The sequence below is a fragment of the Ambystoma mexicanum genome, chromosome 9, assembly GCF_040938575.1.
Source record: "Ambystoma mexicanum isolate Mex_15411 chromosome 9, UKY_AmexF1_1, whole genome shotgun sequence".
Taxonomy (NCBI): Eukaryota; Metazoa; Chordata; class Amphibia; order Caudata; family Ambystomatidae; genus Ambystoma; species Ambystoma mexicanum.
In genome coordinates this window covers 506,007,663-506,079,751 of record NC_090931.1, presented here as the reverse complement: position 1 = coordinate 506,079,751, position 72,089 = coordinate 506,007,663, and positions in this window count along the sequence as shown.

Here is a 72,089-nt window from a genome sequence, read left to right as displayed (position 1 = left end):
TGGATATCACATCTCATGATAAAGGAAGGGTCTAAGGTTTGGTATTAGAAGCATTGAGATATCACTTCCCATGCTATAGGAAGGGTCTCAGGATTGGAATGGGAAGGACTTGGATATCACATCTCATGCTATAGGGAGGGTCTCAAGTTTGATATTAGAAGCATCGAGATATCACATCTCATGATATCGGAAGGGTCTCAGGATTGGAATGGGAAGGATTTGGATATCACATCTCATGTTATAGGACGGGTCTCAGGTTTGGTATTAGAAGCATTGAGACATCACATCTCATGTTATAGGAAGGGTCTCAGGATTGGAATGGGAAGAAGTTGGATATCACATCTCATGCTATAGGAAGGGTCTCAGGTTTGTTATAAGCAGTGAGATATCACATCTCATGATATCGGAAGGGTCTCAGGATTGGAATGGGAAGGAGCTGGATATCACATCTCATGATAAAGGAAGGGTCTAAGGTTTGGTATTATAAGCATTGAGATATCACTTCTCATGCTATAGGAAGGGTCTCAGGATTGGAATGGGAAGGTCTTGGATATCACATCTCATGCTATAGGGAGGGTCTCAAGTTTGATATTAGAAGCATTGATATATCACATCTCATGATATCGGAAGGGTCTCAGGATTGGAATGGGAAGGATTTGGATATCACATCTCATGTTATAGGACGGGTCTCAGGTTTGGTATTAGAAGCATTGAGATATCAAGTCTCATGGTATAGGAAGGGTCTCAGAATTGGAATGGGAAGGAGTTGGATATCACATCTCAAGCTATAGGAAGGGTCTCAGGATTGGAATGGGAAGGAGTTTGATATCACATCTCATGCCATAGTATGGGTCTCAGGTTTGGTAGAAGCATTGGGATATCACATCTCATGCTATCGGAAGGGTATCAGTATTGGATTTGGAAGGAGTTGGATATCCCATTTCATGCTATAGGAAGGGTCTCAGGTTGGAATGGGAAGGAGTTGGATATCACATCTCATGTTATAGGAAGGGTCTCAGGATTGGAATGGGAAGGACTTGGATATCATATCTCATGCTATAGGAAGGGTCTCATAATTGGAATGGGAAGGAGTTGGATATCACATCTCATGTTATAGGAAAGATCTCAGGTTTGGTATTAGAAGCATTGAGACATCACATCTCATGTTATAGGAAGGGTCTCAGGATTGGAATGGGAAGAAGTTGGATATCACATCTCATGCTATAGGAAGGGTCTCAGGTTTGGTATTAGAAGCATTGAGATATCAAGTCTCATGGTATAGGAAGGGTCTCAGAATTGGAATGGGAAGGAGTTGGATATCACATCTCAAGCTATAGGAAGGGTCTCAGGATTGGAATGGGAAGGAGTTTGATATCACATCTCATGCCATAGTATGGGTCTCAGGTTTGGTAGAAGCATTGGGATATCACATCTCATGCGATCGGAAGGGTATCAGTATTGGATTTGGAAGGAGTTGGATATCCCATTTCATGCTATAGGAAGGGTCTCAGGTTGGAATGGGAAGGAGTTGGATATCACATCTCATGTTATAGGAAGGGTCTCAGGATTGGAATGGGAAGGACTTGGATATCATATCTCATGCTATAGGAAGGGTCTCATAATTGGAATGGGAAGGAGTTGGATATCACATCTCATGTTATAGGAAAGATCTCAGGTTTGGTATTAGAAGCATTGAGACATCACATCTCATGTTATAGGAAGGGTCTCAGGATTGGAATGGGAAGAAGTTGGATATCACATCTCATGCTATAGGAAGGGTCTCAGGTTTGGTATAAGCATTGAGATATCACATCTCATGCTATAGGAAGGGTCTCAAGATTGGAATGGGAAGAAGTTGGATATCACATCTCATGCTATAGGAAGCATCTCAGATTTGGTATTAGAAGCATTGAGATATCACATCTCATGCTATCGGAAGGGTCTCAGGATTGGAATGGGAAGGAGTTGTATATGACATCTCATGCCGTAGGAAGGGTCTCAGGTTTGGTATAAGAATTGAGATATCACATCTTTGCAATCGAAAGGGTCTCAGGATTGGAATGGGAAGGAGTTGGATATCCCATCTCATGTTATAGGAAGAGTCTCAGGTTTGGTATTAGAAGCATTGAGATATCACATCTCATGCTATAGGAAGTGTCTCAGGATTGGAATGGGAAGGACTTGGATATCACATATGCTATAGGGAGGGTCTCAAGTTTGATATTAGAAGCATTGAGATATCACATCTCATGCTATAGGAAGGGTCTCAGGATTGGAATGGGAAGGATTGGATATCACATCTCATGCTATAGGAAGGGTCTCAGGTTTGTTATAAGCAGTGAGATACATCTCATGCTATAGGAAGTGTCTCAGGATTGGAATGGGAAGGAGTTGGATATCACATCTCATGCTATAGGAAGGGTCTCAGGTTTGGTAGCATTGAGATATCACATCTCATGCTATAGGACGGGTCTCAGGATTGGAATGGGAAGAAGTTGGATATCCCATCCCATGTTATAGGACGGGTCTCTGGTTTGGTATTAGAATCATTGAGATATCACATCGCATGCTGTAGGAAGGGTCTAAGGATTGGAATGGGATGGACTTGGACATCACATCTCATGCTATAGGTAGGCTCTCAGGTTTGGTATAAGCATTGAGATATCACATCTCATGGTATAGGAAGGGTCTCAGGATTGGAATTGGACGGATTTGGATATCACATCTCATGCTATAGGAAGGGTCTCAGGTTTGGTATACGCATGGAGATATCACTTCTCATGCTATAGGAAGGGTCTCAGGATTGGAATGGGAAGGAGTTGGATATCACATCTCATGCTATAGGAAGGGTCTCTGATTTGGTATAAGCATTGAGATATCACATCTCATGCTATAGGAAGGGTCTCAGGATTGGAATTGGAAGGAGTTGTATATGACATCTCAGGCTATAGGAAGGGTCTCAGGTTTGGTATAAGCATTGAGATATCACATCTCTGCTATCGGAAGGGTCTCAGGATTGGAATGGGAAGGACTTGGATGTCACATCTCATGCTATAGGGAGGGTCTCATGTTTGATATTAGAAGCATTGAGATAACAAATCTCATGATATCGGAAGGGTCTCAGGATTGGAATGGGAAGGAGTTGGATATCACATCTCATGATATAGGAAGGGTCTAAGGTTTGGAAGGGGAAGGATTTGGATATCACATCTCATGTTATAGGACGGGTCTCAGGTTTGGTATTAGAAGCATTGAGATATCAAGTCTCATGGTATAGGAAGGGTCTCAGAATTGGAATGGGAAGGAGTTGGATAACACATCTCAAGCTATAGGAAGGGTCTCAGGATTGGAATGGGAAGAAGTTTGATATCACATCTCATGCCATAGTATGGGTCTCAGGTTTGGTAGAAGCATTGGGATATCACATCTCATGCTATCGGAAGGGTATCAGTATTGGATTTGGAAGGAGTTGGATATCCCATCATGCTATAGGAAGGGCCTCAGGTTGGAATGGGAAGGAGTTGGATATCACATCTCATGTTATAGGAAGGGTCTCAGGATTGGAATGGGAAGGACTTGGATATCATATCTCATGCTATGGGAAGGCTCTCAGGTTTGGAAGGGGAAGGAGTTGGATATCACACCTCAAGCTATAGGAAGGGTCTCAGGTTTGGAATGGGAAGGAGTTGGATATCACATCTCAAGCTATAGGAAGAGTCTCAGGTTTGGTATAAGCATTGAGATATCACATCTCATGCTATAGGAAGGGTCTCAGAATTGGAATGGGAAGGAGTTGGATATCACATCTCATGTTATAGGAAAGATCTCAGGTTTGGTATTAGAAGCATTGAGACATCAAATCTCATGTTATAGGAAGGGTCTCAGGATTGGAATGGGAAGAAGTTGGATATCACATCTCATGCTATAGGAAGGGTCTCAGGTTTGGTATAAGCATTGAGATATCACATCTCATGCTATAGGAAGGGTCTCAGGATTGGAATGGGAAGGAGTTGTATATGACATCTCATGCCATAGGAAGGGTCTCAGGTTTGGTATAAGCATTGAGATATCACATCACATGCTATAGGAAGGGTCTCGTGATTGGAATGGGAAGGACTTGGATATCACATCTCATGCTATAGGCAGGGTCTCAGGTTTGGAAAGGGAAGGAGTTGGATATCACATTTCATGTTAGAGGTAGGATCTCAGGTTTGGTATTAGAGGCATTGAGATATCACATCTCATGCTATCAGAAGGGTCTCAGGATTGGAATGGGAAGGAGTTGGATATCACATCTCATGCTAAAGGGAGGGTCTCAGGTTTGGAAAGGGAAGGATTTGGATATCACATCTCATGTTATAGGAAGGATCTCAGGTTTGGTATTAGAAGCATTGAGATATCACATCTCATGCTATCGGAAGTATCTCAGGTTTGGTATTAGAGGCATTGAGATATCACATCTCATGCTATCATAAGAGTCTCAGGATTGGAATGGGAAGGAGTTGGATAGCACATCTCATGCTATAGGAAGTGTCTCAGGATTGGAATGGGAAGGAGTTGGATATCACATCTCATGTTATAGGAAGGATCTCAGGTTTGGTATTAGAAGCATTGAGATATCACTTCTCATGCTATAGGGAGGGTCTCAGGATTGGAATGGGAAGTATTTGGATATCACATCTCATGCTATAGGGAGGGTCTCAAGTTTGATATTAGAAGCATTGAGATATCACATCTCATGATATCGGAAGGGTCTCAGGATTGGAATGGGAAGGAGTTGGATATCACATCTCATGATAAAGGAAGGGTCTAAGGTTTGGTATTAGAAGCATTGAGATATCACTTCTCATGCTATAGGAAGGGTCTCAGGATTGGAATGGGAAGGACTTGGATATCACATCTCATGCTATAGGGAGGGTCTCAAGTTTGATATTAGAAGCATTGAGATATCACATCTCATGATATCGGAAGGGTCTCAGGATTGGAATGGGAAGGATTTGGATATCACATCTCATGTTATAGGACGGGTCTCAGGTTTGGTATTAGAAGCATTGAGATATCAAGTCTCATGGTATAGGAAGGGTCTCAGAATTGGAATGGGAAGGAGTTGGATATCACATCTCAAGCTATAGGAAGGGTCTCAGGATTGGAATGGGAAGGAGTTTGATATCACATCTCATGCCATAGTATGGGTCTCAGGTTTGGTAGAAGCATTGGGATATCACATCTCATGCTATCGGAAGGGTATCAGTATTGGATTTGGAAGGAGTTGGATATCCCATCTCATGTTATAGGAAGGGTCTCAGGATTGGAATGGGAAGGACTTGGATATCATATCTCATGCTATAGGAAGGGTCTCATAATTGGAATGGGAAGGAGTTGGATATCACATCTCATGTTATAGGAAAGATCTCAGGTTTGGTATTAGAAGCATTGAGACATCACATCTCATGTTATAGGAAGGGTCTCAGGATTGGAATGGGAAGAAGTTGGATATCACATCTCATGCTATAGGAAGGGTCTCAGGTTTGGTATAAGCATTGAGATATCACATCTCATGCTATAGGAAGGGTCTCAGGATTGGAATGGGAAGAAGTTGGATATCACATCTCATGCTATAGGAAGCATCTCAGATTTGGTATTAGAAGCATTGAGATATCACATCTCATGCTATCGGAAGGGTCTCAGGATTGGAATGGGAAGGAGTTGTATATGACATCTCATGCCGTAGGAAGGGTCTCAGGTTTGGTATAAGCATTGAGATATCACATCTTTGCAATCGAAAGGGTCTCAGGATTGGAATGGGAAGGAGTTGGATATCCCATCTCATGTTATAGAAAGAGTCTCAGGTTTGGTATTAGAAGCATTGAGATATCACATCTCATGCATTAGGAAGTGTCTCAGGATTGGAATGGGAAGGACTTGGATATCACATTTGCTATAGGGAGGGTCTCAAGTTTGATATTAGAAGCATTGAGATATCACATCTCATGCTATAGGAAGGGTCTCAGGATTGGAATGGGAAGGATTGGATATCACATCTCATGCTATAGGAAGGGTCTCAGGTTTGTTATAAGCAGTGAGAAACATCTCATGCTATAGGAAGTGTCTCAGGATTGGAATGGGAAGGAGTTGGATATCACATCTCATGCTATTGGAAGGGTCTCAGGTTTGGTAGCATTGAGATATCACATCTCATGCTATAGGAAGGGTCTCAGGATTGGAATGGGAAGAAGTTGGATATCACATCTCATGCTATAGGAAGGATCTCAGATTTGGTATTAGAAGCATTGAGATATCAAGTCTCATGGTATAGGAAGGGTCTCAGAATTGGAATGGGAAGGAGTTGGATATCACATCTCAAGCTATAGGAAGGGTCTCAGGATTGGAATGGGAAGGAGTTTGATATCACATCTCATGCCATAGTATGGGTCTCAGGTTTGGTAGAAGCATTGGGATATCACATCTCATGCTATCGGAAGGGTATCAGTATTGGATTTGGAAGGAGTTGGATATCCCATCTCATGCTATAGGAAGGGTCTCAGGTTGGAATGGGAAGGAGTTGGATATCACATCTCATGTTATAGGAAGGGTCTCAGGATTGGAATGGGAAGGACTTGGATATCATATCTAATGCTATAGGAAGGGTCTCAGAATTGGAATGGAAGGAGTTGGATGTCATCTCATGTTATAGGAAAGATCTCAGGTTTGGTATTAGAAGCATTGAGACATCACATCTCATGTTATAGGAAGGGTCTCAGGATTGGAATGGGAAGAAGTTGGATATCACATCTCATGCTATAGGAAGGGTCTCAGGTTTGGTATAAGCTTTGAGATATCACATCTCATGCTATAGGAAGGGTCTCAGGATTGGAATGGGAAGAAATTGGATATCACATCTCATGATAAAGGAAGGGTCTAAGGTTTGGTATTAGAAGCATTGAGATATCACTTCTCATGCTATAGGAAGGGTCTCAGGATTGGAATGGGAAGGACTTGGATATCACATCTCATGCTATAGGGAGGGTCTCAAGTTTGATATTAGAAGCATTGAGATATCACATCTCATGATATCGGAAGGGTCTCAGGATTGGAATGGGAAGGATTTGGATATCACATCTCATGTTATAGCACGGGTCTCAGGTTTGGTATTAGAAGCATTGAGACATCACATCTCATGTTATAGGAAGGGTCTCAGGATTGGAATGGGAAGAAGTTGGATATCACATCTCATGCTATAGGGAGGGTCTCAAGTTTGATATTAGAAGCATTGAGATATCACATCTCATGATATCGGAAGGGTCTCAGGATTGGAATGGGAAGGAGTTGGATATCACATCTCATGATATAGGAAGGGTCTCAGGTTTGGTATAAGCATTGAGATATCATATCTCTGCTATCGGAAGTGTCTCAGGATTGGAATGGGAAGGAGTTGGATATCCCATCTCATGTTATATGACGGGTCTCAGGTTTGTTATTAGAATCATTGAGATATCATATTGCATGCTGTAGGAAGGGTCTAAGGATTAGAATGGGAAGGACTTGGATATCACATCTCATGCTATAGATAGGCTCTCAGGTTTGGAAAGGGAAGGAGTTGGATATCACATTTCATGTTAGAGGAAGGATCTCAGGTTTGGTATTAGAGGCATTGAGATATCACATCTCATGCTATAGGAAGGGTCTCAGGTTTGGTATAAGCATTGAGATATCACATCTCATGCTATAGGAAGGGTCTCTGGATTGGAATGGAAGGAGTTGGATATCAAATCTCGTTATAGGAAGGATCTCAGGTTTGGTATTAGAAGCATTGAGATATCACATCTCATGCTATAGGAAGGGTCTCAGGTTTGGTATAAGCATTGAGATATCACATCTCATGCTATAGGAAGGGTCTCAGGATTGGAATGGGAAGGAGTTGTATATGACATCTCATGCCGTAGGAAGGGTCTCAGGTTTGGTATAAGCATTGAGATATCACATCTTTGCAATCGTAAGGGTCTCAGGATTGGAATGGGAAGGAGTTGGATATCCCATCTCTTGTTATAGGAAGAGTCTCAGGTTTGGTATTAGAAGCATTGAGATATCACATCTCATGCTATAGGAGGTGTCTCAGGATTGGAATGGGAAGGACTTGGATATCACATATGCTATAGGGAGGGTCTCAAGTTTGATATTAGAAGCATTGAGATATCACATCTCATGCTATAGGAGGTGTCTCAGGATTGGAATGGGAAGGACTTGGATATCACATATGCTATAGGGAGGGTCTCAAGTTTGATATTAGAAGCATTGAGATATCACATCTCATGCTATAGGAAGGGGATCAGGATTGGAATGGGAAGGATTGGATATCACATCTCATGCTATAGGAAGGGTCTCAGGTTTGTTATAAGCAGTGAGATATCACATCTCATGATATCGGAAGGGTCTCAGGATTGGAATGGGAAGGAGCTGGATATCACATCTCATGATAAAGGAAGGGTCTAAGGTTTGGTATTAGAAGCATTGAGATATCACTTCTCATGCTATAGGAAGGGTCTCAGGATTGGAATGGGAAGGACTTGGATATCACATCTCATGCTATAGGGAGGGTCTCAAGTTTGATATTAGAAGCATTGAGATATCACATCTCATGATATCGGAAGGGTCTCAGGATTGGAATGGGAAGAATTTGGATATCACATCTCATGTTATAGGACGGGTCTCAGGTTTGGTATTAGAAGCATTGAGATATCAAGTCTCATGGTATAGGAAGGGTCTCAGAATTGGAATGGGAAGGAGTTGGATATCACATCTCAAGCTATAGGAAGGGTCTCAGGATTGGAATGGGAAGGAGTTTGATATCACATCTCATGCCATAGTATGGGTCTCAGGTTTGGTAGAAGCATTGGAATATCACATCTCATGCTATCGGAAGGGTATCAGTATTGGATTTGGAAGGAGTTGGATATCCCATCTCATGTTATAGGAAGGGTCTCAGGATTGGAATGGGAAGGACTTGGATATCATATCTCATGCTATAGGAAGGGTCTCATAATTGGAATGGGAAGGAGTTGGATATCACATCTCATGTTATAGGAAAGATCTCAGGTTTGGTATTAGAAGCATTGAGACATCACATCTCATGTTATAGGAAGGGTCTCAGGATTGGAATGGGAAGAAGTTGGATATCACATCTCATGCTATAGGAAGGGTCTCAGGTTTGGTATAAGCATTGAGATATCACATCTCATGCTATAGGAAGGGTCTCAGGATTGGAATGGGAAGAAGTTGGATATCACATCTCATGCTATAGGAAGCATCTCAGATTTGGTATTAGAAGCATTGAGATATCACATCTCATGCTATCGGAAGGGTCTCAGGATTGGAATGGGAAGGAGTTGTATATGACATCTCATGCCGTAGGAAGGGTCTCAGGTTTGGTATAAGCATTGAGATATCACATCTTTGCAATCGAAAGGGTCTCAGGATTGGAATGGGAAGGAGTTGGATATCCCATCTCATGTTATAGGAAGAGTCTCAGGTTTGGTATTAGAAGCATTGAGATATCACATCTCATGCATTAGGAAGTGTCTCAGGATTGGAATGGGAAGGACTTGGATATCACATATGCTATAGGGAGGGTCTCAAGTTTGATATTAGAAGCATTGAGATATCACATCTCATGCTATAGGAAGGGTCTCAGGATTGGAATGGGAAGGATTGGATATCACATCTCATGCTATAGGAAGGGTCTCAGGTTTGTTATAAGCAGTGAGAAACATCTCATGCTATAGGAAGTGTCTCAGGATTGGAATGGGAAGGAGTTGGATATCACATCTCATGCTATAGGAAGGGTCTCAGGTTTGGTAGCATTGAGATATCACATCTCATGCTATAGGAAGGGTCTCAGGATTGGAATGGGAAGAAGTTGGATATCACATCTCATGCTATAGGAAGGATCTCAGATTTGGTATTAGAAGCATTGAGATATCAAGTCTCATGGTATAGGAAGGGTCTCAGAATTGGAATGGGAAGGAGTTGGATATCACATCTCAAGCTATAGGAAGGGTCTCAGGATTGGAATGGGAAGGAGTTTGATATCACATCTCATGCCATAGTATGGGTCTCAGGTTTGGTAGAAGCATTGGGATATCACATCTCATGCTATCGGAAGGGTATCAGTATTGGATTTGGAAGGAGTTGGATATCCCATCTCATGCTATAGGAAGGGTCTCAGGTTGGAATGGGAAGGAGTTGGATATCACATCTCATGTTATAGGAAGGGTCTCAGGATTGGAATGGGAAGGACTTGGATATCATATCTAATGCTATAGGAAGGGTCTCAGAATTGGAATGGGAAGGAGTTGGATGTCATCTCATGTTATAGGAAAGATCTCAGGTTTGGTATTAGAAGCATTGAGACATCACATCTCATGTTATAGGAAGGGTCTCAGGATTGGAATGGGAAGAAGTTGGATATCACATCTCATGCTATAGGAAGGGTCTCAGGTTTGGTATAAGCTTTGAGATATCACATCTCATGCTATAGGAAGGGTCTCAGGATTGGAATGGGAAGAAATTGGATATCACATCTCATGATAAAGGAAGGGTCTAAGGTTTGGTATTAGAAGCATTGAGATATCACTTCCCATGCTATAGGAAGGGTCTCAGGATTGGAATGGGAAGGACTTGGATATCACATCTCATGCTATAGGGAGGGTCTCAAGTTTGATATTAGAAGCATTGAGATATCACATCTCATGATATCGGAAGGGTCTCAGGATTGGAATGGGAAGGATTTGGATATCACATCTCATGTTATAGGACGGGTCTCAGGTTTGGTATTAGAAGCATTGAGACATCACATCTCATGTTATAGGAAGGGTCTCAGGATTGGAATGGGAAGAAGTTGGATATCACATCTCATGCTATAGGAAGGGTCTCAGGTTTGTTATAAGCAGTGAGATATCACATCTCATGATATCGGAAGGGTCTCAGGATTGGAATGGGAAGGAGCTGGATATCACATCTCATGATAAAGGAAGGGTCTAAGGTTTGGTATTATAAGCATTGAGATATCACTTCTCATGCTGTAGGAAGGGTCTCAGGATTGGAATGGGAAGGTCTTGGATATCACATCTCATGCTATAGGGAGGGTCTCAAGTTTGATATTAGAAGCATTGAGATATCACATCTCATGATATCGGAAGGGTCTCAGGATTGGAATGGGAAGGATTTGGATATCACATCTCATGTTATAGGACGGGTCTCAGGTTTGGTATTAGAAGCATTGAGATATCAAGTCTCATGGTATAGGAAGGGTCTCAGAATTGGAATGGGAAGGAGTTGGATATCACATCTCAAGCTATAGGAAGGGTCTCAGGATTGGAATGGGAAGGAGTTTGATATCACATCTCATGCCATAGTATGGGTCTCAGGTTTGGTAGAAGCATTGGGATATCACATCTCATGCTATCGGAAGGGTATCAGTATTGGATTTGGAAGGAGTTGGATATCCCATTTCATGCTATAGGAAGGGTCTCAGGTTGGAATGGGAAGGAGTTGGATATCACATCTCATGTTATAGGAAGGGTCTCAGGATTGGAATGGGAAGGACTTGGATATCATATCTCATGCTATAGGAAGGGTCTCATAATTGGAATGGGAAGGAGTTGGATATCACATCTCATGTTATAGGAAAGATCTCAGGTTTGGTATTAGAAGCATTGAGACATCACATCTCATGTTATAGGAAGGGTCTCAGGATTGGAATGGGAAGAAGTTGGATATCACATCTCATGCTATAGGAAGGGTCTCAGGTTTGGTATAAGCATTGAGATATCACATCTCATGCTATAGGAAGGGTCTCAGGATTGGAATGGGAAGAAGTTGGATATCACATCTCATGCTATAGGAAGCATCTCAGATTTGGTATTAGAAGCATTGAGATATCACATCTCATGCTATCGGAAGGGTCTCAGGATTGGAATGGGAAGGAGTTGTATATGACATCTCATGCCGTAGGAAGGGTCTCAGGTTTGGTATAAGAATTGAGATATCACATCTTTGCAATCGAAAGGGTCTCAGGATTGGAATGGGAAGGAGTTGGATATCCCATCTCATGTTATAGGAAGAGTCTCAGGTTTGGTATTAGAAGCATTGAGATATCACATCTCATGCTATAGGAAGTGTCTCAGGATTGGAATGGGAAGGACTTGGATATCACATATGCTATAGGGAGGGTCTCAAGTTTGATATTAGAAGCATTGAGATATCACATCTCATGCTATAGGAAGGGTCTCAGGATTGGAATGGGAAGGATTGGATATCACATCTCATGCTATAGGAAGGGTCTCAGGTTTGTTATAAGCAGTGAGATACATCTCATGCTATAGGAGTGTCTCAGGATTGGAATGGGAAGGAGTTGGATATCACATCTCATGCTATAGGAAGGGTCTCAGGTTTGGTAGCATTGAGATATCACATCTCATGCTATAGGAAGGGTCTCAGGATTGGAATGGGAAGAAGTTGGATATCCCATCCCATGTTATAGGACGGGTCTCTGGTTTGGTATTAGAATCATTGAGATATCACATCGCATGCTGTAGGAAGGGTCTAAGGATTGGAATGGGATGGACTTGGACATCACATCTCATGCTATAGGTAGGCTCTCAGGTTTGGTATAAGCATTGAGATATCACATCTCATGGTATAGGAAGGGTCTCAGGATTGGAATTGGACGGATTTGGATATCACATCTCATGCTATAGGAAGGGTCTCAGGTTTGGTATACGCATGGAGATATCACTTCTCATGCTATAGGAAGGGTCTCAGGATTGGAATGGGAAGGAGTTGGATATCACATCTCATGCTATAGGAAGGGTCTCTGATTTGGTATAAGCATTGAGATATCACATCTCATGCTATAGGAAGGGTCTCAGGATTGGAATTGGAAGGAGTTGTATATGACATCTCAGGCTATAGGAAGGGTCTCAGGTTTGGTATAAGCATTGAGATATCACATCTCTGCTATCGGAAGGGTCTCAGGATTGGAATGGGAAGGACTTGGATGTCACATCTCATGCTATAGGGAGGGTCTCATGTTTGATATTAGAAGCATTGAGATAACAAATCTCATGATATCGGAAGGGTCTCAGGATTGGAATGGGAAGGAGTTGGATATCACATCTCATGATATAGGAAGGGTCTAAGGTTTGGAAGGGGAAGGATTTGGATATCACATCTCATGTTATAGGACGGGTCTCAGGTTTGGTATTAGAAGCATTGAGCTATCAAGTCTCATGGTATAGGAAGGGTCTCAGAATTGGAATGGGAAGGAGTTGGATAACACATCTCAAGCTATAGGAAGGGTCTCAGGATTGGAATGGGAAGAAGTTTGATATCACATCTCATGCCATAGTATGGGTCTCAGGTTTGGTAGAAGCATTGGGATATCACATCTCATGCTATCGGAAGGGTATCAGTATTGGATTTGGAAGGAGTTGGATATCCCATCATGCTATAGGAAGGGCCTCAGGTTGGAATGGGAAGGAGTTGGATATCACATCTCATGTTATAGGAAGGGTCTCAGGATTGGAATGGGAAGGACTTGGATATCATATCTCATGCTATGGGAAGGCTCTCAGGTTTGGAAGGGGAAGGAGTTGGATATCACACCTCAAGCTATAGGAAGGGTCTCAGGTTTGGAATGGGAAGGAGTTGGATATCACATCTCAAGCTATAGGAAGAGTCTCAGGTTTGGTATAAGCATTGAGATATCACATCTCATGCTATAGGAAGGGTCTCAGAATTGGAATGGGAAGGAGTTGGATATCACATCTCATGTTATAGGAAAGATCTCAGGTTTGGTATTAGAAGCATTGAGACATCAAATCTCATGTTATAGGAAGGGTCTCAGGATTGGAATGGGAAGAAGTTGGATATCACATCTCATGCTATAGGAAGGGTCTCAGGTTTGGTATAAGCATTGAGATATCACATCTCATGCTATAGGAAGGGTCTCAGGATTGGAATGGGAAGGAGTTGTATATGACATCTCATGCCATAGGAAGGGTCTCAGGTTTGGTATAAGCATTGAGATATCACATCACATGCTATAGGAAGGGTCTCGGGATTGGAATGGGAAGGACTTGGATATCACATCTCATGCTATAGGCAGGGTCTCAGGTTTGGAAAGGGAAGGAGTTGGATATCACATTTCATGTTAGAGGTAGGATCTCAGGTTTGGTATTAGAGGCATTGAGATATCACATCTCATGCTATCAGAAGGGTCTCAGGATTGGAATGGGAAGAAGTTGGATATCACATCTCATGCTAAAGGGAGGGTCTCAGGTTTGGAAAGGGAAGGATTTGGATATCACATCTCATGTTATAGGAAGGATCTCAGGTTTGGTATTAGAAGCATTGAGATATCACATCTCATGCTATCGGAAGTATCTCAGGTTTGGTATTAGAGGCATTGAGATATCACATCTCATGCTATCATAAGAGTCTCAGGATTGGAATGGGAAGGAGTTGGATAGCACATCTCATGCTATAGGAAGTGTCTCAGGATTGGAATGGGAAGGAGTTGGATATCACATCTCATGTTATAGGAAGGATCTCAGGTTTGGTATTAGAAGCATTGAGATATCACTTCTCATGCTATAGGGAGGGTCTCAGGATTGGAATGGGAAGTATTTGGATATCACATCTCATGCTATAGGGAGGGTCTCAAGTTTGATATTAGAAGCATTGAGATATCACATCTCATGATATCGGAAGGGTCTCAGGATTGGAATGGGAAGGAGTTGGATATCACATCTCATGATAAAGGAAGGGTCTAAGGTTTGGTATTAGAAGCATTGAGATATCACTTCTCATGCTATAGGAAGGGTCTCAGGATTGGAATGGGAAGGACTTGGATATCACATCTCATGCTATAGGGAGGGTCTCAAGTTTGATATTAGAAGCATTGAGATATCATATCTCATGATATCGGAAGGGTCTCAGGATTGGAATGGGAAGGATTTGGATATCACATCTCATGTTATAGGACGGGTCTCAGGTTTGGTATTAGAAGCATTGAGATATCAAGTCTCATGGTATAGGAAGGGTCTCAGAATTGGAATGGGAAGGAGTTGGATATCACATCTCAAGCTATAGGAAGGGTCTCAGGATTGGAATGGGAAGGAGTTTGATATCACATCTCATGCCATAGTATGGGTCTCAGGTTTGGTAGAAGCATTGGGATATCACATCTCATGGTATAGGAAGGGTCTCAGGATTGGAATTGGACGGATTTGGATATCACATCTCATGCTATAGGAAGGGTCTCAGGTTTGGTATACGCATGGAGATATCACTTCTCATGCTATAGGAAGGGTCTCAGGATTGGAATGGGAAGGAGTTGGATATCACATCTCATGCTATAGGAAGGGTCTCTGATTTGGTATAAGCATTGAGATATCACATCTCATGCTATAGGAAGGGTCTCAGGATTGGAATTGGAAGGAGTTGTATATGACATCTCAGGCTATAGGAAGGGTCTCAGGTTTGGTATAAGCATTGAGATATCACATCTCTGCTATCGGAAGGGTCTCAGGATTGGAATGGGAAGGACTTGGATGTCACATCTCATGCTATAGGGAGGGTCTCATGTTTGATATTAGAAGCATTGAGATAACAAATCTCATGATATCGGAAGGGTCTCAGGATTGGAATGGGAAGGAGTTGGATATCACATCTCATGATATAGGAAGGGTCTAAGGTTTGGAAGGGGAAGGATTTGGATATCACATCTCATGTTATAGGACGGGTCTCAGGTTTGGTATTAGAAGCATTGAGCTATCAAGTCTCATGGTATAGGAAGGGTCTCAGAATTGGAATGGGAAGGAGTTGGATAACACATCTCAAGCTATAGGAAGGGTCTCAGGATTGGAATGGGAAGAAGTTTGATATCACATCTCATGCCATAGTATGGGTCTCAGGTTTGGTAGAAGCATTGGGATATCACATCTCATGCTATCGGAAGGGTATCAGTATTGGATTTGGAAGGAGTTGGATATCCCATCATGCTATAGGAAGGGCCTCAGGTTGGAATGGGAAGGAGTTGGATATCACATCTCATGTTATAGGAAGGGTCTCAGGATTGGAATGGGAAGGACTTGGATATCATATCTCATGCTATGGGAAGGCTCTCAGGTTTGGAAGGGGAAGGAGTTGGATATCACACCTCAAGCTATAGGAAGGGTCTCAGGTTTGGAATGGGAAGGAGTTGGATATCACATCTCAAGCTATAGGAAGAGTCTCAGGTTTGGTATAAGCATTGAGATATCACATCTCATGCTATAGGAAGGGTCTCAGAATTGGAATGGGAAGGAGTTGGATATCACATCTCATGTTATAGGAAAGATCTCAGGTTTGGTATTAGAAGCATTGAGACATCAAATCTCATGTTATAGGAAGGGTCTCAGGATTGGAATGGGAAGAAGTTGGATATCACATCTCATGCTATAGGAAGGGTCTCAGGTTTGGTATAAGCATTGAGATATCACATCTCATGCTATAGGAAGGGTCTCAGGATTGGAATGGGAAGGAGTTGTATATGACATCTCATGCCATAGGAAGGGTCTCAGGTTTGGTATAAGCATTGAGATATCACATCACATGCTATAGGAAGGGTCTCGGGATTGGAATGGGAAGGACTTGGATATCACATCTCATGCTATAGGCAGGGTCTCAGGTTTGGAAAGGGAAGGAGTTGGATATCACATTTCATGTTAGAGGTAGGATCTCAGGTTTGGTATTAGAGGCATTGAGATATCACATCTCATGCTATCAGAAGGGTCTCAGGATTGGAATGGGAAGGAGTTGGATATCACATCTCATGCTAAAGGGAGGGTCTCAGGTTTGGAAAGGGAAGGATTTGGATATCACATCTCATGTTATAGGAAGGATCTCAGGTTTGGTATTAGAAGCATTGAGATATCACATCTCATGCTATCGGAAGTATCTCAGGTTTGGTATTAGAGGCATTGAGATATCACATCTCATGCTATCATAAGAGTCTCAGGATTGGAATGGGAAGGAGTTGGATAGCACATCTCATGCTATAGGAAGTGTCTCAGGATTGGAATGGGAAGGAGTTGGATATCACATCTCATGTTATAGGAAGGATCTCAGGTTTGGTATTAGAAGCATTGAGATATCACTTCTCATGCTATAGGGAGGGTCTCAGGATTGGAATGGGAAGTATTTGGATATCACATCTCATGCTATAGGGAGGGTCTCAAGTTTGATATTAGAAGCATTGAGATATCACATCTCATGATATCGGAAGGGTCTCAGGATTGGAATGGGAAGGAGTTGGATATCACATCTCATGATAAAGGAAGGGTCTAAGGTTTGGTATTAGAAGCATTGAGATATCACTTCTCATGCTATAGGAAGGGTCTCAGGATTGGAATGGGAAGGACTTGGATATCACATCTCATGCTATAGGGAGGGTCTCAAGTTTGATATTAGAAGCATTGAGATATCATATCTCATGATATCGGAAGGGTCTCAGGATTGGAATGGGAAGGATTTGGATATCACATCTCATGTTATAGGACGGGTCTCAGGTTTGGTATTAGAAGCATTGAGATATCAAGTCTCATGGTATAGGAAGGGTCTCAGAATTGGAATGGGAAGGAGTTGGATATCACATCTCAAGCTATAGGAAGGGTCTCAGGATTGGAATGGGAAGGAGTTTGATATCACATCTCATGCCATAGTATGGGTCTCAGGTTTGGTAGAAGCATTGGGATATCACATCTCATGCTATCGGAAGGGTATCAGTATTGGATTTGGAAGGAGTTGGATATCCCATCTCATGTTATAGGAAGGGTCTCAGGATTGGAATGGGAAGGACTTGGATATCATATCTCATGCTATAGGAAGGGTCTCATAATTGGAATGGGAAGGAGTTGGATATCACATCTCATGTTATAGGAAAGATCTCAGGTTTGGTATTAGAAGCATTGAGACATCACATCTCATGTTATAGGAAGGGTCTCAGGATTGGAATGGGAAGAAGTTGGATATCACATCTCATGCTATAGGAAGGGTCTCAGGTTTGGTATAAGCATTGAGATATCACATCTCATGCTATAGGAAGGGTCTCAGGATTGGAATGGGAAGAAGTTGGATATCACATCTCATGCTATAGGAAGCATCTCAGATTTGGTATTAGAAGCATTGAGATATCACATCTCATGCTATCGGAAGGGTCTCAGGATTGGAATGGGAAGGAGTTGTATATGACATCTCATGCCGTAGGAAGGGTCTCAGGTTTGGTATAAGCATTGAGATATCACATCTTTGCAATCGAAAGGGTCTCAGGATTGGAATGGGAAGGAGTTGGATATCCCATCTCATGTTATAGGAAGAGTCTCAGGTTTGGTATTAGAAGCATTGAGATATCACATCTCATGCATTAGGAAGTGTCTCAGGATTGGAATGGGAAGGACTTGGATATCACATTTGCTATAGGGAGGGTCTCAAGTTTGATATTAGAAGCATTGAGATATCACATCTCATGCTATAGGAAGGGTCTCAGGATTGGAATGGGAAGGATTGGATATCACATCTCATGCTATAGGAAGGGTCTCAGGTTTGTTATAAGCAGTGAGAAACATCTCATGCTATAGGAAGTGTCTCAGGATTGGAATGGGAAGGAGTTGGATATCACATCTCATGCTATAGGAAGGGTCTCAGGTTTGGTAGCATTGAGATATCACATCTCATGCTATAGGAAGGGTCTCAGGATTGGAATGGGAAGAAGTTGGATATCACATCTCATGCTATAGGAAGGATCTCAGATTTGGTATTAGAAGCATTGAGATATCAAGTCTCATGGTATAGGAAGGGTCTCAGAATTGGAATGGGAAGGAGTTGGATATCACATCTCAAGCTATAGGAAGGGTCTCAGGATTGGAATGGGAAGGAGTTTGATATCACATCTCATGCCATAGTATGGGTCTCAGGTTTGGTAGAAGCATTGGGATATCACATCTCATGCTATCGGAAGGGTATCAGTATTGGATTTGGAAGGAGTTGGATATCCCATCTCATGCTATAGGAAGGGTCTCAGGTTGGAATGGGAAGGAGTTGGATATCACATCTCATGTTATAGGAAGGGTCTCAGGATTGGAATGGGAAGGACTTGGATATCATATCTAATGCTATAGGAAGGGTCTCAGAATTGGAATGGGAAGGAGTTGGATGTCATCTCATGTTATAGGAAAGATCTCAGGTTTGGTATTAGAAGCATTGAGACATCACATCTCATGTTATAGGAAGGGTCTCAGGATTGGAATGGGAAGAAGTTGGATATCACATCTCATGCTATAGGAAGGGTCTCGGGTTTGGTATAAGCTTTGAGATATCACATCTCATGCTATAGGAAGGGTCTCAGGATTGGAATGGGAAGAAATTGGATATCACATCTCATGATAAAGGAAGGGTCTAAGGTTTGGTATTAGAAGCATTGAGATATCACTTCTCATGCTATAGGAAGGGTCTCAGGATTGGAATGGGAAGGACTTGGATATCACATCTCATGCTATAGGGAGGGTCTCAAGTTTGATATTAGAAGCATTGAGATATCACATCTCATGATATCGGAAGGGTCTCAGGATTGGAATGGGAAGGATTTGGATATCACATCTCATGTTATAGGACGGGTCTCAGGTTTGGTATTAGAAGCATTGAGACATCACATCTCATGTTATAGGAAGGGTCTCAGGATTGGAATGGGAAGAAGTTGGATATCACATCTCATGCTATAGGAAGGGTCTCAGGTTTGTTATAAGCAGTGAGATATCACATCTCATGATATCGGAAGGGTCTCAGGATTGGAATGGGAAGGAGCTGGATATCACATCTCATGATAAAGGAAGGGTCTAAGGTTTGGTATTAGAAGCATTGAGATATCACTTCTCATGCTATAGGAAGGGTCTCAGGATAGGAATGGGAAGGTCTTGGATATCACATCTCATGCTATAGGGAGGGTCTCAAGTTTGATATTAGAAGCATTGAGATATCACATCTCATGATATCGGAAGGGTCTCAGGATTGGAATGGGAAGGATTTGGATATCACATCTCATGTTATAGGACGGGTCTCAGGTTTGGTATTAGAAGCATTGAGATATCAAGTCTCATGGTATAGGAAGGGTCTCAGAATTGGAATGGGAAGGAGTTGGATATCACATCTCAAGCTATAGGAAGGGTCTCAGGATTGGAATGGGAAGGAGTTTGATATCACATCTCATGCCATAGTATGGGTCTCAGGTTTGGTAGGAGCATTGGGATATCACATCTCATGCTATCGGAAGGGTATCAGTATTGGATTTGGAAGGAGTTGGATATCCCATTTCATGCTATAGGAAGGGTCTCAGGTTGGAATGGGAAGGAGTTGGATATCACATCTCATGTTATAGGAAGGGTCTCAGGATTGGAATGGAAAGGACTTGGATATCATATCTCATGCTATAGGAAGGGTCTCATAATTGGAATGGGAAGGAGTTGGATATCACATCTCATGTTATAGGAAAGATCTCAGGTTTGGTATTAGAAGCATTGAGACATCACATCTCATGTTATAGGAAGGGTCTCAGGATTGGAATGGGAAGAAGTTGGATATCACATCTCATGCTATAGGAAGGGTCTCAGGTTTGGTATAAGCATTGAGATATCACATCTCATGCTATAGGAAGGGTCTCAGGATTGGAATGGGAAGAAGTTGGATATCACATCTCATGCTATAGGAAGCATCTCAGATTTGGTATTAGAAGCATTGAGATATCACATCTCATGCTATCGGAAGGGTCTCAGGATTGGAATGGGAAGGAGTTGTATATGACATCTCATGCCGTAGGAAGGGTCTCAGGTTTGGTATAAGAATTGAGATATCACATCTTTGCAATCGAAAGGGTCTCAGGATTGGAATGGGAAGGAGTTGGATATCCCATCTCATGTTATAGGAAGAGTCTCAGGTTTGGTATTAGAAGCATTGAGATATCACATCTCATGCTATAGGAAGTGTCTCAGGATTGGAATGGGAAGGACTTGGATATCACATATGCTATAGGGAGGGTCTCAAGTTTGATATTAGAAGCATTGAGATATCACATCTCATGCTATAGGAAGGGTCTCAGGTTTGTTATAAGCAGTGAGATACATCTCATGCTATAGGAAGTGTCTCAGGATTGGAATGGGAAGGAGTTGGATATCACATCTCATGCTATAGGAAGGGTCTCAGGTTTGGTAGCATTGAGATATCACATCTCATGCTATAGGAAGGGTCTCAGGATTGGAATGGGAAGAAGTTGGATATCCCATCCCATGTTATAGGACGGGTCTCTGGTTTGGTATTAGAATCATTGAGATATCACATCGCATGCTGTAGGAAGGGTCTAAGGATTGGAATGGGATGGACTTGGACATCACATCTCATGCTATAGGTAGGCTCTCAGGTTTGGTATAAGCATTGAGATATCACATCTCATGGTATAGGAAGGGTCTCAGGATTGGAATTGGACGGATTTGGATATCACATCTCATGCTATAGGAAGGGTCTCAGGTTTGGTATACGCATGGAGATATCACTTCTCATGCTATAGGAAGGGTCTCAGGATTGGAATGGGAAGGAGTTGGATATCACATCTCATGCTATAGGAAGGGTCTCTGATTTGGTATAAGCATTGAGATATCACATCTCATGCTATAGGAAGGGTCTCAGGATTGGAATTGGAAGGAGTTGTATATGACATCTCAGGCTATAGGAAGGGTCTCAGGTTTGGTATAAGCATTGAGATATCACATCTCTGCTATCGGAAGGGTCTCAGGATTGGAATGGGAAGGACTTGGATGTCACATCTCATGCTATAGGGAGGGTCTCATGTTTGATATTAGAAGCATTGAGATAACAAATCTCATGATATCGGAAGGGTCTCAGGATTGGAATGGGAAGGAGTTGGATATCACATCTCATGCTATAGGAAGGGTCTCTGATTTGGTATAAGCATTGAGATATCACATCTCATGCTATAGGAAGGGTCTCAGGATTGGAATTGGAAGGAGTTGTATATGACATCTCAGGCTATAGGAAGGGTCTCAGGTTTGGTATAAGCATTGAGATATCACATCTCTGCTATCGGAAGGGTCTCAGGATTGGAATGGGAAGGACTTGGATGTCACATCTCATGCTATAGGGAGGGTCTCAGGTTTGGTATTAGAAGCATTGAGATATCAAGTCTCATGGTATAGGAAGGGTCTCAGAATTGGAATGGGAAGGAGTTGGATAACACATCTCAAGCTATAGGAAGGGTCTCAGGATTGGAATGGGAAGAAGTTTGATATCACATCTCATGCCATAGTATGGGTCTCAGGTTTGGTAGAAGCATTGGGATATCACATCTCATGCTATCGGAAGGGTATCAGTATTGGATTTGGAAGGAGTTGGATATCCCATCATGCTATAGGAAGGGCCTCAGGTTGGAATGGGAAGGAGTTGGATATCACATCTCATGTTATAGGAAGGGTCTCAGGATTGGAATGGGAAGGACTTGGATATCATATCTCATGCTATGGGAAGGCTCTCAGGTTTGGAAGGGGAAGGAGTTGGATATCACACCTCAAGCTATAGGAAGGGTCTCAGGTTTGGAATGGGAAGGAGTTGGATATCACATCTCAAGCTATAGGAAGAGTCTCAGGTTTGGTATAAGCATTGAGATATCACATCTCATGCTATAGGAAGGGTCTCAGAATTGGAATGGGAAGGAGTTGGATATCACATCTCATGTTATAGGAAAGATCTCAGGTTTGGTATTAGAAGCATTGAGACATCAAATCTCATGTTATAGGAAGGGTCTCAGGATTGGAATGGGAAGAAGTTGGATATCACATCTCATGCTATAGGAAGGGTCTCAGGTTTGGTATAAGCATTGAGATATCACATCTCATGCTATAGGAAGGGTCTCATTATTGGAATGGGAAGGAGTTGTATATGACATCTCATGCCATAGGAAGGGTCTCAGGTTTGGTATAAGCATTGAGATATCACATCACATGCTATAGGAAGGGTCTCGGGATTGGAATGGGAAGGACTTGGATATCACATCTCATGCTATAGGCAGGGTCTCAGGTTTGGAAAGGGAAGGAGTTGGATATCACATTTCATGTTAGAGGTAGGATCTCAGGTTTGGTATTAGAGGCATTGAGATATCACATCTCATGCTATAGGAAGGGTCTCAGGATTGGAATGGGAAGGACTTGGATATCACATCTCATGCTATAGGGAGGGTCTCAAGTTTGATATTAGAAGCATTGAGATATCACATCTCATGATATCGGAAGGGTCTCAGGATTGGAATGGGAAGAATTTGGATATCACATCTCATGTTATAGGACGGGTCTCAGGTTTGGTATTAGAAGCATTGAGATATCAAGTCTCATGGTATAGCAAGGGTCTCAGAATTGGAATGGGAAGGAGTTGGATATCACATCTCAAGCTATAGGAAGGGTCTCAGGATTGGAATGGGAAGGAGTTTGATATCACATCTCATGCCATAGTATGGGTCTCAGGTTTGGTAGAAGCATTGGGATATCACATCTCATGCTATCGGAAGGGTATCAGTATTGGATTTGGAAGGAGTTGGATATCCCATCTCATGTTATAGGAAGGGTCTCAGGATTGGAATGGGAAGGACTTGGATATCATATCTCATGCTATAGGAAGGGTCTCATAATTGGAATGGGAAGGAGTTGGATATCACATCTCATGTTATAGGAAAGATCTCAGGTTTGGTATTAGAAGCATTGAGACATCACATCTCATGTTATAGGAAGGGTCTCAGGATTGGAATGGGAAGAAGTTGGATATCACATCTCATGCTATAGGAAGCATCTCAGATCTTCCTATAACATGAGATGTGATATCCAAGTCCTTCCCATGCCATTCCTGAGACCCTTCCTATAGCATGAAATGTGATATCTCAATGCTTCTAATACCAAACCTGAGACCCTTCCTATAACATGAGATGTGATATCCAAGTCTTTCCCATTCCAATCCTGAAACCCTTCCTATAGCATGAGATGTGATATCTCAATGCTTCTAATACCAAACCTGAGACCTTTCCTATAACATGAATTGTAATATCCAAGTCCTTCCCATTCCAATCCTGAGACCCTTCCGATAGCAGAGATGTGATATCGCAATGCTTATACCAAACCTGAGACCCTTCCGATAGCATGAGATGTGATATCCAACTCCTTCCCATTCCAATCCTGAGACTCTTCCTATAACATGAAATGTGATATCCAACTCCTTCCCATTCCAACCTGAGACCCTTCCTATAGCATGAGATGGGATATCCAACTCCTTCCAAATCCAATCCTGATACCCTTCCATGAGATGTGATATCCCAATGCTTCTACAAAACCTGAGACCCATACCATGGCATGAGATGTGATATCCAAATCCTTCCCCTTCCAAACCTTAGACCCTTCCTTTATCATGAGATGTGATATCCAAGTCCTTCCCATGCCATTCCTGAGACCCTTCCTATAGCATGAGATGTGATATCTCAATGCTTCTACCAAACCTGAGACCCTTCCTATAGCATGAGATGTGATATCCAACTCCTTCCCATTCCAATCCTGAGACCCTTCCTATAGCATGAGATATGATATCTCAATGCTTCTACCTAAACTGAGGCCCTTCCTTTAGCATCAGATGTGATATCCAACTCCTTCCCATTCCAATCCTGAGACCCTTCCTATAGCATGTGATGTGATATCTCAAAGCTTCTAACACCAAACCTGAGATCCTTCCTATAACATGAGATGCGATATCCAACTCCTTCCCATTCCAATCCTGAGACCCTTCCTATAGCATGAGATGTGATATCTCAATGCTTCTAATACCAAACCTGAGATCCTTCCTATAACATGAGATGTGATATCCAAATCCTTCCCCTTCCAAACCTGAGACCCTCCCTTTAGCATGAGATGTGATATCCAACTCCTTCCTGTTCCAATCCTGAGACCCTTCCTATAGCATGAGATGTGATATCTCAATGCTTCTACCAAAACTGAGACCCTTCCTTTAGCATCAGATGTGATATCCAACTCCTTCCCATTCAAATCCTGAGACCCTTCCTATAGCATGAGATGTGACATCTCAATGCTTCTAATACCAAACCTGAGATCCTTCCTATAACATGAGATGCGATATCCAACTCCTTCCCATTCCAATCCTGAGACCCTTCCTATAGCATGAGATGTGACATCTCAATGCTTCTAATACCAAACCTGAGATCCTTCCTATAACATAAGATGCAATATCCAACTCCTTCCCATTCCAATCCTGAGACCCTTCCTATAGTATGAGATGTGATATCTCAATGCTTCTAATACCAAACCTGAGAGCCTTCCTACAGCATGAGATGTGATATCCAAGTCCTTCCCATTCCAATCCTGAGATCCTTCCTATAACATGAGATGTGATATCCAACTCCTTCCCATTCCAACCTGAGACCCTTCCTATAGCATGAGATGGGATATCCAACTCCTTCCAAATCCAATCCTGATACCCTTCCATGAGATGCGATATCCCAATGCTTCTACAAAACCTGAGACCCATACCATGGCATGAGATGTGATATCAAACTCCCGTCCTATACCATGAGATTTGATATCTCAATGCTTCTAATACCAAACCTGAGACCGGTCCAATAACATGAGATGTGATATCCAAATCCTTCCCCTTCCAAACCTTAGACCCTTCCTTTATCATGAGATGTGATATCCAAGTCCTTCCCATGCCATTCCTGAGACCCTTCCTATAGCATGAAATGTGATATCTCAATGCTTCTAATACCAAACCTGAGACCCTTCCTATAACATGAGATGTGATATCCAAGTCTTTCCCATTCCAATCCTGAAACCCTTCCTATAGCATGAGATGTGATATCTCAATGCTTCTAATACCAAACCTGAGACCTTTCCTATAACATGAATTGTAATATCCAAGTCCTTCCCATTCCAATCCTGAGACCCTTCCGATAGCAGAGATGTGATATCGCAATGCTTATACCAAACCTGAGACCCTTCCGATAGCATGAGATGTGATATCTCAATGCTTCTAATACCAAACCTGAGATCCTTCCTATAACATGAGATGTGATATCCAAATCCTTCCCCTTCCAAACCTTAGACCCTCCCTTTAGCATGAGATGTGATATCCAACTCCTTCCCATTCCAATCCTGAGACCCTTCCTATAGCATGAGATGTGATATCTCAATGCTTCTACCAAAACTGAGACCCTTCCTTTAGCATCAGATGTGATATCCAACTCCTTCCCATTCAAATCCTGAGACCCTTCCTATAGCATGAGATGTGACATCTCAATGCTTCTAATACCAAACCTGAGATCCTTCCTATAACATGAGATGCGATATCCAACTCCTTCCCATTCCAATCCTGAGACCCTTCCTATAGCATGAGATGTGACATCTCAATGCTTCTAATACCAAACCTGAGATCCTTCCTATAACATAAGATGCGATATCCAACTCCTTCCCATTCCAATCCTGAGACCCTTCCTATAGTATGAGATGTGATATCTCAATGCTTCTAATACCAAACCTGAGAGCCTTCCTACAGCATGAGATGTGATATCCAAGTCCTTCCCATTCCAATCCTGAGATCCTTCCTATAACATGAGATGTGATATCCAACTCCTTCCCATTCCAACCTGAGACCCTTCCTATAGCATGAGATGGGATATCCAACTCCTTCCAAATCCAATCCTGATACCCTTCCATGAGATGCGATATCCCAATGCTTCTACAAAACCTGAGACCCATACCATGGCATGAGATGTGATATCAAACTCCCGTCCTATACCATGAGATTTGATATCTCAATGCTTCTAATACCAAACCTGAGACCGGTCCAATAACATGAGATGTGATATCCAAATCCTTCCCCTTCCAAACCTTAGACCCTTCCTTTATCATGAGATGTGATATCCAAGTCCTTCCCATGCCATTCCTGAGACCCTTCCTATAGCATGAAATGTGATATCTCAATGCTTCTAATACCAAACCTGAGACCCTTCCTATAACATGAGATGTGATATCCAAGTCTTTCCCATTCCAATCCTGAAACCCTTCCTATAGCATGAGATGTGATATCTCAATGCTTCTAATACCAAACCTGAGACCTTTCCTATAACATGAATTGTAATATCCAAGTCCTTCCCATTCCAATCCTGAGACCCTTCCGATAGCAGAGATGTGATATCGCAATGCTTATACCAAACCTGAGACCCTTCCGATAGCATGAGATGTGATATCTCAATGCTTCTAATACCAAACCTGAGATCCTTCCTATAACATGAGATGTGATATCCAAATCCTTCCCCTTCCAAACCTTAGACCCTCCCTTTAGCATGAGATGTGATATCCAACTCCTTCCCATTCCAATCCTGAGACCCTTCTGATAGCATGAGATGTGATATCTCAATGCCTCTAATACCAAACCTGAGATCCTACCTCTAACATGAAATGTGATATCCAACTCCTTCCCCTTCCAACCCTGAGAGCCTTCCTATAGAATGAGATGTTATATCCAAGTCCTTCGAATTCCAATTCTGAGACCCTTCCTATAACATGAGATGTGATATCCAACTCCTTCCCATTCCAACCTTAGACCCTTCCTATAGCATGAGATGGGATATCCAACTCCTTCCAAATCCAATCCTTATACCCTTCCGATAGCATGAGATGTGATATCCCAATGCCTCTACAAAACCTGAGACCCATACCATGGCATGAGATGTGATTTCAAACTCCTTCCCATTCCAATCCTGAGACCCTTCCTATAGCTTGAGATGTGATATCCAACTTCTTCCCATTCCAAATCTGAGACCCGTCCTATACCATGAGACTTGATATTTCAATGCTTCTAATACCAAACCTGAGACCGGTCCTATAACATAAGATGTGATATCCAAATCCTTCCCCTTCCAAACCTTAGACCCTTCCTATAGCAGAGATGTGATATCTCAATGCTTATACCAAACCTGTGACCCTTCCTATGGCATGAGATGTCATATACAACTCCTTCCGATTCCAATCCTGAGACCCTTCCTATAGCATGAGATGGGATATCTCAATGCTTATACCAAACCTGAGACCCTTCCTATAGCATGGGATGTGATATCCAACTCCTTCCCATTCCAATCCTGAGACCCTTCATATAGCATGAGATGTGATATCTCAATGCTTCTAATACCAAACCTGAGATCCTTCCTATAACATGAGGTGTGATATCAAACTCCTTCCCATTCCAAACCTTTGCTTCTATCAAACCTGAGACCCTTCCTTTAGCATGAGATGTGATATCCAACTCCTTCCCATTCCAATCCTGAGACCCTTCCTATAACATGAGACGTGATATCCAACTCCTTCCAATTCCAAACCTTTGCTTCTACCAAAACTGAGACCCTTCCTTTAGCATCAGATGTGATATCTAACTCCTTCCCATTCCAATCCTGAGACCCTTCCTATAGCATTAGATGTGACATCTCAATGCTTCTAATACCAAACCTGAGAGCCTTCCTACAGCATGAGATGTGATATCCAAGTCCTTCCCATTCCAATCCTGAGATCCTTCCTATAACATGAGATGTGATATCCAACTCCTTCCCATTCCAACCTGAGACCCTTCCTATAGCATGAGATGGGATATCCAACTCCTTCCAAATCCAATCCTGATACCTTTCCATGAGATGTGATATCCCAATGCTTCTACAAAACCTGAGACCCATACCATGGCATGAGATGTGATATCAAACTCCCGTCCTATACCATGAGACTTGATATCTCAATGCTTCTAATACCAAACCTGAGACCGGTCCAATAACATGAGATGTGATATCCAAATCCTTCCCCTTCCAAACCTTAGACCTTTCCTTTATCATGAGATGTGATATCCTGAGACCCTTCATAGAGCATGAGATGTGATATCAATATCTTATAATCTCAATGCTTCTAATACCAAACCTGAGATCCTTCCTATAACATGAGGTGTAATATCAAACTAATTCCCATTCCAAACCTTTGCTTCTATCAAACCTGAGACCCTTCCTTTAGCATGAGATGTGATATCCAACTCCTTCCCATTCCAATACTGAGACCCTTCCTATAACATGAGACGTGATATCCAACTCCTTCCCATTCCAAACCTTTGCTTTTATCAAACCTGAGACCCTTCCTTTAGCATGAGATGTGATATCCAACTCCTTCCCATTCCAATCCTGAGACTCTTCCTATAGCATGAGATGTGATATCTCAATGCTTCTAAAACCAAACATGAGAACCATCCTATAACATGAGATGTGAAATCCAAATCATTCCCTTTCCAAACCAGAGACCCTTCCTATAGCTTCAGATGTGATATCAAACTCCTTCCCATTCAATGTGATATCCAACTCCTTCCCATTCCAATCCTGAGACCCTTCCTATACCTTGAGATGTGATATCTCAATGCTTCTAATACCAAACCTGAGACCCGTCCTAAAACATGAGATGTGAGATCCAAATCCTTCCCCTTCCAAACCTGAGACCTTTCCTTTAGCATGAGATGTCATATCCAACTCCTTCCCATTCCATACCTGAGGCCCTTCCTATAGGATGAGATGTTATATCTTAATGCTTCTAAAACCAAACCTGAGAACCATCCTATAACATGTGAAATCCAAATCCTTCCCTTTCTAAACCGGAGACACTTCCGATAGCATGAGATGTGATATCTCAATGCTTCGAAAACCAAACATGAGAACCATCCTATAACATGAGATGTGAAATCCAGATCCTTCCCTTTCCAAACCTGAGACCCTTCGTATAGCTTGAGATGTGATATCAAACTCCTTCCCATTCCAATCCTGAGATAGCTTGAGATGTGATATCCAACTCCTTCCCATTCCAATCCTGAGACCCTTCCTATACCATATGTGATATCTCAATGCTTCTAATACCAAACCTGAGACCCGTCCTTAAACATGAGATGTGAGATCCTAATCCTTCCCCTTCCAAACCTGAGACCTTTCCTATAGCTTGAGATGTGATATCAAACCCCTTCCCATTCCAATCCTGAGATAGCTTGAGATGTGATATCCAACTCCATCCCATTCCAATCCTGAGACCCTTCCGATAGCATGAGATATGATATCTCAATGCTACTAATATCAAAACTGAGACCCTCCCTATAGTATGAGATGTGATATCTAAGTCCTTCCCATTCCTATCCTGAGACCCTTCCGATAGCAGAGATGTGATATCTCAATGCTTATACCAAACCTGATGACCCTTCCTATTGCATGAGATGTGATATCCAACTCCTTCCCATTCCAATCCTGAGACTCTTCCTATAACATGAGATGTGATATCCAAGTCCTTCCCATGCCATTCCTGAGACCCTTCCTATAGCATGAAATGTGATATCTCAATGCTTCTAATACCAAACCTGAGACCCTTCCTATAACATGAGATGTGATATCCAAGTCTTTCCCATTCCAATCCTGAAACCCTTCCTATAGCATGAGATGTGATATCTCAATGCTTCTAATACCAAACCTGAGACCTTTCCTATAACATGAATTGTAATATCCAAGTCCTTCCCATTCCAATCCTGAGACCCTTCCGATAGCAGAGATGTGATATCGCAATGCTTATACCAAACCTGAGACCCTTCCGATAGCATGAGATGTGATATCCAACTCCTTCCCATTCCAATCCTGAGACTCTTCCTATAACATGAAATGTGATATCCAACTCCTTCCCATTCCAACCTGAGACCCTTCCTATAGCATGAGATGGGATATCCAACTCCTTCCAAATCCAATCCTGATACCCTTCCATGAGATGTGATATCCCAATGCTTCTACAAAACCTGAGACCCATACCATGGCATGAGATGTGATATCCAAATCCTTCCCCTTCCAAACCTTAGACCCTTCCTTTATCATGAGATGTGATATCCAAGTCCTTCCCATGCCATTCCTGAGACCCTTCCTATAGCATGAGATGTGATATCTCAATGCTTCTACCAAACCTGAGACCCTTCCTATAGCATGAGATGTGATATCCAACTCCTTCCCATTCCAATCCTGAGACCCTTCCTATAGCATGAGATATGATATGTCAATGCTTCTACCTAAATTGAGGCCCTTCCTTTAGCATCAGATGTGATATCCAACTCCTTCCCATTCCAATCCTGAGACCCTTCCTATAGCATGTGATGTGATATCTCAAAGCTTCTAATACCAAACCTGAGATCCTTCCTATAACATGAGATGCGATATCCAACTCCTTCCCATTCCAATCCTGAGACCCTTCCTATAGCATGAGATGTGATATCTCAATGCTTCTAATACCAAACCTGAGATCCTTCCTATAACATGAGATGTGATATCCAAATCCTTCCCCTTCCAAACCTGAGACCCTCCCTTTAGCATGAGATGTGATATCCAACTCCTTCCTGTTCCAATCCTGAGACCCTTCCTATAGCATGAGATGTGATATCTCAATGCTTCTACCAAAACTGAGACCCTTCCTTTAGCATCAGATGTGATATCCAACTCCTTCCCATTCAAATCCTGAGACCCTTCCTATAGCATGAGATGTGACATCTCAATGCTTCTAATACCAAACCTGAGATCCTTCCTATAACATGAGATGCGATATCCAACTCCTTCCCATTCCAATCCTGAGACCCTTCCTATAGTATGAGATGTGATATCTCAATGCTTCTAATACCAAACCTGAGAGCCTTCCTACAGCATGAGATGTGATATCCAAGTCCTTCCCATTCCAATCCTGAGACCCTTCCTATAGTATGAGATGTGATATCTCAATGCTTCTAATACCAAACCTGAGAGCCTTCCTACAGCATGAGATGTGATATCCAAGTCCTTCCCATTCCAATCCTGAGATCCTTCCTATAACATGAGATGTGATATCCAACTCCTTCCCATTCCAACCTGAGACCCTTCCTATAGCATGAGATGGGATATCCAACTCCTTCCAAATCCAATCCTGATACCCTTCCATGAGATGCGATATCCCAATGCTTCTACAAAACCTGAGACCCATACCATGGCATGAGATGTGATATCAAACTCCCGTCCTATACCATGAGATTTGATATCTCAATGCTTCTAATACCAAACCTGAGACCGGTCCAATAACATGAGATGTGATATCCAAATCCTTCCCCTTCCAAACCTTAGACCCTTCCTTTATCATGAGATGTGATATCCAAGTCCTTCCCATGCCATTCCTGAGACCCTTCCTATAGCATGAAATGTGATATCTCAATGCTTCTAATACCAAACCTGAGACCCTTCCTATAACATGAGATGTGATATCCAAGTCTTTCCCATTCCAATCCTGAAACCCTTCCTATAGCATGAGATGTGATATCTCAATGCTTCTAATACCAAACCTGAGACCTTTCCTATAACATGAATTGTAATATCCAAGTCCTTCCCATTCCAATCCTGAGACCCTTCCGATAGCAGAGATGTGATATCGCAATGCTTATACCAAACCTGAGACCCTTCCGATAGCATGAGATGTGATATCTCAATGCTTCTAATACCAAACCTGAGATCCTTCCTATAACATGAGATGTGATATCCAAATCCTTCCCCTTCCAAACCTTAGACCCTCCCTTTAGCATGAGATGTGATATCCAACTCCTTCCCATTCCAATCCTGAGACCCTTCCTATAGCATGAGATGTGATATCTCAATGCTTCTACCAAAACTGAGACCCTTCCTTTAGCATCAGATGTGATATCCAACTCCTTCCCATTCAAATCCTGAGACCCTTCCTATAGCATGAGATGTGACATCTCAATGCTTCTAATACCAAACCTGAGATCCTTCCTATAACATGAGATGCGATATCCAACTCCTTCCCATTCCAATCCTGAGACCCTTCCTATAGCATGAGATGTGACATCTCAATGCTTCTAATACCAAACCTGAGATCCTTCCTATAACATAAGATGCGATATCCAACTCCTTCCCATTCCAATCCTGAGACCCTTCCTATAGTATGAGATGTGATATCTCAATGCTTCTAATACCAAACCTGAGAGCCTTCCTACAGCATGAGATGTGATATCCAAGTCCTTCCCATTCCAATCCTGAGATCCTTCCTATAACATGAGATGTGATATCCAACTCCTTCCCATTCCAACCTGAGACCCTTCCTATAGCATGAGATGGGATATCCAACTCCTTCCAAATCCAATCCTGATACCCTTCCATGAGATGCAATATCCCAATGCTTCTACAAAACCTGAGACCCATACCATGGCATGAGATGTGATATCAAACTCCCGTCCTATACCATGAGATTTGATATCTCAATGCTTCTAATACCAAACCTGAGACCGGTCCAATAACATGAGATGTGATATCCAAATCCTTCCCCTTCCAAACCTTAGACCCTTCCTTTATCATGAGATGTGATATCCAAGTCCTTCCCATGCCATTCCTGAGACCCTTCCTATAGCATGAAATGTGATATCTCAATGCTTCTAATACCAAACCTGAGACCCTTCCTATAACATGAGATGTGATATCCAAGTCTTTCCCATTCCAATCCTGAAACCCTTCCTATAGCATGAGATGTGATATCTCAATGCTTCTAATACCAAACCTGAGACCTTTCCTATAACATGAATTGTAATATCCAAGTCCTTCCCATTCCAATCCTGAGACCCTTCCGATAGCAGAGATGTGATATCGCAATGCTTATACCAAACCTGAGACCCTTCCGATAGCATGAGATGTGATATCTCAATGCTTCTAATACCAAACCTGAGATCCTTCCTATAACATGAGATGTGATATCCAAATCCTTCCCCTTCCAAACCTTAGACCCTCCCTTTAGCATGAGATGTGATATCCAACTCCTTCCCATTCCAATCCTGAGACCCTTCTGATAGCATGAGATGTGATATCTCAATGCCTCTAATACCAAACCTGAGATCCTACCTCTAACATGAAATGTGATATCCAACTCCTTCCCCTTCCAACCCTGAGTGCCTTCCTATAGAATGAGATGTTATATCCAAGTCCTTCGAATTCCAATTCTGAGACCCTTCCTATAACATGAGATGTGATATCCAACTCCTTCCCATTCCAACCTTAGACCCTTCCTATAGCATGAGATGGGATATCCAACTCCTTCCAAATCCAATCCTTATACCCTTCCGATAGCATGAGATGTGATATCCCAATGCCTCTACAAAACCTGAGACCCATACCATGGCATGAGATGTGATTTCAAACTCCTTCCCATTCCAATCCTGAGACCCTTCCTATAGCTTGAGATGTGATATCCAACTTCTTCCCATTCCAAATCTGAGACCCGTCCTATACCATGAGACTTGATATTTCAATGCTTCTAATACCAAACCTGAGACCGGTCCTATAACATAAGATGTGATATCCAAATCCTTCCCCTTCCAAACCTTAGACCCTTCCTATAGCAGAGATGTGATATCTCAATGCTTATACCAAACCTGTGACCCTTCCTATGGCATGAGATGTCATATACAACTCCTTCCGATTCCAATCCTGAGACCCTTCCTATAGCATGAGATGGGATATCTCAATGCTTATACCAAACCTGAGACCCTTCCTATAGCATGGGATGTGATATCCAACTCCTTCCCATTCCAATCCTGAGACCCTTCATATAGCATGAGATGTGATATCTCAATGCTTCTAATACCAAACCTGAGATCCTTCCTATAACATGAGGTGTGATATCAAACTCCTTCCCATTCCAAACCTTTGCTTCTATCAAACCTGAGACCCTTCCTTTAGCATGAGATGTGATATCCAACTCCTTCCCATTCCAATCCTGAGACCCTTCCTATAACATGAGACGTGATATCCAACTCCTTCCCATTCCAAACCTTTGCTTCTACCAAAACTGAGACCCTTCCTTTAGCATCAGATGTGATATCTAACTCCTTCCCATTCCAATCCTGAGACCCTTCCTATAGCATTAGATGTGACATCTCAATGCTTCTAATACCAAACCTGAGAGCCTTCCTACAGCATGAGATGTGATATCCAAGTCCTTCCCATTCCAATCCTGAGATCCTTCCTATAACATGAGATGTGATATCCAACTCCTTCCCATTCCAACCTGAGACCCTTCCTATAGCATGAGATGGGATATCCAACTCCTTCCAAATCCAATCCTGATACCTTTCCATGAGATGTGATATCCCAATGCTTCTACAAAACCTGAGACCCATACCATGGCATGAGATGTGATATCAAACTCCCGTCCTATACCATGAGACTTGATATCTCAATGCTTCTAATACCAAACCTGAGACCGGTCCAATAACATGAGATGTGATATCCAAATCCTTCCCCTTCCAAACCTTAGACCTTTCCTTTATCATGAGATGTGATATCCAAGTCCTTCCCATGCCATTCCTGAGACCCTTCCTATAGCATGAGATGTGATATCCAACTCCTTCCCATCCCAATCCTGAGACACTTCCGATTGCATAGATGTGATATCTCAATGCTTATACCAAACCTGAGACTCTTCCTATAACATGAGATGTGATATCCAACTCCTTCCCGTTCCAAACCTGAGACCCTTCCTATAGCATGAGATGTGATATCCAACTCCTTCCGATTCCAATCCTGAGACCCTTCCGATAGCATGAGATGTGATATCTCAATGCTTCTAATACCAAACCTGAGACCCTTCCAATAACATGAGATGTGATATCCAAGTCCTTCCCATTCCAATCCTGAAACCCTTCCTATAGCATGAGATGTGATATCTCAATGCTTCTAATACCAAACCTGAGACCTTTCCTATAACATGAATTGTAATATCCAAGTCCTTCCCATTCCAATCCTGAGACCCTTCCGATAGCAGAGATGTGATATCTCAATGCTTATACCAAACCTGAGACCCTTCCGATAGCATGAGATGTGATATCTCAATGCTTCTAATACCAAACCTGAGATCCTTCCTATAACATGAGATGTGATATCCAAATCCTTCCCCTTCCAAACCTTAGACCCTCCCTTTAGCATGAGATGTGATATCCAACTCCTTCCCATTCCAATCCTGAGACCCTTCTGATAGCATGAGATGTGACATCTCAATGCCTCTAATACCAAACCTGAGATCCTACCTCCAACATGAAATGTGATATCCAACTCCTTCCCCTTCCAACCCTGAGAGCCTTCCTATAGCTTGAGATGTGATATCCAACTCCTTCCCATTCCAATTCTGAGACCCGTCCTACACCATGAGACTTGATATCTCAATGCTTCTACCAAACCTGAGACCCTTCCTATAGCATGAGATGTGATATCCAACTCCTTCCCATTCCAATCCTGAGACCCTTCCTATAGCATGAGATTTGATATCCAACTCCTTCCCATTCCAATTCTGAGACCCGTCCTATACCATGAGACTTGATATTTCAATGCTTCTAATACCAAACCTGAGACCGGTCCTATAACATGAGATGTGATATCCAAATCCTTCCCCTTCCAAACCTTAGACCCTTCCTATAGCAGAGATGTTATATCTCAATGCTTATACCAAACCTGTGACCCTTCCTATGGCATGAGATGTCATATACAACTCCTTCCCATTCCAATCCTGAGACCCTTCATATAGCATGAGATGTGATATCTCAATGCTTCTAATACCAAACCTGTGATCCTTCCTATAACATGAGGTGTGATATCCAAATCCTTCCCCTTCCAAACCTTAGACCCTCCCTTTAGCATGAGATGTGATATCCAACTCCTTCCCATTCCAATCCTGAGACCCTTCTGATAGCATGAGATGTGACATCTCAATGCCTCTAATACCAAACCTGAGATCCTACCTCCAACATGAAATGTGATATCCAACTCCTTCCCCTTCCAACCCTGAGAGCCTTCCTATAGCTTGAGATGTGATATCCAACTCCTTCCCATTCAAATTCTGAGACCCGTCCTACACCATGAGACGTGATATCTCAATGCTTCTACCAAACCTGAGACCCTTCCTATAGCATGAGATTTGATATCCAACTCCTTCCCATTCCAATTCTGAGACCCGTCCTATACCATGAGACTTGATATTTCAATGCTTCTAATACCAAACCTGAGACCGGTCCTATAACATGAGATGTGATATCCAACTCCTTCCCATTCCAATCCTGAGACCCTTCTGATAGCATGAGATGTGACATCTCAATGCCTCTAATACCAAACCTGAGATCCTACCTCCAACATGAAATGTGATATCCAACTCCTTCCCATTCCAACCCTGAGAGCCTTCCTATAGCTTGAGATGTGATATCCAACTCCTTCGCATTCCAATTCTGAGACCCGTCCTACACCATGAGACGTGATATCTCAATGCTTATACCAAACCTGTGACCCTTCCTATGGCATGAGATGTCATATACAACTCCTTCCCATTCCAATCCTGAGACCCTTCATATAGCATGAGATGTGATATCTCAATGCTTCTAATACCAAACCTGAGATCCTTCCTATAACATGAGGTGTGATATCAAACTCCTTCCCATTCCAAATCTTTGCTTCTATCAAACAAACCTGAGACCCTTCCTTTAGCATGAGATGTGATATCCAACTCCTTCCCATTCCAATCCTCAGACCCTTCCTATAACATGAGACGTGATATCCAACTCCTTCCCATTCCAAACCGTTGCTTCTATCAAACCTGAGACCCTTCCTTTAGCATGAGATGTGATATCCAACTCCTTCCCATTCCAATCCTGGGACCCGTCCTAAAACATGAGATGTGAGATCCAAATCCTTCCCCTTCCAAACCTGAGACCTTTCCTTTAGCATGAAAAGTGATATCCAACTCCTTCCCATTCCAAACCTGAGTCCCTTCCTATAGCATGAGATGTTATATCTTAATGCTTCTAAAACCAAACCTGAGAACCATCCTATAACATGTGAAATCCAAATCCTTCCCTTTCTAAACCTGAGACCCTTCCGATAGCATGAGATGTGATATCTCAATGCTTCGAAAACCAAACATGAGAACTATCCTATAACATGAGATTTGAAATCCAGATCCTTCCCTTTCCAAACATGAGACCCTTCCTATAGCTTGAGATTTGATATCAAACTCCTTCCCATTCCAATCCTGAGACCCTTCCTATACCATGAGATGTGATATCTCAATGCTTCTAATACCAATCCTGAGACCCGTCCTAAAACATGAGATGTGAGATCCTAATCCTTCCCCTTCCAAACCTGAGACCATTCCTATAGCTTGAGATGTGATATCAAACTCCTTCCCATTCCAATCCTGAGATAGCTTGAGATGTGATATCCAACTCCATCCCATTCCAATCCTGAGACCCTTCTGATAGCATGAGATATGATATCTCAATGCTTCTAATATCAAAACTGAGACCCTCCCTATAGTATGAGATGTGATATCTAAGTCCTTCCCATTCCTATCCTGAGACCCTTCCGATAGCAGAGATGTGATATCTCAATGCTTATACCAAACCTGATGACCCTTCCTATGGCATGAGATGTGATATCCAACTCCTTCCCATTCCAAACCTGAGACCCTTCCGATAGCATGAGATGAGATATCTCAATGCTTCTAAAACCAAACATGAGAACCATCCTATAACATGAGATGTGAAATCCAAATCCTTCCCTTCCCAAACCTGAGAGCCTCCCTATAGCATGAGATGTGATATCCAAGTCCTTCCCATTCCAATCCTGAGACCCTTCCTATAGCATGAGATGTGATATCCAACTCCTTCCCATTCCAATCCTGAGACCCTTCCTATAGCATGAGATGTGATATCTCAATGCTTCTACCAAAACTGAGACCCTTCCTTTAGCATCAGATGTGATATCCAACTCCTTCCCATTCCAATCCTGAGACCCTTCCTATAGCATGAGATGTGATATCTCAATGCTTCTAATACCAAACCTGAGATCCTTCCTATAACATGAGATGCGATATCCAACTCCTTCCCATTCCAATCCTGAGACCCTTCCTATAGCATGAGATGGGATATCTCAATGCTTCTAAAACCAAACCTGAGATCCTTCCTATAACATGAGATGTGATATCCAAATCCTTCCCCTTCCAAACCTGAGACCCTCCCTTTAGCATGAGATGTGATATCCAACTCCTTCCCATTCCAATCCTGAGACCCTTCCTATAGCATGAGATGTGATATCTCAATGCTTCTACCAAAACTGACACCCTTCCTTTAGCATCAGATGTCATATCCAACTCCTTCCCATTCCAATCCTGAGTCCCTTCCTATAGCATGAGATGTTATATCTTAATGTTTCTAAAACCAAACCTGAGAACCATCCTATAACATGTGAAATCCAAATCCTTCCCTTTCTAAACCTGAGACCCTTCCGATAGCATGAGATGTGATATCTCAATGCTTCGAAAACCAAACATGAGAACTATCCTATAACATGAGATTTGAAATCCAGATCCTTCCCTTTCCAAACATGAGACCCTTCCTATAGCTTGAGATTTGATATCAAACTCCTTCCCATTCCAATCCTGAGACCCTTCCTATACCATGAGATGTGATATCTCAATGCTTCTAATACCAATCCTGAGACCCGTCCTAAAACATGAGATGTGAGATCCTAATCCTTCCCCTTCCAAACCTGAGACCATTCCTATAGCTTGAGATGTGATATCAAACTCCTTCCCATTCCAATCCTGAGATAGCTTGAGATGTGATATCCAACTCCATCCCATTCCAATCCTGAGACCCTTCTGATAGCATGAGATATGATATCTCAATGCTTCTAATATCAAAACTGAGACCCTCCCTATAGTATGAGATGTGATATCTAAGTCCTTCCCATTCCTATCCTGAGACCCTTCCGATAGCAGAGATGTGATATCTCAATGCTTATACCAAACCTGATGACCCTTCCTATGGCATGAGATGTGATATCCAACTCCTTCCCATTCCAAACCTGAGACCCTTCCGATAGCATGAGATGAGATATCTCAATGCTTCTAAAACCAAACATGAGAACCATCCTATAACATGAGATGTGAAATCCAAATCCTTCCCTTCCCAAACCTGAGAGCCTCCCTATAGCATGAGATGTGATATCCAAGTCCTTCCCATTCCAATCCTGAGACCCTTCCTATAGCATGAGAAGTGATATCTCAATGCTTATACCAAACCTGAGACCCTTCCTATAGCATGAGATGTGATATCCAACTCCTTCCCATTCCAATCCTGAGACCCTTCTGATAGCATGAGATGTGACATCTCAATGCCTCTAATACCAAACCTGAGATCCTACCTCTAACATGAAATGTGATATCCAACTCCTTCCCCTTCCAACCCTGAGAGCCTTCCTATAGAATGAGATGTTATATCCAAGTCCTTCCCATTCCAATCCTGACACCCTTCCTATAACATGAGATGTGATATCCAACTCCTTCCCATTCCAACCTTGGACCCTTCCTATAGCATGAGATGGGATATCCAACTCCTTCCAAATCCAATCCTGATACCCGTCCTATACCATGAGACTTGATATTTCAATGCTTCTAATACCAAACCTGAGACCGGTCCTATAACATGAGATGTGATATCCAAATCTTTCCCCTTCCAAACCTGAGACCCTTCCTATAGCAGAGATGTGATATCTCAATGCTTATACCAAACCTGTGACCCTTCCTATGGCATGAGATGTCATATACAACTCCTTCCGATTCCAATCCTGAGACCCTTCCTATAGCATGAGATGGGATATCTCAATGCTTATACCAAACCTGAGACCCTTCCTATAGCATGAGATGTGATATCCAACTCCTTCCCATTCCAATCCTGAGACCCTTCATAGAGCATGAGATGTGATATCTCAATGCTTCTAATACCAAACCTGAGATCCTTCCTATAATATGAGGTGTAATATCAAACTCCTTCCCATTCCAAACCTTTGCTTCTATCAAACCTGAGACCCTTCCTTTAGCATGAGATGTGATATCCAACTCCTTCCCATTCCAATACTGAGACCCTTCCTATAACATGAGACGTGATATCCAACTCCTTCCCATTCCAAACCTTTGCTTCTATCAAACCTGAGACCCTTCCTTTAGCATGAGATGTGATATCCAACTCCTTCCCATTCCTATACTGAGACCCTTCCTATAACATGAGACGTGATATCCAACTCCTTCCCATTCCAAACCTTTGCTTCTATCAAACCTGAGACCCTTCCTTTAGCATGAGATGTGATATCCAACTCCTTCCCATTCCAATCCTGAGACTCTTCCTACAGCATGAGATGTGATATCTCAATGCTTCTAAAACCAAACATGAGAACCATCCTATAACATGAGATGTGAAATCCAAATCATTCCCTTTCCAAACCAGAGACCCTTCCTATAGCTTCAGATGTGATATCAAACTCCTTCCCATTCAATGTGATATCCAACTCCTTCCCATTCCAATCCTGAGACCCTTCCTATACCTTGAGATGTGATATCTCAATGCTTCTAATACCAAACCTGAGACCCGTCCTAAAACATGAGATGTGAGATCCAAATCCTTCCCCTTCCAAACCTGAGACCTTTCCTTTAGCATGAGATGTCATATCCAACTCCTTCCCATTCCATACCTGAGGCCCTTCCTATAGCATGAGATGTTATATCTTAATGCTTCTAAAACCAAACCTGAGAACCATCCTATAACATGAGATGTGAAATCCAGATCCTTCCCTTTCCAAACCTGAGACCCTTCCGATAGCATGAGATGTGATATCTCAATGCTTCGAAAACCAAACATGAGAACCATCCTATAACATGAGATGTGAAATCCAGATCCTTCCCTTTCCAAACCTGAGACCCTTCGTATAGCTTGAGATGTGATATCAAACTCCTTCCCATTCCAATCCTGAGATAGCTTGAGATGTGATATCCAACTCCTTCCCATTCCAATCCTGAGACCCTTCCTATACCATATGTGATATCTCAATGCTTCTAATACCAAACCTGAGACCCGTCCTTAAACATGAGATGTGAGATCCTAATCCTTCCCCTTCCAAACCTGAGACCTTTCCTATAGCTTGAGATGTGATATCAAAACCCTTCCCATTCCAATCCTGAGATAGCTTGAGATGTGATATCCAACTCCATCCCATTCCAATCCTGAGACCCTTCCCATAGCATGAGATATGATATCTCAATGCTACTAAAATCAAAACTGAGACCCTCCCTATAGTATGAGATGTGATATCTAAGTCCTTCCCATTCCTATCCTGAGACCCTTCCGATAGCAGAGATGTGATATCTCAATGCTTATACCAAACCTGATGACCCTTCCTATTGCATGAGATGTGATATCCAAGTCCTTCCCATTCCAATCCTGACACCCTTCCTATAACATGAGATGTGATATCCAACTCCTTCCCATTCCAACCTTGGACCCTTCCTATAGCATGAGATGGGATATCCAACTCCTTCCAAATCCAATCCTGATACCCGTCCTATACCATGAGACTTGATATTTCAATGCTTTTAATACCAAACCTGAGACCGGTCCTATAACATGAGATGTGATATCCAAATCTTTCCCCTTCCAAACCTGAGACCCTTCCTATAGCAGAGATGTGATATCTCAATGCTTATACCAAACCTGTGACCCTTCCTATGGCATGAGATGTCATATACAACTCCTTCCGATTCCAATCCTGAGACCCTTCCTATAGCATGAGATGGGATATCTCAATGCTTATACCAAACCTGAGACCCTTCCTATAGCATGAGATGTGATATCCAACTCCTTCCCATTCCAATCCTGAGACCCTTCATAGAGCATGAGATGTGATATCTCAATGCTTCTAATACCAAACCTGAGATCCTTCCTATAATATGAGGTGTAATATCAAACTCCTTCCCATTCCAAACCTTTGCTTCTATCAAACCTGAGACCCTTCCTTTAGCATGAGATGTGATATCCAACTCCTTCCCATTCCAATACTGAGACCCTTCCTATAACATGAGACGTGATATCCAACTCCTTCCCATTCCAAACCTTTGCTTCTATCAAACCTGAGACCCTTCCTTTAGCATGAGATGTGATATCCAACTCCTTCCCATTCCTATACTGAGACCCTTCCTATAACATGAGACGTGATATCCAACTCCTTCCCATTCCAAACCTTTGCTTCTATCAAACCTGAGACCCTTCCTTTAGCATGAGATGTGATATCCAACTCCTTCCCATTCCAATCCTGAGACTCTTCCTACAGCATGAGATGTGATATCTCAATGCTTCTAAAACCAAACATGAGAACCATCCTATAACATGAGATGTGAAATCCAAATCATTCCCTTTCCAAACCAGAGACCCTTCCTATAGCTTCAGATGTGATATCAAACTCCTTCCCATTCAATGTGATATCCAACTCCTTCCCATTCCAATCCTGAGACCCTTCCTATACCTTGAGATGTGATATCTCAATGCTTCTAATACCAAACCTGAGACCCGTCCTAAAACATGAGATGTGAGATCCAAATCCTTCCCCTTCCAAACCTGAGACCTTTCCTTTAGCATGAGATGTCATATCCAACTCCTTCCCATTCCATACCTGAGGCCCTTCCTATAGCATGAGATGTTATATCTTAATGCTTCTAAAACCAAACCTGAGAACTATCCTATAACATGAGATGTGAAATCCAGATCCTTCCCTTTCCAAACCTGAGACCCTTCCGATAGCATGAGATGTGATATCTCAATGCTTCGAAAACCAAACATGAGAACCATCCTATAACATGAGATGTGAAATCCAGATCCTTCCCTTTCCAAACCTGAGACCCTTCGTATAGCTTGAGATGTGATATCAAACTCCTTCCCATTCCAATCCTGAGATAGCTTGAGATGTGATATCCAACTCCTTCCCATTCCAATCCTGAGACCCTTCCTATACCATATGTGATATCTCAATGCTTCTAATACCAAACCTGAGACCCGTCCTTAAACATGAGATGTGAGATCCTAATCCTTCCCCTTCCAAACCTGAGACCTTTCCTATAGCTTGAGATGTGATATCAAAACCCTTCCCATTCCAATCCTGAGATAGCTTGAGATGTGATATCCAACTCCATCCCATTCCAATCCTGAGACCCTTCCCATAGCATGAGATATGATATCTCAATGCTACTAATATCAAAACTGAGACCCTCCCTATAGTATGAGATGTGATATCTAAGTCCTTCCCATTCCTATCCTGAGACCCTTCCGATAGCAGAGATGTGATATCTCAATGCTTATACCAAACCTGATGACCCTTCCTATTGCATGAGATGTGATATCCAACTCCTTCCCATTCCAATCCTGAGACTTTTCCTATAACATGAGATGTGATATCCAACTCCTTCCCATTCCAACCTGAGACCCTTCCTATAGCATGAGATGGGATATCCAACTCCTTCCAAATCCAATCCTGATACCCTTCCATGAGATGTGATATCCCAATGCTTCTACAAAACCTGAGACCCATACCATGGCATGAGATGTGATATCCAAATCCTTCCCCTTCCAAACCTTAGACCCTTCCTTTATCATGAGATGTGATATCCAAGTCCTTCCCATGCCATTCCTGAGACCCTTCCTATAGCATGAGATGTGATATCTCAATGCTTCTAATACCAAACCTGAGACCCTTCCAATAACATGAGATGTGATATCCAAGTCCTTCCCATGCCATTCCTGAGACCCTTCCTTTAGCATGAGATGTGATATCCAACTCCTTCCCATTCCAATACTGAGACCCTTCCTATAACATGAGACGTGATATCCAACTCCTTCCCATTCCAAACCTTTGCTTCTATCAAACCTGAGACCCTTCCTTTAGCATGAGATGTGATATCCAACTCCTTCCCATTCCAATACTGAGACCCTTCCTATAACATGAGACGTGATATCCAACTTCTTCCCATTCCAAACCTTTGCTTCTATCAAACCTGAGACCCTTCCTTTAGCATGAGATGTGATATCCAACTCCTTCCCATTCCTATACTGAGACCCTTCCTATAACATGAGACGTGATATCCAACTCCTTCCCATTCCAAACCTTTGCTTCTATCAAACCTGAGACCCTTCCTTTAGCATGAGATGTGATATCCAACTCCTTCCCATTCCAATCCTGAGACTCTTCCTATAGCATGAGATATGATATCTCAATGCTTCTAAAACCAAACATGAGAACCATCCTATAACATGAGATGTGAAATCCAAATCATTCCCTTTCCAAACCAGAGACCCTTCCTATAGCTTCAGATGTGATATCAAACTCCTTCCCATTCAATGTGATATCCAACTCCTTCCCATTCCAATCCTGAGACCCTTCCTATACCTTGAGATGTGATATCCAACTCCTTCCCATTCCAATCCTGAGACCCTTCCTATACCATATGTGATATCTCAATGCTTCTAATACCAAACCTGAGACCCGTCCTAAAACATGAGATGTGAGATCCTAATCCTCCCCCTTCCAAACCTGAGACCTTTCCTATAGCTTGAGATGTGATATCAAACCCCTTCCCATTCCAATCCTGAGATAGCTTGAGATGTGATATCCAACTCCATCCCATTCCAATCCTGAGACCCTTCCGATAGCATGAGATATGATATCTCAATGCTACTAATATCAAAACTGAGACCCTCCCTATAGTATGAGATGTGATATCTAAGTCCTTCCCATTCCTATCCTGAGACCCTTCCGATAGCAGAGATGTGATATCTCAATGCTTATACCAAACCTGATGACCCTTCCTATTGCATGAGATGTGATATCCAACTCCTTCCCATTCCAAACCTTTGCTTCTATCAAACCTGAGACCCTTCCTTTAGCATGAGATGTGATATCCAACTCCTTCCCATTCCAATCCTGAGACCCTTCCTATAGCTTCAGATGTGATATCAAACTACTTCACATTCAATGTGATATCCAACTCCTTCCCATTCCAATCCTGAGACCCTTCTTATACCTTGAGATGTGATATCTCAATGCTTCTAATACCAAACCTGAGACCCGTCCTAAAACATGAGATGTGAGATCCAAATCCTTCCCCTTCCAAACCTGAGACCTTTCCTTTAACATGAGATGTCATATCCAACTCCTTCCCATTCCAAACCTGAGGCCCTTCCTATAGCATGAGATGTTATATATTAATGCTTCTAAAACCAAACCTGAGAACCATCCTATAACATGTGAAATCCAAATCCTTCCCTTTCTAAACCTGAGACCCTTCCGATAGCATGAGTTGTGATATCTCAATGCTTCGAAAACCAAACATGAGAACCATCCTATAACATGAGATGTGAAATCCAGATCCTTCCCTTTCCAAACCTGAGACCCTTCCTATAGCTTGAGGTGTGATATCAAACTCCTTCCCATTCCAATCCTGAGATAGCTTGAGATGTGATATCCAACTCCTTCCGATTCCAATCCTGAGACCCTTCCTATACCATGAGATGTGATATCTCAATGCTTCTAATACCAAACCTGAGACCCGTCCTAAAACATGAGATGTGAGATCCTAATCCTTCCCCTTCCAAACCTGAGACCTTTCCTATAGCTTGAGATGTGATATCAAACTCCTCCCATTCCAATCCTGAGATAGCTTGAGATGTGATGTCCAACTCCATCCCATTCCAATCCTGAGACCCTTCCGATAGCATGAGATATGATATCTCAATGCTTCTAATATCAAAACTGAGACCCTCCCTATAGTATGAGATGTGATATCTAAGTCCTTCCCATTCCTATCCTGAGACCCTTCCGATAGCAGAGATGTGATATCTCAATGCTTATACCAAACCTGATGACCCTTCCTATTGCATGAGATGTGATATCCAACTCCTTCCCATTTCAATCCTGAGTTCCTTCCTATAGCATGAGATGTGATATCTCAATGCTTCTAATACCAAACCTGGGACCAGTCCTATAACATGAGATATGATATCCAAATCCTTCCCCTTCCAAACCTGAGACCCTTCCTTTAGCATGAGATGTGATTTCCAAATCCTTCCCATTCCAATCCTGAAACCCTTCCTATAGCATGAGATGTGATATCTCAATGTTTCTAATAAAAAACCTGAGACCTTCCTATAGCAAGAGATGTGATATCCAAATCCTTCCCAGTCAAATCCTGAGACCCTTCCTATAATGAGATGTGATATCCAACTCTTTCCCATTCCAACCTGAGACCCTTCCTATAGCATGAGAAGGGATATCCAACTCCTTCCCATTCCAATCCTGAGACCCTTCCTATACCATGAGATGTGCTATCTCAATGCTGCTAATACCAAACCTGAGACCCTTCCAATAACATGAGATGTGATATCCAAGTCCTTCCCATGCCATTCCTGAGACCCTTCCTTTAGCATGAGATGTGATATCCAACTCCTTCCCATTCCAATACTGAGACCCTTCCTATAACATGAGACGTGATATCCAACTCCTTCCCATTCCAAACCTTTGCTTCTATCAAACCTGAGACCCTTCCTTTAGCATGAGATGTGATATCCAACTCCTTCCCATTCCAATACTGAGACCCTTCCTATAACATGAGACGTGATATCCAACTCCTTCCCATTCCAAACCTTTGCTTCTATCAAACCTGAGACCCTTCCTTTAGCATGAGATGTGATATCCAACTCCTTCCCATTCCAATCCTGAGACTCTTCCTATAGCATGAGATGTGATATCTCAATGCTTCTAAAACCAAACATGAGAACCATCCTATAACATGAGATGTGAAATCCAAATCATTCCCTTTCCAAACCAGAGACCCTTCCTATAGCTTCAGATGTGATATCAAACTCCTTCCCATTCAATGTGATATCCAACTCCTTCCCATTCCAATCCTGAGACCCTTCCTATACCTTGAGATGTGATATCTCAATGCTTCTAATACCAAACCTGAGACCCGTCCTAAAACATGAGATGTGAGATCCAAATCCTTCCCCTTCCAAACCTGAGACCTTTCCTTTAGCATGAGATGTCATATCCAACTCCTTCCCATTCCAAACCTGAGGCCCTTCCTATAGCATGAGATGTTATATCTTAATGCTTCTAAAACCAAACCTGAGAACCATCCTATAACATGTGAAATCCAAATCCTTCCCTTTCTAAACCGGAGACCCTTCCGATAGCATGAGATGTGATATCTCAATGCTTCGAAAACCAAACATGAGAACCATCCTATAACATGAGATGTGAAATCCAGATCCTTCCCTTTCCAAACCTGAGACCCTTCTTATAGCTTGAGATGTGATATCAAACTCCTTCCCATTCCAATCCTGAGATAGCTTGAGATGTGATATCCAACTCCTTCCCATTCCAATCCTGAGACCCTTCCTATACCATATGTGATATCTCAATGCTTCTAATACCAAACCTGAGACCCGTCCTAAAACATGAGATGTGAGATCCTAATCCTTCCCCTTCCAAACCTGAGACCTTTCCTATAGCTTGAGATGTGATATCAAACCCCTTCCCATTCCAATCCTGAGATAGCTTGAGATGTGATATCCAACTCCATCCCATTCCAATCCTGAGACCCTTACGATAGCATGAGATATGATATCTCAATGCTACTAATATCAAAACTGAGACCCTCCCTATAGTATGAGATGTGATATCTAAGGCCTTCCCATTCAAATCCTGAGACCCTTCCGATAGCAGAGATGTGATATCTCAATGCTTATACCAAACCTGATGACCCTTCCTATTGCATGAGATGTGATATCCAACTCCTTCCCATTCCAAACCTTTGCTTCTATCAAACCTGAGACCCTTCCTTTAGCATGAGATGTGATATCCAACTCCTTCCCATTCCTATACTGAGACCCTTCCTATAACATGAGACCTGATATCCAACTCCTTCCCATTCCAAACCTTTGCTTCTATCAAACCTGAGACCCTTCCTTTAGCATGAGATGTGATATCCAACTCCTTCCCATTCCAATCCTGAGACCCTTCCTATAGCTTCAGATGTGATATCAAACTCCTTCACATTCAATGTGATATCCAACTCCTTCCCGTTCCAATCCTGAGACCCTTCCTATACCTTGAGATGTGATATCTCAATGCTTCTAATACCAAACCTGAGACCCGTCCTAAAACATGAGATGTGAGATCCAAATCCTTCCCCTTCCAAACCTGAGACCTTTCCTTTAACATGAGATGTCATATCCAACTCCTTCCCATTCCAAACCTGAGGCCCTTCCTATAGCATGAGATGTTATATCTTAATGCTTCTAAAACCAAACCTGAGAACCATCCTATAACATGTGAAATCCAAATCCTTCCCTTTCTAAACCGGAGACCCTTCCGATAGCATGAGATGTGATATCTCAATGCTTCGAAAACCAAACATGAGAACCATCCTATAACATGAGATGTGAAATCCAGATCCTTCCCTTTCCAAACCTGAGACCCTTCGTATAGCTTGAGATGTGATATCAAACTCCTTCCCATTCCAATCCTGAGATAGCTTGAGATGTGATATCCAACTCCTTCCCATTCCAATCCTGAGACCCTTCCTATACCATATGTGATATCTCAATGCTTCTAATACCAAACCTGAGACCCGTCCTTAAACATGAGATGTGAGATCCTAATCCTTCCCCTTCCAAACCTGAGACCTTTCCTATAGCTTGAGATGTGATATCAAACCCCTTCCCATTCCAATCCTGAGATAGCTTGAGATGTGATATCCAACTCCATCCCATTCCAATCCTGAGACCCTTCCGATAGCATGAGATATGATATCTCAATGCTACTAATATCAAAACTGAGACCCTCCCTATAGTATGAGATGTGATATCTAAGTCCTTCCCATTCCTATCCTGAGACCCTTCCGATAGCAGAGATGTGATATCTCAATGCTTATACCAAACCTGATGACCCTTCCTATTGCATGAGATGTGATATCCAACTCCTTCCCATTCCAATCCTGAGACTCTTCCTATAACATGAGATGTGATATCCAACTCCTTCCCATTCCAACCTGAGACCCTTCCTATAGCATGAGATGGGATATCCAACTCCTTCCAAATCCAATCCTGATACCCTTCCATGAGATGTGATATCCCAATGCTTCTACAAAACCTGAGACCCATACCATGGCATGAGATGTGATATCCAAATCCTTCCCCTTCCAAACCTTAGACCCTTCCTTTATCATGAGATGTGATATCCAAGTCCTTCCCATGCCATTCCTGAGACCCTTCCTATAGCATGAGATGTGATATCTCAATGCTTCTAATACCAAACCTGAGACCCTTCCAATAACATGAGATGTGATATCCAAGTCCTTCCCATGCCATTCCTGAGACCCTTCCTTTAGCATGAGATGTGATATCCAACTCCTTCCCATTCCAATACTGAAACCCTTCCTATAACATGAGACGTGATATCCAACTCCTTCCCATTCCAAACCTTTGCTTCTATCAAACCTGAGACCCTTCCTTTAGCATGAGATGTGATATCCAACTCCTTCCCATTCCAATACTGAGACCCTTCCTATAACATGAGACGTGATATCCAACTCCTTCCCATTCCAAACCTTTGCTTTTATCAAACCTGAGACCCTTCCTTTAGCATGAGATGTGATATCCAACTCCTTCCCATTCCTATACTGAGACCCTTCCTATAACATGAGACGTGATATCCAACTCCTTCCCATTCCAAACCTTTGCTTCTATCAAACCTGAGACCCTTCCTTTAGCATGAGATGTGATATCCAACTCCTTCCCATTCCAATCCTGAGACTCTTCCTATAGCATGAGATGTGATATCTCAATGCTTCTAAAACCAAACATGAGAACCATCCTATAACATGAGATGTGAAATCCAAATCATTCCCTTTCCAAACCAGAGACCCTTCCTATAGCTTCAGATGTGATATCAAACTCCTTCCCATTCAATTTGATATCCAACTCCTTCCCATTCCAATCCTGAGACCCTTCCTTTACCTTGAGATGTGATATCTCAATGCTTCTAATACCAAACCTGAGACTCGTCCTAAAACATGAGATGTGAGATCCAAATCCTTCCCCTTCCAAACCTGAGACCTTTCCTTTAGCATGAGATGTCATATTCAAATCCTTCCCATTCCAAACCTGAGGCCCTTCCTATAGCATGAGATGTTATATCTTAATGCTTCTAAAACCAAACCTGAGAACCATCCTATAACATGTGAAATCCAAATCCTTCCCTTTCTAAACCGGAGACCCTTCCGATAGCATGAGATGTGATATCTCAATGCTTCGAAAACCAAACATGAGAACCATCCTATAACATGAGATGTGAAATCCAGATCCTTCCCTTTCCAAACCTGAGACCCTTCTTATAGCTTGAGATGTGATATCAAACTCCTTCCCATTCCAATCCTGAGATAGCTTGAGATGTGATATCCAACTCCTTCCCATTCCAATCCTGAGACCCTTCCTATACCATATGTGATATCTCAATGCTTCTAATACCAAACCTGAGACCCGTCCTAAAACATGAGATGTGAGATCCTAATCCTTCCCCTTCCAAACCTGAGACCTTTCCTATAGCTTGAGATGTGATATCAAACCCCTTCCCATTCTAATCCTGAGATAGCTTGAGATGTGATATCCAACTCCATCCCATTCCAATCCTGAGACCCTTCCGATAGCATGAGATATGATATCTCAATGCTACTAATATCAAAACTGAGACCCTCCCTATCGTATGAGATGTGATATCTAAGTCCTTCCCATTCCTATCCTGAGACCCTTCCGATAGCAGAGATGTGATATCTCAATGCTTATACCAAACCTGATGACCCTTCCTATTGCATGAGATGTGATATCCAACTCCTTCCCATTCCAAACCTTTGCTTCTATCAAACCTGAGACCCTTCCTTTAGCATGAGATGTGATATCCAACTCCTTCCCATTCCTATACTGAGACCCTTCCTATAACATGAGACGTGATATCCAACTCCTTCCCATTCCAAACCTTTGCTTCTATCAAACCTGAGACCCTTCCTTTAGCATGAGATGTGATATCCAACTCCTTCCCATTCCAATCCTGAGACCCTTCCTATAGCTTCAGATGTGATATCAAACTACTTCACATTCAATGTGATATCCAACTCCTTCCCATTCCAATCCTGAGACCCTTCCTATACCTTGAGATGTGATATCTCAATGCTTCTAATACCAAACCTGAGACCCGTCCTAAAACATGAGATGTGAGATCCAAATCCTTCCCCTTCCAAACCTGAGACCTTTCCTTTAACATGAGATGTCATATCCAACTCCTTCCCATTCCAAACCTGAGGCCCTTCCTATAGCATGAGATGTTATATATTAATGCTTCTAAAACCAAACCTGAGAACCATCCTATAACATGTGAAATCCAAATCCTTCCCTTTCTAAACCTGAGACCCTTCCGATAGCATGAGATGTGATATCTCAATGCTTCGAAAACCAAACATGAGAACCATCCTATAACATGAGATGTGAAATCCAGATCCTTCCCTTTCCAAACCTGAGACCCTTCCTATAGCTTGAGGTGTGATATCAAACTCCTTCCCATTCCAATCCTGAGATAGCTTGAGATGTGATATCCAACTCCTTCCGATTCCAATCCTGAGACCCTTCCTATACCATGAGATGTGATATCTCAATGCTTCTAATACCAAACCTGAGACCCGTCCTAAAACATGAGATGTGAGATCCTAATCCTTCCCCTTCCAAACCTGAGACCTTTCCTATAGCTTGAGATGTGATATCAAACTCCTTCCCATTCCAATCCTGAGATAGCTTGAGATGTGATGTCCAACTCCATCCCATTCCAATCCTGAGACCCTTCCGATAGCATGAGATATGATATCTCAATGCTTCTAATATCAAAACTGAGACCCTCCCTATAGTATGAGATGTGATATCTAAGTCCTTCCCATTCCTATCCTGAGACCCTTCCAATAGCAGAGATGTGATATCTCAATGCTTATACCAAACCTGATGACCCTTCCTATTGCATGAGATGTGATATCCAACTCCTTCCCATTTCAATCCTGAGTTCCTTCCTATAGCATGAGATGTGATATCTCAATGCTTCTAATACCAAACCTGGGACCAGTCCTATAACATGAGATATGATATCCAAATCCTTCCCCTTCCAAACCTGAGACCCTTCCTTTAGCATGAGATGTGATTTCCAAATCCTTCCCATTCCAATCCTGAAACCCTTCCTATAGCATGAGATGTGATATCTCAATGTTTCTAATAAAAAACCTGAGACCTTCCTATAGCAAGAGATGTGATATCCAAATCCTTCCCAGTCAAATCCTGAGACCCTTCCTATAATGAGATGTGATGTCCAACTCTTTCCCATTCCAACCTGAGACCCTTCCTATAGCATGAGAAGGGATATCCAACTCCTTCCCATTCCAATCCTGAGACCCTTCCTATACCATGAGATGTGCTATCTCAATGCTGCTAATACCAAACCTGAGACCCTTCCAATAACATGAGATGTGATATCCAAGTCCTTCCCATGCCATTCCTGAGACCCTTCCTTTAGCATGAGATGTGATATCCAACTCCTACCCATTCCAATACTGAGACCCTTCCTATAACATGAGACGTGATATCCAACTCCTTCCCATTCCAAACCTTTGCTTCTATCAAACCTGAGACCCTTCCTTTAGCATGAGATGTGATATCCAACTCCTTCCCATTCCAATACTGAGACCCTTCCTATAACATGAGACGTGATATCCAACTCCTTCCCATTCCAAACCTTTGCTTCTATCAAACCTGAGACCCTTCCTTTAGCATGAGATGTGATATCCAACTCCTTCCCATTCCTATACTGAGACCCTTCCTATAACATGAGACGTGATATCCAACTCCTTCCCATTCCAAACCTTTGCTTCTATCAAACCTGAGACCCTTCCTTTAGCATGAGATGTGATATCCAACTCCTTCCCATTCCAATCCTGAGACTCTTCCTATAGCATGAGATGTGATATCTCAATGCTTCTAAAACCAAACATGAGAACCATCCTATAACATGAGATGTGAAATCCAAATCATTCCCTTTCCAAACCAGAGACCCTTCCTATAGCTTCAGATGTGATATCAAACTCCTTCCCATTCAATGTGATATCCAACTCCTTCCCATTCCAATCCTGAGACCCTTCCTATACCTTGAGATGTGATATCTCAATGCTTCTAATACCAAACCTGAGACCCGTCCTAAAACATGAGATGTGAGATCCAAATCCTTCCCCTTCCAAACCTGAGACCTTTCCTTTAGCATGAGATGTCATATCCAACTCCTTCCCATTCCAAACCTGAGGCCCTTCCTATAGCATGAGATGTTATATCTGAATGCTTCTAAAACCAAACCTGAGAACCATCCTATAACATGTGAAATCCAAATCCTTCCCTTTCTAAACCGGAGACCCTTCCGATAGCATGAGATGTGATATCTCAATGCTTCGAAAACCAAACATGAGAACCATCCTATAACATGAGATGTGAAATCCAGATCCTTCCCTTTCCAAACCTGAGACCCTTCTTATAGCTTGAGATGTGATATCAAACTCCTTCCCATTCCAATCCTGAGACCCTTCCTATACCATATGTGATATCTCAATGCTTCTAATACCAAACCTGAGACCCGTCCTAAAACATGAGATGTGAGATCCTAATCCTTCCCCTTCCAAACCTGAGACCTTTCCTATAGCTTGAGATGTGATATCAAACCCCTTCCCATTCCAATCCTGAGATAGCTTGAGATGTGATATCCAACTCCATCCCATTCCAATCCTGAGACCCTTCCGATAGCATGAGATATGATATCTCAATGCTACTAATATCAAAACTGAGACCTTCCCTATAGTATGAGATGTGATATCTAAGGCCTTCCCATTCCTATCCTGAGACCCTTCCGATAGCAGAGATGTGATATCTCAATGCTTATACCAAACCTGATGACCCTTCCTATTGCATGAGATGTGATATCCAACTCCTTCCCATTCCAAACCTTTGCTTCTATCAAACCTGAGACCCTTCCTTTAGCATGAGATGTGATATCCAACTCCTTCCCATTCCTATACTGAGACCCTTCCTATAACATGAGACGTGATATCCAACTCCTTCCCATTCCAAACCTTTGCTTCTATCAAACCTGAGACCCTTCCTTTAGCATGAGATGTGATATCCAACTCCTTCCCATTCCAATCCTGAGACCCTTCCTATAGCTTCAGATGTGATATCAAACTCCTTCACATTCAATGTGATATCCAACTCCTTCCCATTCCAATCCTGAGACCCTTCCTATACCTTGAGATGTGATATCTCAATGCTTCTAATACCAAACCTGAGACCCGTCCTAAAACATGAGATGTGAGATCCAAATCCTTCCCCTTCCAAACCTGAGACCTTTCCTTTAACATGAGATGTCATATCCAACTCCTTCCCATTCCAAACCTGAGGCCCTTCCTATAGCATGAGATGTTATATCTTAATGCTTCTAAAACCAAACCTGAGAACCATCCTATAACATGTGAAATCCAAATCCTTCCCTTTCTAAACCGGAGACCCTTCCGATAGCATGAGATGTGATATCTCAATGCTTCGAAAACCAAACATGAGAACCATCCTATAACATGAGATGTGAAATCCAGATCCTTCCCTTTCCAAACCTGAGACCCTTCATATAGCTTGAGATGTGATATCAAACTCCTTCCCATTCCAATCCTGAGATAGCTTGAGATGTGATATCCAACTCCTTCCCATTCCAATCCTGAGACCCTTCCTATACCATATGTGATATCTCAATGCTTCTAATACCAAACCTGAGATCCGTCCTTAAACATGAGATGTGAGATCCTAATCCTTCCCCTTCCAAACCTGAGACCTTTCCTATAGCTTGAGATGTGATATCAAACCCCTTCCCATTCCAATCCTGAGATAGCTTGAGATGTGATATCTAACTCCATCCCATTCCAATCCTGAGACCCTTCCGATAGCATGAGATATGATATCTCAATGCTACTAATATCAAAACTGAGACCCTCCCTATAGTATGAGATGTGATATCTAAGTCCTTCCCATTCCTATCCTGAGACCCTTCCGATAGCAGAGATGTGATATCTCAATGCTTATACCAAACCTGATGACCCTTCCTATTGCATGAGATGTAATATCCAACTCCTTCCCATTCCAATCCTGAGACTCTTCCTATAACATGAGATGTGATATCCAACTCCTTCCCATTCCAACCTGAGACCCTTCCTATAGCATGAGATGGGATATCCAACTCCTTCCAAATCCAATCCTGATACCCTTCCATGAGATGTGATATCCCAATGCTTCTACAAAACCTGAGACCCATACCATGGCATGAGATGTGATATCCAAATCCTTCCCCTTCCAAACCTTAGACCCTTCCTTTATCATGAGATGTGGTATCCAAGTCCTTCCCATGCCATTCCTGAGACCCTTCCTATAGCATGAGATGTGATATCTCAATGCTTCTAATACCAAACCTGAGACCCTTCCAATAACATGAGATGTGATATCCAAGTCCTTCCCATGCCATTCCTGAGACCCTTCCTTTAGCATGAGATGTGATATCCAACTCCTTCCCATTCCAATACTGAGACCCTTCCTATAACATGAGACGTGATATCCAACTCCTTCCCATTCCAAACCTTTGCTTCTATCAAACCTGAGACCCTTCCTTTAGCATGAGGTGTGATATCCAACTCCTTCCCATTCCTATACTGAGACCCTTCCTATAACATGAGAGGTGATATCCAACTCCTTCCCATTCCAAACCTTTGCTTCTATCAAACCTGAGACCCTTCCTTTAGCATGAGATGTGATATCCAACTCCTTCCCATTCCAATCCTGAGACTCTTCCTATAGCATGAGATGTGATATCTCAATGCTTCTAAAACCAAACATGAGAACCATCCTATAACATGAGATGTGAAATCCAAATCATTCCCTTTCCAAACCAGAGACCCTTCCTATAGCTTCAGATGTGATATCAAACTCCTTCCCATTCAATGTGATATCCAACTCCTTCCCATTCCAATCCTAAGACCCTTCCTATACCTTGAGATGTGATATCTCAATGCTTCTAATACCAAACCTGAGACCCGTCCTAAAACATGAGATGTGAGATCCAAATCCTTCCCCTTCCAAACCTGAGACCTTTCCTTTAGCATGAGATGTCATATCCAAATCCTTCCCATTCCAAACCTGAGGCCCTTCCTATAGCATGAGATGTTATATCTTAATGCTTCTAAAACCAAACCTGAGAACCATCCTATAACATGTGAAATCCAAATCCTTCCCTTTCTAAACCGGAGACCCTTCCGATAGCATGAGATGTGATATCTCAATGCTTCGAAAACCAAACATGAGAACCATCCTATAACATGAGATGTGAAATCCAGATCCTTCCCTTTCCAAACCTGAGACCCTTCTTATAGCTTGAGATGTGATATCAAACTCCTTCCCATTCCAATCCTGAGATAGCTTGAGATGTGATATCCAACTCCTTCCCATTCCAATCCTGAGACCCTTCCTATACCATATGTGATATCTCAATACTTCTAATACCAAACCTGAGACCCGTCCTAAAACATGAGATGTGAGATCCTAATCCTTCCCCTTCCAAACCTGAGACCTTTCCTATAGCTTGAGATGTGATATCAAACCCCTTCCCATTCCAATCCTGAGATAGCTTGAGATGTGATATCCAACTCCATCCCATTCCAATCCTGAGACCCTTACGATAGCATGAGATATGATATCTCAATGCTACTAATATCAAAACTGAGACCCTCCCTATAGTATGAGATGTGATATCTAAGTCCTTCCCATTCCTATCCTGAGACCCTTCCGATAGCAGAGATGTGATATCTCAATGCTTATACCAAACCTGATGACCCTTCCTATTGCATGAGATGTGATATCCAACTCCTTCCCATTCCAAACCTTTGCTTCTATCAAACCTGAGACCCTTCCTTTAGCATGAGGTGTGATATCCAACTCCTTCCCATTCCTATACTGAGACCCTTCCTATAACATGAGACGTGATATCCAACTCCTTCCCATTCCAAACCTTTGCTTCTATCAAACCTGAGACCCTTCCTTTAGCATGAGATGTGATATCCAACTCCTTCCCATTCCAATCCTGAGACCCTTCCTATAGCTTGAGATGTGATATCAAACTCCTTCACATTCAATGTGATATCCAACTCCTTCCCATTCCAATCCTGAGACCCTTCCTATACCTTGAGATGTGATATCTCAATGCTTCTAATACCAAACCTGAGACCCGTCCTAAAACATGAGATGTGAGATACAAATCCTTCCCCTTCCAAACCTGAGACCTTTCCTTTAACATGAGATGTCATATCCAACTCCTTCCCATTCCAAACCTGAGGCCCTTCCTATAGCATGAGATGTTATATCTTAATGCTTCTAAAACCAAACCTGAGAACCATCCTATAACATGTGAAATCCAAATCCTTCCCTTTCTAAACCGGAGACCCTTCCGATAGCATGAGATGTGATATCTCAATGCTTCGAAAACCAAACATGAGAACCATCCTATAACATGAGATGTGAAATCCAGATCCTTCCCTTTCCAAACCTGAGACCCTTCGTATAGCTTGAGATGTGATATCAAACTCCTTCCCATTCCAATCCTGAGATAGCTTGAGATGTGATATCCAACTCCTTCCCATTCCAATCCTGAGACCCTTCCTATACCATATGTGATATCTCAATGCTTCTAATACCAAACATGAGACCCGTCCTTAAACATGAGATGTGAGATCCTAATCCTTCCCCTTCCAAACCTGAGACCTTTCCTATAGCTTGAGATGTGATATCAAACCCCTTCCCATTCCAATCCTGAGATAGCTTGAGATGTGATATCCAACTCCATCCCATTCCAATCCTGAGACCCTTCCGATAGCATGATATGATATCTCAATGCTACTAATATCAAAACTGAGACCCTCCCTATAGTATGAGATGTGATATCTAAGTCCTTCCCATTCCAATCCTGAGACTCTTCCTATAGCATGAGATGTGATATCTCAATGCTTCTAAAACCAAACATGAGAACCATCCTATAACATGAGATGTGATATCCAACTCCATCCCATTCCAATCCTGAGACCCTTCCGATAGCATGATATGATATCTCAATGCTACTAATATCAAAACTGAGACCCTCCCTATAGTATGAGATGTGATATCAAACTCCTTCCCATTCCAATCCTGAGATAGCTTGAGATGTGATATCCAACTCCTTCCCATTCCAATCCTGAGACCCTTCCTATACCATATGTGATATCTCAATGCTTCTAATACCAAACCTGAGACCCGTCCTAAAACATGAGATGTGAGATCCTAATCCTTCCCCTTCCAAACCTGAGACCTTTCCTATAGCTTGAGATGTGATATCAAACTCCTTCCCATTCCAATCCTGAGATAGCTTGAGATGTGATATCCAACTCCATCCCATTCCAATCCTGAGACCCTCCCGATAGCATGAGATATGATATCTCAATGCTACTAATATCAAAACTGAGACCCTCCCTATAGTATGAGATGTGATATCTAAGTCCTTCCCATTCCTATCCTGAAACCCTTCCGATAGCAGAGATGTGATATCTCAATGCTTATACCAAACCTGATGACCCTTCCTATTGCATGAGATGTGATATCCAACTCCTTCCCATTCCAAACCTTTGCTTCTATCAAACCTGAGACCCTTCCTTTAGCATGAGATGTGATATCCAACTCCTTCCCATTCCTATACTGAGACCCTTCCTATAACATGAGACGTGATATCCAACTCCTTCCCATTCCAAACCTTTGCTTCTATCAAACCTGAGACCCTTCCTTTAGCATGAGATGTGATATCCAACTCCTTCCCATTCCAATCCTGAGACTCTTCCTATATCTTCAGATGTGATATCAAACTCTTTCACATTCAATGTGATATCCAGCTCCTTCCCATTCCAATCCTGAGACCCTTCCTATACCTTGAGATGTGATATCTCAATGCTTCTAATACCAAACCTGAGACCCGTCCTAAAACATGAGATGTGAGATCCAAATCCTTCCCCTTCCAAACCTGAGACCTTTCCTTTAACATGAGATGTCATATCCAACTCCTTCCCATTCCAAACCTGAGGCCCTTCCTATAGTATGAGATGTGATATCTAAGTCCTTCCCATTCCTATCCTGAGACCCTTCCGATAGCAGAGATGTGATATCTCAATGCTTATACCAAACCTGATGACCCTTCCTATTGCATGAGATGTGATATCCAACTCCTTCCCATTCCAAACCTTTGCTTCTATCAAACCTGAGACCCTTCCTTTAGCATGAGATGTGATATTCAACTCCTTCCCATTCCTATACTGAGACCCTTCCTATAACATGAGACGTGATATCCAACTCCTTCCCATTCCAAACCTTTGCTTCTATCAAACCTTCCTTTAGCATGAGATGTGATATCCAACTCCTTCCCATTCCAATCCTGAGACTCTTCCTATATCTTCAGATGTGATATCAAACTCCTTCACATTCAATGTGATATCCAACTCCTTCCCATTCCAATCCTGAGACCCTTCCTATACCTTGAGATGTGATATTTCAATGCTTCTAATACCAAACCTGAGACCCGTCCTAAAACATGAGATGTGAGATCCAAATCCTTCCCCTTCCAAACCTGAGACCTTTCCTTTAACATGAGATGTCATATCCAACTCCTTCCCATTCCAAACCTGAGATGTGATATCTCAATGCTTCTAATACCAAACCTGAGACCCGTCCTAAAACATGAGATGTGAGATCCAAATCCTTCCCCTTCCAAACCTGAGACCTTTCCTTTAACATGAGATGTCATATCCAACTCCTTCCCATTCCAAACCTGAGGCCCTTCCTATAGCATGAGATGTTATATATTAATGCTTCTAAAACCAAACCTGAGAACCATCCTATAACATGTGAAATCCAAATCCTTCCCTTTCTAAACCTGAGACCCTTCCGATAGCATGAGATGTGATATCTCAATGATTCGAAAACCAAACATGAGAACCATCCTATAACATGAGATGTGAAATCCAGATCCTTCCCTTTCCAAACCTGAGACCCTTCCTATAGCTTGAGGTGTGATATCAAACTCCTTCCCATTCCAATCCTGAGATAGCTTGAGATGTGATATCCAACTCCTTCCGATTCCAATCCTGAGACCCTTCCTATACCATGAGATGTGATATCTCAATGCTTCTAATACCAAACCTGAGACCCGTCCTAAAACATGAGATGTGAGATCCTAATCCTTCCCCTTCCAAACCTGAGACCTTTCCTATAGCTTGAGAAGTGATATCAAACTCCTTCCCATTCCAATCCTGAGATAGCTTGAGATGTGATATCCAACTCCATCCCATTCCAATCCTGAGACCCTTCCGATAGCATGAGATATGATATCTCAATGCTTCTAATATCAAAACTGAGACCCTCCCTATAGTATGAGATGTGATATCTAAGTCCTTCCCATTCCTATCCTGAGACCCTTCCGATAGCAGAGATGTGATATCTCAATGCTTATACCAAACCTGATGACCCTTCCTATTGCATGAGATGTGATTTCCAACTCCTTCCCATTTCAATCCTGTGTTCCTTCCTATAGCATGAGATGTGATATCTCAATGCTTCTAATACCAAACCTGGGACTAGTCCTATAACATGAGATATGATATCCAAATCCTTCCCCTTCCAAACCTGAGACCCTTCCTTTAGCATGAGATGTGATTTCCAAATCCTTCCCATTCCAATCCTGAAACCCTTCCTATAGCATGAGATGTGATATCTCAATGTTTCTAATAAAAAACCTGAGACCTTCCTATAGCAAGAGATGTGATATCCAAATCCTTCCCAGTCAAATCCTGAGACCCTTCCTATAATGAGATGTGATATCCAACTCTTTCCCATTCCAACCTGAGACCCTTCCTATAGCATGAGAAGGGATATCCAACTCCTTCCCATTCCAATCCTGAGACCCTTCCTATACCATGAGATGTGCTATCTCAATGCTGCTAATACCAAACCTGAGACCCTTCCAATAACATGAGATGTGATATCCAAGTCCTTCCCATGCCATTCCTGAGACCCTTCCTTTAGCATGAGATGTGATATCCAACTCCTACCCATTCCAATACTGAGACCCTTCCTATAACATGAGACGTGATATCCAACTCCTTCCCATTCCAAACCTTTGCTTCTATCAAACCTGAGACCCTTCCTTTAGCATGAGATGTGATATCCAACTCCTTCCCATTCCAATACTGAGACCCTTCCTATAACATGAGACGTGATATCCAACTCCTTCCCATTCCAAACCTTTGCTTCTATCAAACCTGAGACCCTTCCTTTAGCATGAGATGTGATATCCAACTCCTTCCCATTCCTATACTGAGACCCTTCCTATAACATGAGACGTGATATCCAACTCCTTCCCATTCCAATCCTGAGACTCTTCCTATAGCATGAGATGTGATATCTCAATGCTTCTAAAACCAAACATGAGAACCATCCTATAACATGAGATGTGAAATCCAAATTATTCCCTTTCCAAACCAGAGACCCTTCCTATAGCTTCAGATGTGATATCAAACTCCTTCCCATTCAATGTGATATCCAACTCCTTCCCATTCCAATCCTGAGACCCTTCCTATACCTTGAGATGTGATATCTCAATGCTTCTAATACCAAACCTGAGACCCGTCCTAAAACATGAGATGTGAGATCCAAATCCTTCCCCTTCCAAACCTGAGACCTTTCCTTTAGCATGAGATGTCATATCCAACTCCTTCCCATTCCAAACCTGAGGCCCTTCCTATAGCATGAGATGTTATATCTTAATGCTTCTAAAACCAAACCTGAGAACCATCCTATAACATGTGAAATCCAAATCCTTCCCTTTCTAAACCGGAGACCCTTCCGATAGCATGAGATGTGATATCTCAATGCTTCGAAAACCAAACATGAGAACCATCCTATAACATGAGATGTGAAATCCAGATCCTTCCCTTTCCAAACCTGAGACCCTTCTTATAGCTTGAGATGTGATATCAAACTCCTTCCCATTCCAATCCTGAGATAGCTTGAGATGTGATATCCAACTCCTTCCCATTCCAATCCTGAGACCCTTCCTATACCATATGTGATATCTCAATGCTTCTAATACCAAACCTGAGACCCGTCCTAAAACATGAGATGTGAGATCCTAATCCTTCCCCTTCCAAACCTGAGACCTTTCCTATAGCTTGAGATGTGATATCTAAGTCCTTCCCATTCCTATCCTGAGACCCTTCCGATAGCAGAGATGTGATATCTCAATGCTTATACCAAACCTGATGACCCTTCCTATTGCATGAGATGTGATATCCAACTCCTTCCCATTCCAAACCTTTGCTTCTATCAAACCTGAGACCCTTCCTTTAGCATGAGATGTGATATCCAACTCCTTCCCATTCCTATACTGAGACCCTTCCTATAACATGAGACGTGATATCCAACTCCTTCCCATTCCAAACCTTCGCTTCTATCAAACCTGAGACCCTTCCTTTAGCATGAGATGTGATATCCAACTCCTTCCCATTCCAATCCTGAGACCCTTCCTATAGCTTCAGATGTGATATCAAACTCCTTCACATTCAATGTGATATCCAACTCCTTCCCATTCCAATCCTGAGACCCTTCCTATACCTTGAGATGTGATATCTCAATGCTTCTAATCCCAAACCTGAGACCTGTCCTAAAACATGAGATGTGAGATCCAAATCCTTCCCCTTCCAAACCTGAGACCTTTCCTTTAACATGAGATGTCATATCCAACTCCTTCCCATTCCAAACCTGAGGCCCTTCCTATAGCATGAGATGTTATATCTTAATGCTTCTAAAACCAAACCTGAGAACCATCCTATAACATGTGAAATCCAAATCCTTCCCTTTCTAAACCGGAGACCCTTCCGATAGCATGAGATGTGATATCTCAATGCTTCGAAAACCAAACATGAGAACCATCCTATAACATGAGATGTGAAATCCAGATCCTTCCCTTTCCAAACCTGAGACCCTTCCTATAGCTTGAGATGTGATATCAAACTCCTTCCCATTCCAATCCTGAGATAGCTTGAGATGTGATATCCAACTCCTTCCCATTCCAATCCTGAGACCCTTCCTATACCATGAGATGTGATATCTCAATGCTTCTAATACCAAACCTGAGACCCGTCCTAAAACATGAGATGTGAGATCCTAATCCTTCCCCTTCCAAACCTGAGACCTTTCCTATAGCTTGAGATGTGATATCAAACTCCTTCCCATTCCAATCCTGAGATAGCTTGAGATGTGATATCCAACTCCATCCCATTCCAATCCTGAGACCCTTTCCGATAGCATGAGATATGATATCTCAATGCTTCTAATATCAAAACTGAGACCCTCCCTATAGTATGAGATGTGATATCTAAGTCCTTCCCATTCCTATCCTGAGATCCTTCCGATAGCAGAGATGTGATATCTCAATGCTTATACCAAACCTGATGACCCTTCCTATTGCATGAGATGTGATATCCAACTCCTTCCCATTTCAATCCTGAGTTCCTTCCTATAGCATGAGATGTGATATCTCAATGCTTCTAATACCAAACCTGGGACCAGTCCTATAACATGAGATATGATATCCAAATCCTTCCCCTTCCAAACCTGAGACCCTTCCTTTAGCATGAGATGTGATTTCCAAATCCTTCCCATTCCAATCCTGAAACCCTTCCTATAGCATGAGATGTGATATCTCAATGTTTCTAATAAAAAACCTGAGACCTTCCTATAGCAAGAGATGTGATATCCAAATCCTTCCCAGTCAAATCCTGAGACCCTTCCTATAATGAGATGTGATATCCAACTCTTTCCCATTCCAACCTGAGACCCTTCCTATAGCATGAGAAGGGATATCCAACTCCTTCCCATTCCAATCCTGAGACCCTTCCTATACCATGAGATGTGCTATCTCAATGCTGCTAATACCAAACCTGGGACCCGTCCTATAACATGAGATGTGATATCCAAATCCTTTCCATTCCAATCCTCAAACCCTTCCTATAGCATGAGATGTGATATCTCAATGTTTCTAATAAAAAACCCGAGACCTTTCCTATAGCAAGAGATGTAATATCCAAATCCTTCCCATTCCAATCTTGAGACACTTCCTATAATATGAGATGTGAAATCCAACTCCTTCCCATTCCAACCTGAGATCCTTCCTATAGCATGAGAAGGGATATCCAACTCCTTCCCAATCCAATCCTGACACCCTTCCGATAGCAGAGATGTGATATCTCAATGCTTCTAATACGAAACCTGAGACCCGTCCTAAAACATGAGATGTGAGATACAGATCCTTCCCCTTCCAAACCTGAGACCTTTCCTTTAGCATGAGATGTGATATCCAACTCCTTCCCATTCCAAACCCGAGACCCTTCCTATAGCATGAGATTTTATATCTTAATGCTTCTAAAACCAAACCTGACAACCATCCTATAACATGTGAAATCCAAATCCTTCCCTTTCCAAAACTGAGACCCTTCCGATAGCATGTGATATCTCAATGCTTCTAAAACCAAACATGAGAACCATCCTATAACATTAGATGTGAAATCCAGATCCTTCCGTTTCCAATCCTGAGACCCTTCCTATAGCTTGAGATGTGATATCAAACTTCCCATTCCAATCGTGAGATAGCTTGAGATGTGATATCCAACTCCTTCCCATTCCAATCCTGAGACCCTTCCTATACCATGAGATGTGATTTCTCAATGCTTCTAATACCAAACCTGCGACCCGTCCTAAAACATGAGATGTGAGATAAATCCTTCCCCTTCCAAACCTGAGACCGTTCCTATAGCTTGAGATGTGATATCAAACTCCTTCCCATTCCAATCCTGAGATAGCTTGAGATGTGATATCCAACTCCATCCCATTCCAATCCTGAGACCCTTCCGATAGCATGAGATGTGATATCTCAATGCTTCTAATATCAAAACTGAGACCCTCCCTATAGTATGAGATGTGATATCTAAGTCCTTCCCATTCCAATCCTGAGACCCTTCCGAGAGCAGAGATGTGATATCTCAATGCTTATACCAAACCTGATGACCCTTCCTATGGCATGTGATGTGATATCCAACTGCTTCCCATTCCAATCCTGAGACCCTTCCTATAACATGAGATGTGATATCCAACTCCTTCCCATTCCAATCCTGAGACTCTTCCTGTAGCATGAGATGTGATATCTCAATGCTTCTAATACCAAACATGGGACCAGTCATATAGCATGAGATATGATATCCAAATCCTTCCCCTTCCAAACCTGAGACCCTTCCTTTAGCATGAGATGTGATTTCCAACTCCTTCCCATTCCAACCTGCGATCCTTCCTATAGCATGAGAAGGGATATCCAACTCCTTCCCAATCCAATCCTGAGACCCTTCCAATAGCAGAGATGTGATATCTCAATGCTTATACCAAACCTGCGATCCTTCCTATAGCATGAGAAGGGATATCCAACTCCTTCCCAATCCAATCCTGAGACCCTTCCAATAGCAGAGATGTGATATCTCAATGCTTATACCAAACCTGAGACCCTTCCTATGGCATGAGATGTGATATCCAACTCCTTCCCATTCCAATCCTGAGACTCTTCCTTTAGCATGAGATGTGATTTCCAAATCCTTCACATTCCAATCCTGAGACCCTTCCTATAGCATATGTGATATCTCAATGCTTCTAAAACCAAACATGAGAACCATCCTATAACATGAGATGTGAAATCCAAATCCTTCCCTTCCCAAATATGAGACCCTTCTTAGAGCTTGAGATGTGATATCTCAATGCTTCTAATACCAAACCTGAGACCCGTCCTAAAACATGAGATGTGAGATCCAAATCCTTCCCCTTCCAAACCTGACACCTTTCCTTTAGCATGAGATGTGATATCCAACTCCTTCCCATTCCAATCCTGAGACCCTTCTGATAGCATGAGATGTGATATCTCAATGCTTCTAATATCAAACCTGAGAGCCTTCCTATAGCATGAGATGGGATATCCAACTCCTTCCAAATCCAATCCTGATACCCTTCCATGAGATGTGATATCCCAATGCTTCTACAAAACCTGAGACCCATACCATGGCATGAGATGTGATATCAAACTCCCGCCCTATACCTTGAGACTTGATATCTCAATGCTTCTAATACCAAACCTGAGACCGGTCCAATAACATGAGATGTGATATCCAAATCCTTCCCCTTCCAAACCTTCGACCCTTCCTTTATCATGAGATGTGATATCCAAGTCCTTCCCATGCCATTCCTGAGACCCTTCCTATAGCATGAGATGTGATATCTCAATGCTTCTAATACCAAACCTGAGACCCTTCCTATAACATGAGATGTGATATCCAAGTCTTTCCCATTCCAATCCTGAAACCCTTCCTATAGCATGAGCTGTGATATCTCAATGCTTCTAATACCAAACCTGAGACCTTTCCTATTACATGAATTGCAATATCCAAGTCCTTCCCATTCCAATCCTGAGACCCTTCCGATAGCAGAGATGTGATATCTCAATGCTTATACCAAACCTGAGACCCTTCCGATAGCATGAGATGTGATATCTCAATGCTTCTAATACCAAACCTGAGATCCTTCCTATAACATGAGATGTGATATCCAAATCCTTCCCATTCCAAACCTTAGACCCTCCCTTTAGCATGAGATGTGACATCCAACTCCTTCCCATTCCAATCCTGAGACCCTTCTGATAGCATGAGATGTGATATCTCAATGCCTCTAATACCAAACCTGAGATCCTACCTCTAACATGAAATGTGATATCCAACTCCTTCCCCTTCCAACCCTGAGAGCCTTCCTATAGAATGAGTCCTTCCCATTCCAATCCTGAGACCCTTCCTATTAAATGAGATGTGATATCCAACTCCTTCCCATTCCAACCTTAGACCCTTCCTATAGCATGAGATGGGATATCCAACTCCTTCCAAATCCAATCCTGATACCCTTCCGATAGCATGAGATGTGATATCCCAATGCCTCTACAAAACCTGAGACCCATACCATGGCATGAGATGTGATATCAAACTCCTTCCCATTCCAATCCTGAGACCCTTCCTATAGCTTGAGATTTGATATCCAACTCCTTCCCATTCCAATTCTGAGACCCGTCCTATACCATGAGACTTGATATTTCAATGCTTCTAATACCAAACCTGAGACCGGTCCTATAACATGAGATGTGATATCCAAATCCTTCCCCTTCCAAACCTTAGACCCTTCCTATAGCAGAGATGTTATATCTCAATGCTTATACCAAACCTGTGACCCTTCCTATGGCATGAGATGTCATATACAACTCCTTCCGATTCCAATCCTGAGACCCTTCCTATAGCATGAGATGGGATATCTCAATGCTTATACCAAACCTGAGACCCTTCCTATAGCATGAGATGTGATATCCAACTACTTCCCATTCCAATCCTGAGACCCTTCATATAGCATGAGATGTGATATCTCAATGCTTCTAATACCAAACCTGAGATCCTTCCTATAACATGAGGTGTGATATCAAACTCCTTCCCATTCCAAATCTTTGCTTCTATCAAACCTGAGACCCTTCCTTTAGCATGAGATGTGATATCCAACTCCTTCCCATTCCAATCCTGAGACCCTTCCTATAACATGAGACGTGATATCCAACTCCTTCCCATTCCAAACCTTTGCTTCTATCAAACCTGAGACCCTTCCTTTAGCATGAGATGTGATATCCAACTCCTTCCCATTCCAATCCTGAGACCCGTCCTAAAACATGAGATGTGAGATCCAAATCCTTCCCCTTCCAAACCTGAGACCTTTCCTTTAGCATGAGAAGGGATATCCAACTCCTTCCCATTCCAAACCTGAGTCCCTTCCTATAGCATGAGATGTTATATCTTAATGCTTCTAAAACCAAACCTGAGAACCATCCTATAACATGTGAAATCCAAATCCTTCCCTTTCTAAACCTGAGACCCTTCCGATAGCATGAGATGTGATATCTCAATGCTTCGAAAACCAAACATGAGAACTATCCTATAACATGAGATTTGAAATCCAGATCCTTCCCTTTCCAAACATGAGACCCTTCCTATAGCTTGAGATTTGATATCAAACTCCTTCCCATTCCAATCCTGAGACCCTTCCTATACCATGAGATGTGATATCTCAATGCTTCTAATACCAAACCTGAGACCCGTCCTAAAACATGAGATGTGAGATCCTAATCCTTCCCCTTCCAAACCTGAGACCATTCCTATAGCTTGAGATGTGATATCAAACTCCTTCCCATTCCAATCCTGAGATAGCTTGAGATGTGATATCCAACTCCATCCCATTCCAATCCTGAGACCCTTCTGATAGCATGAGATATGATATCTCAATGCTTCTAATATCAAAACTGAGACCCTCCCTATAGTATGAGATGTGATATCTAAGTCCTTCCCATTCCTATCCTGAGACCCTTCTGATAGCAGAGATGTGATATCTCAATGCTTATACCAAACCTGATGACCCTTCCTATGGCATGAGATGTGATATCCAACTCCTTCCCATTCCAAACCTGAGACCCTTCCGATAGCATGAGATGAGATATCTCAATGCTTCTAAAACCAAACATGAGAACCATCCTATAACATGAGATGTGAAATCCAAATCCTTCCCTTCCCAAACCTGAGAGCCTCCCTATAGCATGAGATGTGATATCCAAGTCCTTCCCATTCCAATCCTGAGACCCTTCCTATAGCATGAGAAGTGATATCTCAATGCTTATACCAAACCTGAGACCCTTCCTATAGCATGAGATGTGATATCCAACTCCTTCCCATTCCAATCCTGAGACCCTTCCTATAGCATGAGATGTGATATCTCAATGCTTCTACCAAAACTGAGACCCTTCCTTTAGCATCAGATGTGATATCCAACTCCTTCCCATTCCAATCCTGAGACCCTTCCTATAGCATGAGATGTGATATCTCAATGCTTCTAATACCAAACCTGAGATGCTTCCTATAACATGAGATGCGATATCCAACTCCTTCCCATTCCAATCCTGAGACCCTTCCTATAGCATGAGATGTGATATCTCAATGCTTCTAAAACCAAACCTGAGATCCTTCCTATAACATGAGATGTGATATCCAAATCCTTCCCCTTCCAAACCTGAGACCCTCCCTTTAGCATGAGATGTGATATCCAACTCCTTCCCATTCCAATCCTGAGACCCCTCCTATAGCATGAGATGTGATATCTCAATGCTTCTACCAAAACTGACACCCTTCCTTTAGCATCAGATGTGATATCCAACTCCTTCCCATTCCAATCCTGAGACCCTTCCTATAGCATGAGATATGATATCCAACTCCTTCCCATTCCAACCTGAGACCCTTCCTATAGCATGAGATGGGATATCCAACTCCTTCCAAATCCAATCCTGATACCCTTCCATGAGATGTGATATCCCAATGCTTCTACAAAACCTGAGACCCATACCATGGCATGAGATGTGATATCAAACTCCCGTCCTATACCATGAGACTTGATATCTCAATGCTTTTAATACCAAACCTGAGACCGGTCCAATAACATGAGATGTGATATCCAAATCCTTCCCCTTCCAAACCTTAGACAATTCCTTTATCATGAGATGTGATATCCAATTCCTTCCCATGCCATTCCTGAGACCCTTCCTATAGCATGAGATGTGATATCTCAATGCTTCTAATACCAAACCTGAGACCCTTCCAATAACATGAGATGTGATATCCAAGTCCTTCCCATTCCAATCCTGAAACCCTTCCTATAGCATGAAATGTGATATCTCAATGCTTCTAATACCAAACCTGAGACCTTTCCTATAACATGAATTGTAATATCCAAGTCCTTCCCATTCCAATCCTGAGACCCTTCCGATAGCAGAGATGTGATATCTCAATGCTTATACCAAACCTGAGACCCTTCCTATAACATGAGATGTGATATCCAAATCCTTACCCTTCCAAACCTTAGACCCTCCCTTTAGCATGAGATGTGATATCCAACTCCTTCCCATTCCAATCCTGAGACCCTTCTGATAGCATGAGATGTGACATCTCAATGCCTCTAATACCAAACCTGAGATCCTACCTCTAACATGAAATGTGATATCCAACTCCTTCCCCTTCCAACCCTGAGAGCCTTCCTATAGAATGAGATGTTATATCCAAGTCCTTCCCATTCCAATCCTGAGACCGTTCCTATAAAATGAGATGTGATATCCAACTCCTTCCCATTCCAACCTTAGACCCTTCCTATAGCATGAGATGGGATATCCAACTCCTTCCAAATCCAATCCTGATACCCTTCCGATAGCATGAGATGTGATATCCCAATGCCTCTACAAAACCTGAGACCCATACCATGGCATGAGATGTGATATCAAACTCCTTCCCATTCCAATCCTGAGACCCTTCCTATAGCTTGAGATTTGATATCCAACTCCTTCCCATTCCAATTCTGAGACCCGTCCTATACCATGAGACTTGATATTTCAATGCTTCTAATACCAAACCTGAGACCGGTCCTATAACATGAGATGTGATATCCAAATCCTTCCCCTTCCAAACCTTAGACCCTTCCTATAGCAGAGATGTTATATCTCAATGCTTATACCAAACCTGTGACCCTTCCTATGGCATGAGATGTCATATACAACTCCTTCCGATTCCAATCCTGAGACC